At 37.6% G+C, this 56,554-nt stretch overlaps 3 protein-coding genes across 4 annotated transcripts; 2 read left to right on the plus strand and 1 right to left on the minus strand.

The window, feature by feature from the left end:
* Positions 1–834: 834 nt before the first annotated feature.
* Positions 835–14,831, minus strand: LOC111579529 (forkhead box protein P2-like). Its single transcript, XM_035955684.2, has 15 exons — positions 14,668–14,831; positions 12,606–12,710; positions 9,876–9,956; positions 9,294–9,402; positions 8,532–8,709; positions 7,994–8,098; positions 6,273–6,360; positions 5,488–5,619; positions 4,508–4,697; positions 4,355–4,425; positions 3,492–3,593; positions 3,262–3,383; positions 2,553–2,622; positions 2,320–2,450; positions 835–2,230 (listed from the first exon to the last, which is right to left on the minus strand). Exons 1-15 carry the CDS (start codon positions 14,821–14,823, stop codon positions 2,101–2,103), a joined length of 1,770 nt encoding a protein of 589 aa, XP_035811577.2. The 5' UTR covers positions 14,824–14,831; the 3' UTR covers positions 835–2,100.
* A 4,294-nt stretch (positions 14,832–19,125) lies between these two features.
* ppp1r3ab (protein phosphatase 1, regulatory subunit 3Ab) lies at positions 19,126–23,385 on the plus strand. The gene is made up of 4 exons (XM_023286833.3): positions 19,126–19,978; positions 20,378–20,445; positions 20,557–20,654; positions 21,201–23,385. Exons 1-4 carry the CDS (start codon positions 19,131–19,133, stop codon positions 23,124–23,126), a joined length of 2,940 nt encoding a protein of 979 aa, XP_023142601.3. The 5' UTR covers positions 19,126–19,130; the 3' UTR covers positions 23,127–23,385.
* A 6,087-nt stretch (positions 23,386–29,472) lies between these two features.
* Positions 29,473–38,238, plus strand: bmt2 (base methyltransferase of 25S rRNA 2 homolog). Of its 2 annotated transcripts, none has more exons than XM_023286832.3 (5): positions 29,473–29,712; positions 32,526–32,667; positions 32,819–32,947; positions 35,301–35,415; positions 35,733–38,238. In XM_023286832.3, exons 1-5 carry the CDS (start codon positions 29,553–29,555, stop codon positions 36,363–36,365), a joined length of 1,179 nt encoding a protein of 392 aa, XP_023142600.1. In that variant the 5' UTR covers positions 29,473–29,552; the 3' UTR covers positions 36,366–38,238. The 2 variants fall into 2 exon arrangements, with proteins under 2 accessions (XP_023142600.1, XP_035811575.1); XM_035955682.2 differs by lacking the exon at positions 29,473–29,712 and adding an exon at positions 32,034–32,345.
* The last annotated feature ends 18,316 nt before the right edge of the window (positions 38,239–56,554 follow it).

The raw sequence follows: 56,554 nt of genomic DNA on the forward strand, positions 1-56,554 counted from the left end.
ATATCTGTAGATTATTAGATATTGATGACTCAATTAAATAGCATTATGCATCTTGAAAGTCTGTTTTATTGACATCTAACTGTCTGATATATCACAATATAAAATAATTGAGTTTTACTAGTTAAAACTGTCAACTGTACAATCTCCATAATAATGCATTTCCAGGCAATACTTTGCTCCCCAGTGATATTGCCCAGTACAATATTAAAAGCACACACTCTGACTTCAGTAATAAACATAAAGGAGAACCATCACCTTTTGTAACACATGAGCAAAAGCTGAAAATGTAGAAGATATTTAAAATAGAATTTGGCATATATACTACATTATAGCTTTTGATTATTAAAGTTTTCTTACTGCTAATTTGTTGAAATTAGTCCAAAAGTGGGCAAGTGGTCAGTGGGAGAAAGTTATTTTGTCTGAAAATGAGATGTGTTATGTCTTGCAAATTTAATATTTGGACACTAACAAAATGGCAATGATGTGGTTCACGGAGCCTGGGTGTTGTATATGTAGGGTTTATCTGCATTCAGGTAGTAATAGGTGCTATGTGACATTTTCAAATAGATATTGCAATTTACATCTGTGTGCCATGGAGGGTTAAAGTAAATTTTCTGAACTATAAAATTAAAAAGTCTTCTATCAGTCAAAAATATGAAAATTTTTTTTTGATGCAGTACGTCAGCTGTATCGATGAGAACTGGACACAATTGTAATGACACTACAAGTTTATTTATTCAAGAAATGTGATTTAATCCTTTCTCATACTATGAAAAAAAAACTCATTGGGGAAACCAAGTGTGTATCTATACTGGTAGATGACAAAATAATTAACGCAACTTTAAACAGTTTACATATTTATTGCACAGTAATAATGAACATTGGACTCATGTCTACAGACAGATCTTTATACAGATTTTTCTTTGTGCTCAGCATCTATTTTCATAGTCAAACCTTAATAAAAGAGGATTCCTTATTTCAGTAGAAACACACAACTGGAATTAATGCACACAAGTAAAAAAAAAAGTCATACGACATACTGATGTTGCTTTAGAAAAAACTAAATCCACTTTAGCAAACTGAGAAAACAAGGAGAAACAGCACAAAATGTACATTTTTAACAATTTCGTAGACACATCTACATCTTAAAGTGGGATTTATCTTCTCTATGCTTCATTCTATTACATGTAGACATTTACAACAAATAAACAGAACATCATCGATCATCAAATTAGTTTCTATGCCGTAATACATAATTCTGTGAATATTCACTTTGGCCTTTAATGCATTTTATAACACGAGAGAAAGGATTTGTTCATGGTAAAAAAAAAAAATTAAAAAAAAAACTTTTTTAAACCTATATATATTCTCCCAAACTGTATGTTTCAGTGTGTACACCCTTACATTGATATCACTGGGCTTTGTGTGCATGCTTGTCTGATCTGAATATTTTTTTGGTGAGGTGTCTTTTGAAAAAGAATTTATAATATCATGTACATATGAAAAATTTAAAAAATGTTGAGGTTCAAAGGTGACTAAACTGTAACACTTTTAAATACAGTTAAAAGTTGTACTTAACTGTCATTTTGTCATCGCTTAATTATATGTTCTTTAAAGAAAACTCCCAAGTTGATCTAAAAAAATAGCTAATCGGGACAGAAACCGCAGGTGACACTCTATTCCACTTACTTCTGCTGAAAGGTTGAAATTCAAGAGAAAAAGCGGACTGCTCCAGATATTTAGATACTGACAGATACTTATTTCCTGTATATACTTATATCAACCATTATTCATATTTTATGTGCATTTGTTTATGCATTTTGTGCACATACAAACAGTAATTGTGCATGTGAATAGTGTGCATTTGTTTATTCATGCTGAAATGAATAAACAAAATTCTGAACAGCCCAATGGATATGTGTATCTGATCAAATGCTCTTATTTTGGTGAGAATTCCAGGCTGCCTGACACCACAAAAGATACATAATTCAAGTCACAGCAGTACAGGATTACTGCAAACTGTACGTCCTACGACCCAAGATGCTCATTGATGGTCTACCTTGCTGCTTTATGATGTATTATTGCAAACACTGCAGAGGGTCATTCGAGGTCAAACAAGTGCTCCTCATCATTTTCAGTCACACTGTGCTGCAGATTGACTGGTTTTACCGTCGGCAGCAGACAGTCTTGTTCATTCGCATTCAGCTCTTCGTCTTTAAGGAAAAGTGTTCTGCAAAAGGCAAAAGCAAAGACATTTCAATCCGTTTTTGACGCACATTAGTGCACAGATTATTGGAGCTGACAACAAATGGAACTCACTGCTGAACTTGTGGAGAGAAGTTTTGGTTTCTGTGTGTGTCCACCACTTTGTTGTCCTGTATTTGGGACCTTGAGCTTCGGTTCACATTTTCCCTCTTGAATCCGGGCAGTGATGCCTCTGCCAGCGCGGTCTACGAACAAGATTGATTAACAATGAAACAGTGAGCACATCTCAACCAGGTCAACCTCCTGCCATCAGGAGGTGGGACACTGAAACAGATTGTCCTTCTTACCTGTAAACTAGCATTCAGAACGGTTCCAAAAGTCAGACTGGAGGACACATTTTTCATCAGTGACGGACTCCTGTGGTAAAACAAAGGTAACAGAATGTCAAAATAGACACAATCAAGGTATAATTCATGACAGGCAAATCAATACATTCAATATATTCTGAAAACCACAGCATGATGACAAATAATTCATTACAATTTGAAAGTGTTGTCGTAACTTTTTCAGTCATATTTATATATTTATTAGAACCTAGAATCAATAAATAAATATGTGCAACACTGTATATGAAATATAGATTTGCTTTGGTGTACACACAGGACACAGGATGTGCTTTGGACAGGACTGCATATAGTACTATAGTGTAGATATACATTTACATTATGACCGTTTTAAACTGGCATTAACTTTAACTGCTTGCAGTACTAACAAATACTATCAAACAGTGGGTTCCAGTCTTTTCTACTCCATCAGCTATAAGAAATACTGATGACATACCTTTGGCCTTGTATATTTGAATTAAGGTCGAAAAAGATTTAAAATATGTCATATTTTCTAGTTTAGATATATGTTAACATAAAAACTTCTGCATTTTTTTGCCAATGCAGTGGTATCATTGATTGTTTTGAAAGTCAAAAACATCTCAAATATGACAACATAATTATTAGCCAGCCTACTCAGACACCCTGTGATAGACAGGATGATCTACTGTACCCTGAGATCTTCTGGGATCTCCTCCTCTGATATTCCACCTCATCAACCGTCCACACGGCGCCTTTCACGTTCTCCACACGCACAAAGCACTTGTGCAGGCTCAAGTTGTGGCGAACTGCGTTCTGATCCAGAGGAAATCAGAGTGAAGGAGATGTTACTGAATCCATGCTGCATAAATCAGGCATGACACACAGTGGGATCACAGAGTTAATTATCTGCGGGTGTGATACCTTCCAAGTGGCAGCGTTGCGTCGGAAATAAGCAAACGTCCTCGTGAACCAGTTGTATATCTCATTGAGTGTTAGCTGCATGTCTGATGCTTCCATTATAGCCTGTAGGTGGAGAGGAAACAAATTACTGGAGCGCATTACAGGATCAAATTAAAGCCCAGGCTGTTTCATGTCTAATCCATGAAGGAGGGTAAAGCGGCACACTCACAACTCGGGTGCAGGCTTATCATTTTCACCCTCGATGAATCAATATTTTGCCACTTAAAATGCTTATTATAGGATTAATTTCAGTAACTGTCTGCACTTGTGCAAAGAAAAAGTGAAGGGATGGAACATTTTTTTTCATTAACCATTCATACACAAAATATTGTTTTTTTTAAACTGTTTTTACTAATTTTTCTGTTCTGTAAAATGTCTACAATGTTTGGGCCTATATATGTTTGAACGCCCTTTTTTGCCAGATTGAAAAACTCCAAAAAGATATTCGGTTTCCTGTTAAAGGTACCGATGAAAAGCATCACAATTTGTTGTTAAAGAACCTGAAAGCAGAGATGTTTTTGCATTTTTGACAGAAAATTTAACACAAATTAATCCCCTATCAAAACTGATACCAATTAATTTTCTGTCAATCAATGAATTATTTTGGCTGCAGGCCGGTTATTCAAATAAATGAGCTTGAATGGCAATCAAGACTATAAAAAGGTTATTTATGGCCCCCAACAATAACATGCGCACAAAAGCACAAGCAATTCCGAATGCTTAAATGCAAATGACTGTATAGCATTTTTTCATTTGTTTACAATGTTTAAAGACAAGCAAAGACAAAGGTTATGTTTTGCTGTTCTATAAGTCATTGATCATACCTGGCGAATCAGTGTTGCATAGGTGAACGGTGGTCTGATATCAGTGTTCTTGTAAAGCTCAAACTCATTTTCTGAAACAAGATTTTTAAACAAAGAGTGAGTGAAAAGTGAAATAGGAAATCTAGAAATGTATTGATTGGGTATTAACTTCACCTGAAGACAGAGAGTAAACCAAAGGGTGGTGACGGCGTCTTATGGCCCCAGCACATGACGTATGGGTGGGGGACTCTTCTTCGCAGCTCTGCGATGGAGTGCTGGCAGGGTCCAGAGTTTGGGGCGACACCTGGGCTGAGTCTGACAGGTTCAGTGAGGGGAAGCTGTTGTTGACGGTGACCGAGCCGAGCTGAGAGCGACAAAAGTGGATGATCCAAGTTAACAAAGGAACAAGAGGACTGGAAAGACTGACGGAGAAACAAAACAGAGCGGGAGATTTTTAACAGAGTGTAACAGAGCGATTCGATTCGCCTCTTCAGAGGTGATTCCACTAATATCACAATAAGGAGGAAGCCAATTACTGTTAATTATAGGGTGAAATTGTTTGGTGAGTGTTGTGATTATGGTGCAATATTTGCAAGATTAACAAATGATTAGCTTCCACATTATCAGAGCATGTCTGCTGTCTGAAAACACAATGGCATCCATCTGGTGCCAGCAGCTGGACAACAAAGAGAGGGGAAGTAGTTTATACATCATGCAGAGTCACACTCAGGAAGAATGGAGCTCTCCATAAGGGAAAAGAGGAAAAGTGACGTGAGAGTTTGAGTGAAGAGGTTTCCAAACTCATCCCAGAAATACACATGTGATTCAATCTGGTGTAATTTCTCTCAGCAGGTTCAAATGTTTCAGACCTTCATCTCATACAAGATTGTCTCAAAGCCATGTATTTTTATTTTGAAGAAAATGCCAACACGCTTTTGCAACTCATTCAACTGTAAGACTTCTCCGCGTCAATTACAGTCTGGCACTGTCTTTATCAGCGCTGGATAGGATGAGGTTGCAGCCAGGCACATGTTATTTTCTGTTATTTCCTTCTCATATTTGGAGTTTTCCGTACAGATCTGTACCGCGGTAAACTTTACGGCTCATTTACTCAGCCTCTATTGTCCACACAGCTATTATTGCACACTACCTACCTGCAGGCCGCGAGGGTCAGCAGCCCTATCAGATTGTGGCGACTGTGTGGGTGCAGAGAGCGACTGAGCCTCTAAAGATGGCAGATGCAGGTGAGCCATCATTGCTTGCAGACGCTCCCGTTCTTTGCAGAGCTGTTCGAGGTGAAAAAGAGAGGAAGAGGAAATCATAGCGGATGGTGTCACGTCAAAATCACTGAGCACAGATTATTGGAAGGCTGTGAACCAGATACATTCTGCTGTGTCAAACATCAGGAAAGAGGCAGAACATTACAGGAATATTTACCCATAGTATGGAGATGGTAAAATATTGTGGGAAAGGAATCCAATGTTTCAAACTAATGTTGTTTTAAAAAAAAAAAAAAAATCAACAATCTGTGTATAACAAACTCACAAAATTAATTAACAAAACCTGCCCCCCCCAAATACAGGCCAGTAGGAAGGTTTGCCATATGTGCATTTTAGGTTGATATTCAGTCAAATCCTCTCAAAACACCAGCAATCAAGACTGAAACAATTGTTTACATTATGACTCTGTCAGTTATTTTCTCAGTTAATCATTCAGTCAATTAAACGTCAATAACATACATTAATAAATTAAAATAAGCAAGTTGACACGAAAAAGAGTGGGAAAGAGAACAGCATCATGACTGTAATCAAATGAGTCAATACCTGATTTATTTTTAATATCTCACTGTCAGGCTTGTCCTTTTTTGACCCTGAACCACAGTAAGTGCTGCAAAATTTTCTGTCATTGAATACAGAAAATTTTTCATCCTCATGCTCACCTGAAGCTCCAGCTGCTGAACCACCTGCATCTGGACTCGGCATTGGGCTGTACTTCTGTCATCCAGAGTGTGTTCACTGCCTATGTGCCTTAAACAAACACAGGGAGAATATAAAGAAAAGCTCCACAGAGAATCTTTCTTCTCTCCATCAAATATAACGAGAAGGGATCGTTGGAAATGTTCCTGCTGCTTGCTTTTTTTTTTTTTTACAAAGAGAAGCAGCAGCTTGGATGTAGTCACTCTGGATTCATGGAGGCTACAATAAATTCCAATGATGACGATTTAGGGCCAAAGCAAACAAACATGTCAAGGTGCATCAAAACGGCCACAGAAAGTTAACTCAGACCACTTGTGCTGTAATGAATTTCATGATTTCTAATAATGGATGGAGGTGTAACAGACCAAAACATTGCAAACTTGCAGCAGTAAGCAAATGTGCAAGGATGTTTAAATTATTTTTCAAGTTATATATTCTTCCGATTGACCTGTCACATATTCAGGTGTGCAGAAATGTATTGACTGATAATTCATTGGTAAAATGATGATTTTTTTTTTGAAAATATGTATCATCAGTAATTGAAAGGACTGTATTGTAGGATATTTTGTGGTATTTTATTACGTGTTTGGCATTAGAATCCATTGCGACTACTTTAAAGGTTCCAGACAACAGCCTCAATTAGTTACCCATTTTACATATTATTATTTAGTATCTGTGTTGTAAAGATAAGCATCAGTTTGGAAGTTTTTTTTTTTTACAGAATCCTAAAAAATTAATCAGCACACTAAATGAAATTTGTAACCTGTTTTCTGAGTTGCAACTCAAAACAAGCATTAACCCTTTGATGCATAAGTGGGTCAAAAATGACCCAGTGAGGTCGTTTTCTGGCATTATCTTTGTAATGAAAAGCTGCTATTTCATTTTCCAGGTATTCCTCAAAAAACATGTTATTGATATAATTCTATTTAATTATTTAGTTACCTTTAATACTTTTAAAGACACTGTAATGTTTGTATTTCTACCCAAGCTGTTTATCACTGACAGTATCATACAAGAGGTGATGCTGTGCACAAACTTGGAGGGACAGAGAGCAGCAACAGCTGGAGGAAAAGAGTGGAAAAATGTCAACAAAATGGATGTTGACATTCTTCTATCGCTGTTCTGTGTAATATTCTTTTTTTTTTCAATTAACAAAATCTTCAAAATCTGATATGAAGTGAAAAATAAACATATTTCAAACATCAAAATGTGTTTTAATAACACAAATTATTATCCTTAACCAAAATGACCAAAATGGCATAAAAACACATTGATTCTTATACAGGTCATTTTTGACCCACTTATGGAAGAGTGTAGGGTCCAATCACTCGTGGATCTAAGGGATAAAACATCGATTAATGGTGTTGTTGCTCTATACTGACGTCACTTTCGTTCTTTTTATGTTTTCACACACAATGATTTGTTTGTTTTCATTCTGGCTACCTGCATGAGGCAATGAAAAATTGTAATTTAACAAACGAGTCAAAACAAATGAGTTTTTGAAACAGACTCTATTCATCAGATTACTCACAAATATCACTGACAATCTTCCTGATTTGTGGATTTATTACAATTAAATTTTTCAGAAAAACAGACGCTGGACTAGAGACTTTACTAGAGTCACAATAGAGAAATGACATAGGACTTCCAAAATGAACCGCATGAGGATGAGGTTAAAACCTACTTGATAAACTGGCTGAAGTTTTCACAGACTGACTCACAGCCGGGCCAGTTACACACACCATGACCGAAGAGGACATGTGAGGCAGTGCGATCACCTTTAACAGTGCTGAACGAGAGAAGAGAAGGAAAGGCAAAAAAAAAAAGCACTGTCATGATTACTAACCACAGCAGCCAGACAACAAAACAGCAATAAAACAGATATGAGTGTTTTGTTTTCTTTATGAAATGACAGAGAGAGGTGGAAGGGAGCATTGAAAAATAAATGGAAAACTATTTACTTTTGATTTGGGACATGTACTGTAGTCATGTAAACTTTTTCTTTGCTGAACCACTTCAGGTGGCGGAACACAAAGCAAACAAACAACACAAAATATATCGTCCCAAGGGGAATTAAAAGTGAAGTCTCAAAAGCAAACACGTCCCCGCCCGCACCTTCAGAGAGTGAAAATGTCTACAGATGACAAGTCTTTGATGTTTACAAAAAGGCAGGATCGTTTAAGCTCTGAAATCTGTTTACAGCACAGACAGATAAATCTCACCATTCCGCCCTGTGAGGAGACAGAGGCTGCTGGTCACTGGTCTGTCTAATGGTGACTTTAGGTGACATTACTTTGGGAGCAGAGGAGTCCTGGCTGCCCTTTATTATGGTTTTATCTTCAATCATTCCAAATGTGAGTTCTTTCCATATCTGCTGCATCTCTGCAGGGCTGAGACAAGCTGAAAGATTAAAGAAACCAGAAAGTGTAATGTTACTTTTTTGTTTGATTCGTTGGTTAAGGACACAACAGAAAGATGGAGTACTAACTGAAACATGACAAATTAGAGGAAACTGCAAGTAGCTGTGGCATATATTTCCAGAACTATTGCAAGAATTTACAATGAGTACGTTGCTTTTTTCATGTGCACATTTTCTTTATTTTTGCTTTTCCAATTATTCCCACCTCAAAGTTCTGGAGAACACATGGACAGAACAGCTTATTTTCATGACCTCATGTTACCTCATCTGTGTAATCCAGGAATATTATAACAACCACAATTTTATACTATGACAGGAATTTTCTATTTTTAAGTTTTGCTTTCATGTTCATTTGAACAGGACACTAGTCTACCTATGATATAACAATACAGCATTTCTACTGTCAATTATAATGCAAATTTGCAAACATGCTCCTAAATACAACCTCAAAATCACAGAAATCGCATAAAAAATTAAACACTTGATATCCCTCTTGCTATCAACAGAAGCTGAGAGAGACAAAAACATAGAAGACACAGAAAACATTGGTGTTTAATGTAAAGACCTGGAGAGAGGGCAGGAGAAGTCAGCGCTGGTCTCTGAGCCCGGAGGAGCTGCTGTTGCTGCTGCTGGAGTTGGAGAAGCTGCTGGAACACGAGCTGCTGTGCAGGAAGCTGCAGGACGGACAGAGAGAAGAAGACATTTCAACTCAAACAGGCTCAAACTCTTTATCACTGTGAGGTCAGTCAGTGCATTCATGATCTGGAGCTTGCAGCTGCTTAGTGCTTAAATTTAGACCAGTAATATCATCATATAGCAAAAACATAGATTTACATCAGTGTGTCAACTGGGTTTAAAAACAATTCAATATGGGTATTTTATTGATCCAGTTATTTCATCAGGGGCAGAGATTTCTGATGATTACATTTCACATTCAAAAATAAAAACCTGAATCCAAATATCTGCTGGAAAAACCTTGTTCTCAAGTCAACAAACAAAAAGGATATAAATGTATTATTTCCTCAGTAGATAATTCTGTCTGATCTTCACTACTTTCAACCCACACATTCAATTTTGACATCAGAAATATTTTAATTTTTTTATACATGCATCAATCTACAGTGTGAAGAGAAGAATGAGCATTTACCTCTTTGGTTTTCTTGCTGGATTGCTGTTGAAGCAGCTGAATCTGTTGTTGTTGCTTCTTGTAAAACTCTTTCAGATGTTGCTATGAAATGGGTGATGAAGTATTATTACTCTATTATCACCATTTAAACATTTAAAATGGCCAAAAAAATGACAGAACAATATTTATGCTGAAATTTCACTATTTCAAAGTTGCATTATTTTATACAATTAAGCAAAGATCAAACAGGGTTTTTTAAATAGTTTTTTCAAACAGTCTTTGCTCTTGTCGCATTTTCACTCACTGTAGCTCATTTTTCAAAATACAACACAACCATGACTAGAAGAACTAGCAACTTACAATGTCACAAATCATCAAAAGAATGTGTAAAAATTACATTTCTCTGGCTATTTGTTTTACAGAAAAATGAAACATGGAAAGCATAAGTCCAATACTGGGAAAAAATGTGACTATAGATATTAATATTACATTATTTGCATTTTTACAACTTCTACAAACCAGACATTATTCATCCTACTCTACACATCAGCATTACAGTAATTTTACCATAGTGAATGCATTCTCTTTGCTGACTTGCTGACAACTGCATGCTGTATTTGAGCCATGCTGGATTTTTTTTAAGTCAACTATTTTTTTCTCATTTGTCTCCACACTCGTCTCTGCTCTGTGTCAACACCGCCTGCAGTTCAGCCGAAAAGTCACACAAGTTTTGTCACGATTATTGGTCACAGCACAGTCACTAATGGCTTAGCGTGCCATTTTATTTGTTTTTACATGATCTGGCAAATGCAGATGGTCAATTTAGCAAAATTTTAAAGTGAGACACAGAATAAAGTAATTTTGTTTAAGTGTCAATTTTATTACATGAACTTTAAACTTTGTTTGGTTAAATTTCCTGACAGATCCACACAAATGATTAAGTGAAAGTGAAAAGTAGAAATTCTGATGATTGCTTGTGTTTTTACAGTTTCTGGCTTTGATAAATTATGTTTTGGCATTCGGAGGGTGGAACAAAAAAGGGCTAGCATAAGAGCACAGCCTTTAACAATATTGGATGTTTCACCTGTGGTTTTCCAGCTCTGGCAAGTCAAAATGTCTGTATGTCTACTAAGCAAGCCTTTAAACTTGGAGGGTCAGGTAGGCTAAATTATTTTTGCCATTCCTCTTCTATCGTTTCTATCGTTTCTAACCTAATTTTATCAATTAGTACAGCAAATTTATCATTAAATAGCCTGCGACGATTGTATTAGTGTTTTCTTGTCACTATGCATACTCTAAGTTTATATACGTGAAAATAAAGAAGAATAAAAAAGAGATTTTTCGCAAAGAAACTCCGTGTTGTGGTTTTTACGACATGACGCTGCTTTACGTTCTCTGGTTCTCACGCGGGTTTGCGACATGCTTTACGTTACTTAACTCATGAGTGCTGAGCGATGGACGCGTAACAGGTAGGGCTGGCCCGAATAGCAGTTTCTGGGCTCGGTCCCCTCCTTAACGTCCGAGGGGGGGCGGCGTAATTTGACGGACGGACGAAGGAATGACTCTAATATTCGGTTGTGTCCGTGAGGTCAGAGGCGGTGAGCTAACGGAGGAAAGAGCCGAATTTTCGGCTCGGTTCCTAACGGCCGACGGGGGGTGGAGGTAGGAGGGGGCGAATATTCGGATCTCAAAATTAATATCTGCATACCACCATGGGGATCGAATATTCGGGTCCAGCCTTGGCAACAGGTTAAAGTTTCATGGAGAAAAGTAAGCAATGAAATTTTTGTCAAACTTTTCAGAGAATAACTGAAAACATACTTTGTTGTGGTATATCGTCATATATATATCGTTATCGTGATATAAAATAATCCATATCGTGATATATGTTTTTTTCCATATCGCATTCATACAGCACTATTAGTCTCTATTTTGGCCTAAGCAGACTACTCAACATATTTGCTTGCGTTGACAGCACTATTGAGCAAAAGTTATTTGTATCCTCAGCTGCACTGTTGCTAATGCTAATAAGGCTAACTAGCTATTGCCATTTTGCTCACGGTAAAAGTTTATGCTGAGTATAGCTTAGCTAACTGAATAATTAGTTTACTTTAGCAGACGAGTTGTCAACTGCTAGCTGTTAGCTAACTGACAAGCTTAGCTATCAAACTTGGAAGGTCAGGTAGGCTAAATTATTTCTGACTAAGAAACACTACAAAAATACTATAATAAAGTATTTTAGTCTGTATTTTGGCCTAAGCAGACTACTCAACATATTTGCTTGCCTTGAAAGCACTGAGCTAGTGAGCAAAAAGTATTCATATCCTCAGCTGCACTATTAATGCTAATAACAGCATTTTTTTTGTAAAGTGTCCTTGAGTGTCAAGAAAGGCGGTTACAAATAAAATGTCTTATTATTATTATTATTATTATTATTATTATTGTTATTATTATTAAGTCTAACTAGCTAACGTAACAGTAACATTAACCAAAATGACTTAGCAGACTTGCTAGCAGTTTTGTGTTTCTAAGTATCGCTTAGCTAACTGAATAATTAGTTTACTTTAGCAGACTAATTGTCAACTGCTAGCTGATAACTAACTGACAAGCTTAACCATTACTTGGGAGTTCAGCTAAGCTATCTAGAGTAAGTAGGTTAATATTTCCATACTTCTTTACAGGTACAGTCCTGTAAGACATGGTGTAGCTAGTAGCAGCAGCAGTACTTCGATGTCAGAGATGCATAAATACCTGCTGGAGCAGAAGTGCTTGTTGTTTCTGGTGGATCAGAGCCTGCAGCTGGTTTGGAGACAGAAGCTGCTGCATCTGCTGAGGAGCCATCATCGCCAGAAAGACCTAGCAGAAGAGAAAGGACACAGGTATAAAGGGCCACAGCCCACAGAGTGAAGTCAACAGGATGAGCGAGACAGAAGTTAAGTGTCAGGTGATAAACAGTAATAACCGTCAAATGGGAATCCTTCCAATTACACAACAGTGTTGTCAACCTTTTGTGAACATCATCATGCTGGATTGTGTCATTGACCTTAAATGAGATGGGAGATAGGCTGACCAGTTAATTAGCAACACAATTTCATGCTTGTTGTGGCTCCTAATAGAAGTGTATGGATATTAATAATGGCAAACACTCACAGAATAATAACTGATCTGCACTGTTACTGATAGAGTGACAAATAAGACTGATCGTCTCCCTTTGTAGTCAAACAGAGGCAGCAGGCAATTTGCCATGACTGCATTATGAAACAACAAAAGCCACTTACATATTCAGCATGTTGTATTACAAACAATACAAAACAATACCACCAAGTGATTGTTGGGGTAAATTTAATGCATTATTTCCCTTTCTACACATATACAAATATTAAATACAGGCAAAGGCCATTCTTTACAGGGTTTAGTGAGGCTTTATGTCATATAGGAGTAATATATCAGCAGCTTGCAGGATGTAATGAAACAAGAACACACCAAGAACCTCAAGTTTGTAATGAACAAAAACATAATCCTAAACTCATGTCTACTCACCAAACTAAACTCTACATCTAAACCTCTATGCTTGACTACTAATTCATTACATTTATAGTGCTTTCACCTGCTAGTAAACCCAGAATGTTTTACAAAACTCACCTATGTGTGTAAAAATTTACAAGGTACCTAATTTACCAAATGTCCCTAACAACCTGATAAATTATAATAGTTTTATTCAAGTAAAACAAGGAGACATAATTTTGACAATTTTCGAGGTAAGCAATTAATTATCACGATAATACAGATTACAAAAAATTGGCTGATAGTTTTATAAATATACATATTTAGTCATATTCCTACTCTTAAAGTTTGTATTTTATGAATGTACTTTTAAAGAAAACACTGCTATAGCTGTCTTTATTAGCATGCTTTACAAATCACCAGGCAGTTATTTGAAGAGTGTTCGCTGGATGCTACAGTTAGATCAGAAGTTTATCACAGATAGAGGTCTTTTTCTTTCATTTTTAGAGAAACCCCGTCTTCACTTAAAGTAGTCTGCATTTGTAACATTGGTAGAGTTTGCAGGTTGGAAAATGTTCCTATCAAGTAGTTATTATATTCTCAGGACTGGAATCACACTCTGGCAGACAGGCAATGTTGCAGCTGCGGTGCTGACATTGTCACTTGATATAGTTATTATGTTAGCTGAAAATAACAAAAAAAGTAACGTGTTTAAAAATTCACATCACGCAGTTACAGTGCTGGGAGACTTTTGTAAGCTCACAAGCTGAAGGCCGCTACGATTGTAGATTCAGAAAGCGAATTAGGAGAAAAGAACAGAAGAAAAGCGACAAGATGAGAGAGCAGACTGAGGGAAGCAATGTCGGCCGGCTGTTCATTATCTTGGTGGTTTCATCGATCCCTTAGATAAAGATTACCAGGGATGGAATTGCAAGAGACAACCATAAAATTATGTTGGGCCATGCTTATTTGCCTTTCACTTGCATCTGTTTGACCTGGGTCTGTGCACAATTATTCCTCCCTGGCTCTGACTCACAAACTAATAATGAAGGACAAACAAGAGTTCTGCTTGTCAACTCCCAACTCAGTTCAGATCTCTTATGAAATCTCTGCCACTGTCAACAGAGCTGCAGGCTCGGGGTTTGGTATCCTGTCAGAGGATATCCAATATGCAGCTATGGGGTATTTCTCTTGACATCTGTTTGCCTAAGATTGTTCTGTTTCCCGCTTATAAAGAGGAGGAGGGAGAGCTGACGGATGAAGAAGAGGTGGATGAGGGGGAAGATAAGGAGTCGCAGGATGAACGTACCTGCTTATGGCAGAGACTCTGCCAGTTTTCTCCACTCACTCCACTGCAGGAGTCCCCATTAGCTACTCTCTCTCCTGCACCACTGTCTGTGTGACTGAGGAGGCTGCTGGCTGGGGTTTGACGGGCTGCCGTGGGACTGAGAGGAGACTCAGGCATCTCAGCTCAGGTCCTTAAAGGAAACAGTCAACGCTAAGTAAGCTGTAAGACTCACACACTCCAGATACAGACAATATCACATCACAGTGAAATTACAACTCTGTGACTTTTGGGCTAAATACATGGCAAGAAAGAAATGCTGGGCTTATTTTCATTGTTATAACTTGTGTTTAATTTTAAAAATACCAACAAGCCTTGTGCGTGTTCATTGAGGTGCTCCCTAAAAGAAAACATAAACAGAAATGGTAATACCTTTAAAAAAAATTTTATTTTGAAAATTAAAGGCTTCAAGTAAAGCTTCAAATTGATAAGCTCTAGATGCAATGACATAAAAAAATGAATGAATCCGTGATATTCACAAAAGAATTAAATTGCATGAGTTGAAATTTTAAAAAAATACACAGCTCTTTCAGTATGCTCAGTTAACACCACACATAAGTAACACCTGATGTGAGTTATAAAATGAAGGTGTAAATAAACATTTACTGTACACATGAAGGTGTTTTGCCATATTACTGACAGCTGTAAATTCATACAACAGTAATTGTACAGTCTAACTTTTATAATCTCTGATCATCACAACTCAGATCATTGTTTTTTAACACAGGATTGACACTACATTGGCTCATCACATGCACACACATGAAGATACCTGATTGCTTGCATGGATTATTTCAAAGCCAACTTTATATTATACACGTTAACTTATCTTAGCATTACATGAAGTAGAAAATAAGTGAAATAGATCCCACACTTGACAGTTAAAACCTACAGTCTGTATAACATGACATAACATCCTGATAGAAAACTGTCTGACATGTCTGTTTCTGTCAGAAATGCATTAAACTTACATACCGTTAAGATGAATAGCTGAATTGAGAGCAGCCAGGCAGAGTTGGTGTCTCCAAGTCAAGCAGTTTGGACTGAGAATGGGAGATAACTGATGGAGTTGAGTGTCTACCTGAGGGGGAGGAGTCCCAGTCAGTCAGTAAATATAACAGTGAGAGTAGCAGTTGAGTGCAGAGATGTGAAAAGCAGAAGAAATAGTTTTCGAATCAGCTGGAGCCACAGAAAATTTGCAGTTTGGACTCAAAATGGTTTAAATGTGACAGTTCTTCCCCACTTACTGTCACCTTATCAGTGTGTGATGTGATGTAATGATTTTTTGCTGCATTGTTGACACTATTCTCTACAATTTTGTATCATTTAGCATTCTGTTTACATTGCAGTAATATGAAAATATACAGTATATTGTAAATTGATGGTATACATAATAGACAGACCATAACTTTGTGCTTTTCAGCTGCCTGTTCTACAGCATGAATTCATGTGGGCATTGTTTTTCCTTTGTTGATATTCATAGACATACACAATCCAATAGTGCACACACAGTGTATATATATATATATATATATATATATATATATATATATATATATATATATATAAACAAAGTGCCTCAAAACAAGCACCATTTATTGTCTTAAATGAAAAAACAAAGTCTTTTTCTTGTAGAGAAGACAAGTATAGTTGTCTGTGACTTTATTTAGATATGCAGTATGAGAGAGTTTTGAACAACAAAAAGAGCTCTGCAACTACACAACTGTCAAACTGTTATCAAAGAGCTATTTACAGTTGTATCTGCACTTTTATTTGAACAGCATATCAGTACATCTATTAAAAACCAATAAAAGTGTTTTAATTTAGTCTGCTGATAAATGCAGTGCACCCTAGAGTGTAGACGTTCAACCATCCACATTGACAAACAACCCTTTAAATAACTCTAAATCTGTTTAGAATCATTTTTGCCTTTGTGCAAGACATTTCTGCATTATCATCTCTTGTTTATAAAGATTTTTTTCATTCATGTCTTAAATCTGTTTCATAATTGTCCTTTGTCATCTTTTCTTCTTTTCAGAAGGCAACTTTTATCATGCACGTCCTGGTTTTTTGTTGAGTGTAACTACATGGCTAAACAAGACGGAGAGGTCCAAAGGCCAGACGCCATCAGGAGTTATTTGTCCTTTGCTGAGACAAGAGTGATATCAAGGTAAGGAACAAAACCCCACATTCTTTTGTAGTTTTTCTCACACACATTTTCATGATTTGTCTGTTGTCATGGCATGAGAATGACAAAATGTTTGATGAATATACACAACAAAAAAGCAGAGTTATACAGCTTAAAGATGAAGCTATGTAAATTATTTAAATTTAAATTAGTGCAGCTGGACAAAGTGGCCAAATGGATTTTCTCTGTTTTTTTCATAAAAATGCCTCTTAGAAGGAAAGACCTGAGACAAAATTAATGACTGAATTGTAGATTTTATTACTAAGGTAACTTTCTGCCACCTACTGGATTAGTATTTACCTGCCCTCCTCATTGTATGAAAGTAAAGAAATGATATACATTTGCTGTGTTTATTCATCGAAAGGAAAAACCTTTCCAGGTCACCTGCACCTTGGTCTGTTTTATTATAGTGTTTCCAGGCAGTTCAGGGGTGACATTTAAAGTTGACTTTGTAGGGCACTGGATTTATTAACCCTTTGATGACTGGAGACACGCACCAGCAGCAAGGAAACCTGAGGAGTTGCGCTGGTGGTGTTGTAAACCTGCTGTCATATGACTCTGTCATGCCTTTCATGTCATTAATCTCCCGGCAGTGCAGTGCAGAGGTCAGAGGTTGACTGCCGTGCCCTCTCCCAACCGTAGCCCTGTCATATGAGTTTGGTACCCTCTCTGGAAAACAGCAACGTCTCATCCAGCTAGGGGACTGTAGCCACCCTGCACTGATGCTCCAAGGCTGACAGCATGGTTGGTTCCAGTCCAAAGAATTCATCTGATTCCTTCTTGGTTCCTGCAGAGGGCATTGTGGCTCCACCCAAGCCAAAGACTCAAATCTACTCTCACAGAACCTTCTTAGGAAGCAGCTGCTCTCCATCCAAGTCAGACACCTTTCATACCGCTCCCTCTCCCTCCTCCCTCTAGGGTTCCTGTACTGTCGAAAGTTCCCATGTTGGAAGTCTCTCAGGTGAGCTTGGTGGACTCCCCAGTAATGGCCCCGACCGTCCTCACATCGGCTCACCTTCACAAAGCATTCGTTCACAGATAAGTTGTGCCGAACACTGTTCCTCCAACCCGGACCTCGGCTCCTGAGGTAAGGAAACTGCTCCTCCATTGCTCTGTAGATGGAACTAAGGTTGAGTTTCTGGGAGGGGGACGACAGGATGACTTTGGCAATCAGGGCAATGTATGGGAGTGAGGGCTTTGAGAAGGTCTGCGTTTCCTTGGAGCAGAAACTCATAATGTTGTCTGAGGTATTAGCTGGGTTGGTGAGGATGTTCTCATCCACCATTGATGCAGTTGTTTCGTTGGCAGTCATGCTGCTCTTCTCTGTCTCAAAGACAACTGTGGAGTCATATCCTTCTTTTTCTTCTTTAATGTATGAAGTCTCCATTGGATGTTGTCTTGGTCCTTCTTTCTCTGTATTCATTGTTTATTTTTAATGTAACTTCCCAGCACGGCAGTCTGTATTAGATCCTACATCCTCTGACAGGGTGGACAAGATCATTATGATCTCTGACAGCCTTTACATGCTTTTATATTACTCTCATCCAAACAAGGGGACTGCTCACCATTCTTCAGTTAAGATACAAAATTCTTACTCACTGTTAAAGTATGTTTTTTATTTATTCACTAAGATTAAGGACTGGCTTGATATGCCACTTTGTCACAGCTGTGAGATAAATAAAGGAAAGAGCACACAGTTCATAACTGCATAATTCTGGTATTCTGCAGATAAATCCAGGAATGTGATAAGCAGATAAAATAATCGTGTGTTTGGCTTTCACCGGTATTGCATCATTCGAGAGTCACTGGTTGGTCAAAAGAAATTATTTTGGTGGCCTAAAGAGTATGCAAAGGGCATTTGTTCTGTTTTAGACCTCATGTGACCCACTGCGGAGCAGCAACAAAACCCAAATAGCTGCTGTGTAAATCTCATGCTTCTTGTGCAAGTAGCATTACAACCCTCGTGGGTGCAATTAGTACAGTTACACAACAAAGATGGCCAGAAAACATCTAGAAAGTGAGGTAGTTTTGCAGTGCGAAAACTAGATAATTACTCATCTATACTTTTGATTATATAACATGAGAACTTTTCATCAAAGAGGCAAGTGGTTGATATATTCTCCTCCTGGGCTTAGACTACTGTACATAGTTTAAGTCCCTTCTGGACTATTTATAGTGTTGGCCCACGCAACAATGTCATCTGTAACGCGACTCCATCTGTTAAGTCAGAGCATGTTGAATGTCAGTTGCCAGAAGCAGAAGCGCTGCAGTTCATTTCCCACTGACTCTCACAAAGAGCTCCATGGAGTCCGTGGGACTACCGAGCCTTTCTGGGGCCTCTAGCCTCTTAGGAGTCCCAGGCTTCTGCTCCTTGGATGTGGACGAGGATGAAGGCGACGTGGTCATCGGCATCAGGCCCAAATCCTCTCCTCTCCCACGGAGAAGGAGCTCTGCCACTGATGATGACTCAGAGCCTGAACCTCCCCCATCTGGCTCCAGGAGAGTGTCCTTTGCAGATGCCAAAGGCCTCAGTTTGGTTCAAGTAAAGGAGTTTGGGACATGGGATGTACCCAAACTGCCAGGATATGAGTCCTCTGAGGGTGAAGGCACAGATGTGGAGGAATTTTTCCTCTCACCTTTAACTTTCTCTCTTCCATGGTCAACTCAGGAGCTGTTTGCCAAAGTCCGGGAGCAGAAAGTGGAGTTGGAAGCAATCGAATTAATTCCAGGGACCACAATACTAAAAGGAATTATCCGTGTCCTCAATATTTCCTTCAGTAAGGCGGTATATGTCCGAACTACTTTGGACACCTGGTCGAGCCACTTTGACCTACTAGCCGAGTACGTTCCTGGGTCCAGTGATGGTCTGATGGACTGTTTTTCGTTTAAGCTTACCTTAGTGCCCCCATTTGGAGAGCAGGGAGCCAGAGTTGACTTTTGTCTGCGTTATGAGACTCCTCTGGGGACATTCTGGTCCAACAATGACAACAGGAACTATGTGCTGTTTTGTCATCAGAAAATAAAAACAGTGAGAGAGAAACCACAGAAGGAGAAAGTGAATAAGAAAAGCTGCCTAAAGACTGTCAGGTGAGAATATGAAGGTGGTTCAGTCAGAGGGATTTAAAAAGATCAATACTGAGTATGTTTTAAGAGACAATTCAATGCCTTTACTTATGAGAATTGTACATAATCAGGAGAATTTTCCATTATGAATAATGATAGAACAGAGGACTAGACAATTTTTGCCATTTGATTCAAAGAATATTAGCTGTTCATACAACTAATATAATAGTCTAACCAAAATAGTAATAGTTTTTATAAGTAATGCATAACATTGATAGTCCTGATATTGTAAAGTGACATCCAACCACACTAATCCTGCATATAGAGCAAAGGAGAACCAAGTCACTCAGATTTATTTAGGTGGGGACTATATGTGAGACACTCAAATTAAATTTGTCTGACCACAATTTTATCAATTCACAGTCAGAACTTCTCCTCTGTGGAAAACATTTCAGCAACGGAAGCTTCATCACAGGAAAATATTTCAGCAGGTGAATATTCATTTTGCTGATTGAGAAATATGGAAATTTTGTGAAAAATAATTCCAAAATGGCTGCAGTATTCCAGCTACAATATGCATGTGAAATGTCTCCTTTCTCCAGATGTGTCAAACAGTGGAAGAGAGGTGGACTCTATGAAAACCAAGAAAAACTTTGATGGTCAATCAGTAACATCAGAAGAACATAGACAGAAATTGATGGTGAGTACAATAAAAAATAAAAATAAAAAAATCACACACAAACTGGCTAACAACTGTAAAGTTTTGTTTGCACCTCATTAGTGTTAATATTAGCACGTTAGCATAATAATACCACTTACTCCTAACCTTGGCCAGACAGGGTTGATGTATTATTAGCTTTTAAAGGGGACTTAAAGACACCATGGTATGTCTATGAGGTACAAGAGGAACAGAAAACTTAACACGACCTCTGGAGCATTTTCTGAGAGAACGATACATGACTGGAGCTTGAGCCCTACCAGCGTGACAGAATGTACTGTGCACGTAAAGGTCATGTAATGCTTGTTGTTTGTGTTTCTTTCGTGTCTCGTAATTTGGCCTGCCTGCAAACTTTGCTTTCCAATTTCAATCATGTATCCTCTCATATGAGACAAAAATGTAGTCAAAGACATTATTTAATTTGAACATGTTACTGTTTGACATGCAACCCTAAATGTCACTCCATACCCTTTTCTTTAAACAGCATATGATGCAAGCAGACTGACATTAATCTATCCCTCTTCTCAGATCGAGAACAGACAGAACAGCAGTCGAAGAAGTCGCAGAAAAGCTGCACGGATGGCTCGAGTCAGGGACCACTTTGCTCAAAGAGATGGAGGAGCGAGTGACACTGAAAGAGAAGAGTCACCTCCAGAAATAAAACAGGCAGCTCAAAAAGAAACCCCAAAGGAAAAACAAATAGATGTTCAGTCATTTTCTGATGGGAAGAGCACTACAGAAGGTTCTCAGTTTGTTTCTGAATCTGTGGAAATGTGCAGCGAACCTCTCCTCAATGTTTTACGTGATACGTCACCAGCACATGACAGCATGTCTAACACTGAGTCAGAGGAATCTGAGAGCATCACTGTGGCTGACTCAGCCACATTTAAAGGAGGTGAGAGTGTCACAGATATCCCAGACAGCCCGCTGCATTCAACTGATGAGTCTGGTCCTGCAGAACAGCAAAATATCAATGACGTTATCATCAAAGCTGAGGAAAGCAGTCAGAACCAAGGCACAAGTTATGAATCTACCAGCAACACAGCAACAGTGAGCAGTGAAAACCTGGTTAGCCAGACCAACAGCTTCACATTTGGAACTGTGGTGGCTCCACTGTATCATCAGGTGTTTGGCAGAGTGGGAAGTGAAAGTCAGAGCACAGGTGACGGGGGAAATCCTATACAGGCTACTCTGAATACTGCAGACCTAAATGCGCACACCAAAATAAGACAGATTAGCTGTATTGATTCAACAGATGCTACAAGTAAAGATGACAACGTTCAAGTAAATTTGATAAATAATCAGGAATCCAGCCATGAATGCTTAAATGCCACGCTAATTTGTCCTCCTACTGAAGAACAAGAAACAAGTTTTAATGTGTCAGCAAATGAAGTCCTGGACTGTGCAGAAACTACACAAGATCCAACTGGGATAGAAAATACAGACCACAGTACAAATGCCTCTGAAAATTCAACACCTCTTCTAGGGGACACATTAGGACATCCTGAGAGGGTAAACATGTTAAATAAAGATTTGTTGAATCCACAAATACACACTGAGAGTTTACATCTCCAGGGAGAAGAACAGGAAGACAAACTAACCCCTGACCTCCAAAGCCAAATCACAGGAGAAACACCACAGAGTCAGCTGCCAGAGCCCACTTGTAAACAAATTGAAACTAATCTTGCTGAAACACTTGCAGAAAGTGAAACACAAGAAGTCAAGATCAGTCTACAGTCATCGTTTATATTACTTCAACCTTCTCAGAGTGACCATGTCGTTAAAGAGACAGAGCAACAGACCAGCAGAAGAGGAGAGGAGGAGTGTGTGGAGCTAAACAGTGACCACAAAAATGGACAGACTGAGACTATATCAAAAACCAACACATCTCCAAAGGCGGATAAACTATTGGAAGCGTTACATGATGTGAATTCGAACCACATTGATAATTCAGTTAAAAAAGAACCTGAGGATATTGTTGTGCCTTGCCGTGAACTTGAGAAAAGGGATTTCACAACACTGGAGACATCTCTGGAAACTCAGGATAAAACTAATAACATGGAAAAAGCTAATAAAGGGACGTACAGGTTACATAAAGGTGAAACAGAACAGCCCACTGACAAGGTAATTGGTGTGGTAGCTGAATCCATGACAAAAGCAACGATAAATGAGTATGACAGACATGGTGACATGTTGGTGGGACTCAAAGATGAAGAATCTTTGGAAGACATAGAGCATTGTGAAACAGAAGCTGCTGTTCCAAAACAGGATGTGGCTTCTTGTTTGACAGTCATTACTGAGGCCAAAAACTGGGAAATGATGGTTGAAGAGGAGGAAAATAGCATATTAACAAATCAGGAGGAGTATGAGCCAATTAATTTAAAAACAGGCACTGAAGTAATCGAGAGAGACACTACAGAGGAGAAAAAGAGGAATTTATGGAGGAGATCATAGCTGCAGGAGTGCAAAAGTACAAAGCTGATAATGCCGTGAGGTTAGAGGACGAGGAATGGATAAGAAAGGAAGAAATTGCTGAGACTGTGACTGGATTAGTTCATGTTCAAGTCACAGAGATGGAAAAGAAGCTTGAAGAGGAAGAACGAGCTGATGAAGAGAGAACAGAGGGACCAAAGGAGACAGAGGTGCAGAAGGAAAAATACTTTGCAGAGATGCATGAGATCAATATCGAAAGTGCAAATGTGAAAGAAGAAAAGGAATTAGAGGAAAAGGAAAAAATTCAAACATACTTGATTGATGAAGTTGAAGCAGGTGTGGAGTTGGAGGATGAGATAAAACCAAAGGAGGAAAACAGAGAGGAGAATCCAGAGTTCAAGGAGGAGGATGTTGTTGATCTAGCAGTGGAAATTGAAGATGCAGAGTCGTGCATGGTAACAGAGGACAAACAAGATGAAGTGTTGTGGTCAGAGGAAAGGTTAGACGTTGCACAAAATGAGGCTGAAGTGGATTTATCTGCTCTGCTGAACAACAAGCAGGAGGGTGTCAATGAGAAAGAAACTGACAAAGAAAATACAGAAGACGGGCAAAATCTACACTTCAACACTGAAATCCGTCTTTGCAAGGAGGACGATTTTCAAAGCAACACAACTATTACACATGACCGATCAAAAGCTGAGGAGGAATGCTTCACTGCAGAGGCAGCTGAGAGCATTTTAGCGGATGAACCTGAAATCGACCAAACAAGTCACGACAGTGCTTCATCAGAGTCAGACTCAGACGATGAGGTGGAGCTGTACATGCACTGTCTGAGGGCTGTTCACACAGGAGCACAGGCCCATAAGGACCGCAACAAAGATGTAGGTTTTACTGTGAGCAAAAGGCCTTCTGTTAGCCGAGGCAAACTGCTGTCCATGCCGTCCATCAGTGAATCTCTGGATGAAGAACAGCACCTCAGCCACCTTCAGGAGAATCATGATGACGGGGAGACAGCATCCATCACCGCTCTGTCAGCATCCAGTGGACAGGAAAGTGTCAACAGAAATGTTTCATGGTGGAAAGATACTTTTTCCTGCAGCAATATCTCAAAAACATTGTTATACACCACCTTGTTAGTGGTATTTTTAGTTGTGGCATACCGTTATGATTTTCTTGCCTGCTTTGGCCTCTACTTGATATCTGTGGTTTGGCTCTGCTGTCAAGGAGACAGGCAAACAGTTAAAAACGACAAAATAGGCTGAATTAAATTGAAAAAACCTGTCTCGATAGAGATTATGTTGAAAATGGATTTCTGAGGTGTAGAAGGTGTAGAGTGAGGAAGGTAGATTGGTGTTTTTTCTACATGCAATCATAACTTTTGATGTTTTCCTAATTCTTAATGACAGAAAACTTAACAAGATCATACAATAGTTTTTACGGGCATTAATTTTGACTCATATCAGTATACTTCAGTATATTCCCTATGGGAGGATGGTAACTCTCTGTTGTCAGAGTATGAACCAATTTCCTTTATGCTTTCCTGTATATAAAACTTGTTTCACTTCAGCCAACAGGCTGTCAAACATTGCTCACACTGATCAGTTCTACAGAGCGCTAATCCTTTATGAGGTGTAAATAACACTTACCGGTGTGCTGTGTGTATGGCTGCTGCCATAGTATTTGTGTACAACACATTTAGTGCTCATTACAATAAAAATAATGAATTATACAACACAAAAAAATGTAGTGGTCTGTTTTGATTCTACTGTTTACTAATAGTAGTATAGTATATATATTATAGTAGTATGGTATAACAACAGCAGTCAGCTCACAGAAAAAAAATAATGGAGCAGATTATGACAATGTATTGCATATATTACAAGACATAAAAAAGTATTCAGACTTCCTAGAAGGCTTTACCCATTTATTGCTTTTTAACATTAAATCATGGTCAATATAATTCAACTTTTTTGACCACCATTTACAAAAAGGACTATTTTGTGTCAAAGTGAAAACAGATTTCTACAAAGTAATGCCAACTGATGAAAAATATAAAAACTGAATTTAGCCACTCCTACCACTCCCACTGACTAATGTCTGTATAGCTTTGGCTGTATGTTTCTGGTCATTGTCTTGGGGGGAAAACTAATTTTCTCCCAAGTCACTGTTCTCTTGCAGACTGCATGAAGTTGTCCTCCAGGTTCCTCTATAGATTATTGCATTTGTTTTATAAGTCTTCCAGAGCCCTTACCACAAGCATCTCCACATTAATGATGCTGCCACTACCATGCTTTACAGTGGACATCAATTTGATGGCCAAAAAGGTCAATTGGTCTCATCAGACCAAAGACCCCTCATGTGCTTTCTTTTTGCCACACTCACATGAACTTTGACTGGTAAAGGACTTGCCGTAGTTTTTGTATATACAGCCAATCCAATCTCTGCCACTTAAGCTCATAACTTCTTCAGAGAATTCATAGGTGTGTTGGTGGCCTCCCTCACTTATCTCCTCCATGCACAGTCACTCAGTTTTTGAGGACGACCTGCTCTAGGCAGATTTCTGCATGTGCGATATTCCTTCTATTTATTAACGACAGGTTTTGTGGTACTCCAAGGGATATTCATTGACTTGCATTTTTTCTTGTGTCCATCCCTTATGTTGTTACTAAATAAACAGAGTTAACTTATGCAGTATTTTTTCCACTCAGACTCTGCAGGTGAGTGTCAAATAACTGGTGGTTTTGAAAAGAAACACAAATGTGGTCTGTGGTTGTACACTGAAACTTTGCAAGAACACAGAAACCAGATTGTGACTGTTTGGGTTCTTATTTGTGTTTCTGGTGTGTTGAAATGTTTATTTTATCTTTGGCTGCATTCTGATCAAATCGAGTATCTTGTTATCACCAGTTATCAGTTTTAAAATATGTTTGGCATCAGGCTGACTAACACAAGTATCAGCTTGTGTTTGCTGTTTTCACTACACATCCTCAAAACCATTTACTCTTTACTAAAGAGACCAGATTTTTTAAAGCATAATTCACTCTTTTGCTCTGTCCTTATTTTTATGTTTTTCTTTAGTCAAAATGACCAGACTTCTTTTAAGGATGTTGCTGGTCCAACTAAAGAGCAAACATTGGGAGAAGTCATGTTCACTTGTGACATACTTTAGCGTTTCTCCACAACAGTGAACCTGATGACGCAGTCTGCTCTTTAACAGCTTCCAATGTCCATTCAAAATAGGTGAGTATTTTTGTCTGTGCATGAATGAACACAGAGTGACATCAAGTCACTTGTAGCTATAGCACGTAGTTCATCCTCCCTATTTTCAACTTTGGCTTTTAGCTGTGTGAGCTGAACACAGCTGCAGTAATGAAATCGCCAGGAGGCTTCAGGGCAATCCACTGTGAGGATTACCACTCTATTTTGAAAAGAAACAGTAACATTTTCCACAAGTCAGACAGTTTGCACAGTGAGAATTATTGCCCTTTCTGTACCCTTATACTTCTTATTGTAACCATTCAAATAATAGCCTTCAGGGACAGTTTATGTTCAACTTTTTGTTTTCCGCAAATATCTTTTTATGAACTAGAAATCTGTTCTTGAGGTTTGTAGATACAAGCCATCATGGTCTTCTGATAGTCCTACTTAAAGCAAGGTGTTTTAAATAGGACTGTCATGTTCAACATTTTGAAACACTTGTCTTTTGTCCATTTATGTAATTTGTTAGGTTTTAAACATGACATTACCCTGTTATGCGACCTGAAGTGATAGGTGTTGTCCTCACAACACAACTCATGAGAGCAATAATAATTAATCTTTATTAGCTGTGTAGGTGGAGCTTATGTTGGGTGAGTATCAACAGCACATGCTGTCTGAACCCTACACCTGTTGCACTACATATTCTAATGACTTCGGTGTTTAATAGCTACTGCAACTGCAGCCAGCCAGCTGTCTTCATTGCTACTCACACAGATGCCAGTCTGACCTCTTTTTGGGTGTTTTATTACTCGAGTGCAGTGATAAATCAAATGTGTTGTGTGAATATGGATTAATGTTTAAAGCCAGGAAGTATTTTATTAAGAACTTGTAGTGCTGCCTTCACAAATATAATGATAAGAGACATTATATGTTTATTTAATTAGATATTAACACGTATAGTGTCCCAAGAGATTCATAAAAATGCAGCTGGACTTCAGTTCTGACCTGAAGAGGCATTTTAGTTGAGAAGTGAAACGTCTTCAACAACCAAAAAGAGTCCAGCTGTTTTTTTCCTGTAGCTCCTAGGATTACCGTGACCTGGATGACTGCGAATCTAGACAGACAACATGTAAAAATGAATGGTTTATGATCCAAACTGCAAAATATATTACACAATATTACTTAATAAGCAAGTGTAAATTCAAATTAATACAATAAAATCATACAAATTGCAATGGGAACCAATGAAATTAACTATACCTTAGTAGTGTTATCTCATTTCTTTTTCAGTTTACTACCTGAGCAAATATATGTCACATGATGACATTCCATGATATTTATTAAAGTTAGTAGGGCTTTCTGGTAAGATTCTATTTGCATTCCTCAACACAGTATCACAGTGCATTGAGCATTCATGTCTGCAACTAAAGAAGCAAGGCAGTAGCAATCATGTGCTACGTGTTATTTTGGGAGAGGGAAATAGTTACATGCTGTCTAGGGCTTTGAAAGAATTTAGAACTACAGTTTGGATAACAAGGTTCTAAATACAATTACAGATGTCCCTACGTGTCACTGAATTCAACTAAAAATTAGGAAAAAGCAATGTGAAAACTGTGAATTCTTTCACGGTTTCAAATACTCATAGTTCTACTGTCATGTAACTGAACCCATATATAAACAGCTCTGTTATCTAAGACTTCTTCACAGATGTCCATGGCCAGAGATATTAATGTTGTCAACTAACCAACTACAATGATGTCGAGGAAAACTACATTTGAGCATGGACTTAAAAATATGGAGTCTATCTAAACCAAATACACACAATTAGTCCTAGATAAATCTGATGCAGAGGAATGAAAAATTACATTTTGGTTATAGTTAAGATTATCTTTAAGAATATCAAAGATATTTGCTTTATTTTGACTTTGGGTCTACCTGTACACATTTTGTGTTGACAGTCACCATTCATAACAGATTCTCTTAACCAATTGTGTTGTATGATAAAACTGGAAAATTCTATTGTTCCACCAGAGTGAGGATTTTGTCTTTGTGTGACCAGAAAAATTAATATAGTTTTTGTAATCAAAAGTTTTAATGTGGGGGTATTTTATAGCTGTTTGATCACTGTATTGCTTATTTGGTAGAAAGGGTTTCTTCTATATTTTTCTGTGTTTTTCACTGCCTTCTAGAATGCATAACCTCAAATTCTAAAATGATAAGATACGTAGTTAATAATAGCAGAGCTTTCCTGTAAGCAGCAGTGTTTTTCTTGGCCGTCCACAATTTTCCCAGCTGTCTTGACAACGGTAGATTGTTTTTATTAACCACAGTCAGGTTACCATACCAGACTGAAATGCTCTCCATCAGGCTCTCCCAGAGCATTTTCCAGAGAAGAAAAACAACCTCTGAGTGATACTACTTCCACAGGCTTTTAAATTCTCGGCCTAGTTTAAAGAAGATTGCATTCTCTCTTCAAAGGTTCTCAGTGTCTAATGCTGTTGAATAATTTGCTCTAAAGTCATATTAATGGCAGTGTTATTTATCTAAGCCTTCCAAATGTCTCTCCTCACACTATTACTCCCGGACAGGACAAAACATCATGTCCAGTCGCACTCTCCAAAGCTTTTGGGCAGACTGTATCCCATTTGTGGGCCTAATCAGATTACCTCACTTGCTGAGGCAGTTAGCCAAACTTCTTTACTGTGTTGTTGAATCACTGCCAAATCACTGCAAAAAACAAAAAACTGATAACTTATATGGTTTACAATGTGATTGTGTAGATTAATGCATATTAAAACAATTGAATTAGAACCATTTACTATAGGCCTATGAATTAGCAGTTTAAAAAAGAGATTATTTTCTGTTCTGTATAAAATTATGTATTAATTGCTCAAGAATTACTTGAGTGTATAAAAATGAGAAAAACAATTAAGGCCAATAAGCTGTTTTAATAGAGGAGAGGACCAAACTATCGGAATATATTTTTGACCTATATATTTGGTGATGTTATTGAAGATTACTTCAGGAATTGTGGGATTTACAGACACACCTGAACGCGTCACGGCACGCACGTTCGCTCGAGCAACCTTCCTGGCCTGCGATTGGTCGACGCGCTGTCAGTTCTGAGGCGTGTCTGTCACGGTCAGCCAATCCGCTTGCGTGTTGTTGGCCGGTGCACCGGTTCGCCGGTCGGGTTGCAGCTTGGAAAAGGGGAACAACTGGCGGAGGCAGCATCGGCGGTGCGGTGCTATGGACCCCAGGGACAATGTCGAGACAGGGGAGACGGAAAACTACCCGGAGCTGTTCTATGTTCCGATTCCGGACGAAGCGCCGTGCAAGAAGGAGCAGGAAAAGCTGTCAGGGGTCGTCAAAAACGTCCACAGAAAACTGCGCAGGAAATACAGGGAGGGTAAGCAGCCTCGCTGGGCCCCTGTGTCTCTCTGTGGCCCTGCAGCCGAGTGGCTAACTCTGGACGTTAGCTCACAAATGCGTAATTTACGATTAAACTTAAATCTTCCGTCAACAAATAACCCAGTAAAGACAGCTAACTGTGCTAGCCAACGTTCCCCTTCCGAGCTAACGGGTAATGTTTATAGGCTGGTTAGCTGTTCTGGTGGAGCCGACAGCAGTGGGGGTTGCATTCAGCATGCAAGGCCTTTAAAGCTCCATAACATCACATACAAGGAAATGTGTTGGTGACAGTTTACAGGAGTCCCTTCTGTAAATATGTGTTATCTCTCTTCCCAGCCCAGACCTTAATAGGTTACTAATGAGAGACGCTCAGAGAGCCAATCCTGACAATGAATGACTCTCTATTGCCTTTCTGTTGCCAATAAAAGATAACTGTGTGGACTGAGCAAACATTTGTTGCAACTTCAAAAACCAAATTAATTTTATTACTGAGTGTTACTGTCATGCAGAAGCAGACAGCCAAAGTGCAAAAATATTTCTCACAGCTGCTACTGTGGTAAAGTTTGCCACAGATCCACTGATGAAGATTTTACAGTCAATAAGCAGAGTTTGACTGAAGATATGAGACCAAAACTTTTGTGATGTATGTAATCACAAGGTTAAACTGTTAAACTTCAGGGAAGGATGTGACGGGTGGGGAAGGTCTAGTGTCATGGAAGCAAAGGTAGAGAGTTGACCTTAATGCAAAGTTAAAACAAAAAGGATCAATTCTGATTAAGTATTTAGTACAAGGATGGCACCGTAAATGAATGAAACCCTGTCTACTGCTGTTTCTTGCTATTTTTTTCCCCCAATCCATAGTATGTCAAGAGGTCTGCCATCACGTTAGCAAAGAGTTTGCACGTTTGTAGGGGGTAAATCATTGACTAATTTTTGAGAAAGCCATTTTAACTACCGCCCTTTGAGAGGGAGGTGTGAGTTTTTAATCTTCATTTCTACCTTTAGGGAAATGATCCCTATTTAATGGCCATAAATTAGGGTCCAAACTAGCACTTTGCATACCAACTTAGGGTGGATATTCTTGTTTTTTGCAATTTCAGGAAGTACAAAAAGCAAAAAAAAAACAAAAAAAACATGACAGCTTACTGGGAGGGTAACACAGACTGATGTCGATCACAATCAACGGTTTTCAAGTTTGGAAGTTAGCAAAACCATAATTGATGCTTCATGATGTAGACAGTTAAACTGAATGCAGCTTCATCCTCTATTTTGTGATTGAGGGATTGAAACAGCAGCAAAGATTTGCATTAGGGTTCATTTCATTGGCAGCTGTCTGTCAAAACAAAACCTCTGTCTTGCTGATACAAAATGGGAAGTTGGGAAAAACCCTCAGCCCTGAGGTATGATGTTTATGTGTTAGAGTGCTAAAAGACATGTCACTTCACAGTGCTGACAGAGGGGTTGACTGCATGTGGGTTTGCAGCTTGAGTTTTACGTTCCCTGGGTTTGAAACCTTGCTACCATGCCGACCAGTGCACGACTTTGTGTTGCTGTTGCACTCGCTCTCGTTTTCTCTGTGTGAGGAAATGCATAGTCTTTGTGGAGACTGTGTAGGAGGGCAACACAAACAGACAAATTCAAAATGACTGGTGAAAAATCTTGATCTTGAGGGAAAAAAATAGGTTATAGTCATCTTGTAATTGTTGCAAAACAAAACACAGCAGAGGGGCTATAGGATTTATTTGGATTGTGAAGCACAGAAGCCACAAATATCATAAATTCTTGTCTCCTGCTTGAATGCCTGGCTGGTTTGTTTCAGCTGACTGCCTCTGAATCAAAACCACACATTTGAGCTTTTCACTGCCTTCAAATCTGAAATCAGATAGCAGAAGGAAAACACTGATCACTTAAAAAGTTTTAAAACACTTGATGTTGTACTGTAGAAAAATATGGCCACAGTCTCTGGTATTAGCTGTGCTGTAAGCAATGCATAAAGAGGTCAGGTTTTGCTGTTATTTGTGTATGCTCTGCCCTACTTTCCCACCTTAAGACATTACATAACCTGTTTTCAAATAAGCTTAGATCAGTTCGTGTTTTGAATATAGCAAATATAAATCTGGAAATATTCAGCATAGGAGAGAGCAGTTGGTTGTTTTGGAGAATAAAATAGCACAAAGAAGTTGTCCTGCGAGCAAACCTCCTGATTGGTTAATAAGTAAAGCATGATCTGGAAGGCTTGGCATTGAATCACAGTGGTCATGCTTTCAGAGCACTGCTGTTTACCACCACTCCTCTTGTTGCCCTTTCATTTCTGCAAATCAGATGTAGAGTTTTTCCTTCTGGTCATGGGATTTCTCGCTTATCAGCTTGTTTGCTTATGCCACAAGCTATCAAGTTCTTAGCAGCTGTGAAGATGTGCTAAAGGGAGTTTCATGGACATTGTTATTACTACGAAATGACTGTTTGAGGTAGTTTTTTTTTTTTGAGGAATTGTTCTGCTTCTGTACAGGCAGAGGCGAGTGACCATGTAGATAATTTTGAAGCAGCAACAGTGGGCTGAGCTTTTTGAGCAGCTTATTCTAAGAAGTACAGTCATGTTTCGTTGGTACGGTGGACGACCATAGCTGGCAAGTAGGTTGTGAATGTTTGCTTCTTGCTTTGGATAGATATGTGAGGCAAAAAAATATGACATCAATGTGATATGAGTTGCTGAGCTTCCACTAAATGTCTGAAGTTATTACTCTAAGTTGTGAGGGCTGATTTATTTATTAGTTCTATCCTGATTTGAATTGTGTTTTATTTTTTCCTTAGTGGGCGACTTTGACAAGATCTGGCGTGAGCACTGCGAGGATGAGCAGACGCTGAGTGAGTACGCCCTCGCCATGAAGAATCTTGCTGACAACCACTGGACCAAAACCTGCGAAGGAGAGGGCCGCATCGAATGGTGTCGCAGGTACGACTGATTTTAAACCCGTTCAGATGTCTTTCAGCTTTAGTTTTAAAGCCCACGATGGTGAAATCTGACTTTAGGATGAACTTCTGTGACACACTGTCATCACTTTCACATTTGCAGTTTGAGTAGCATTTTGATTTCACTTCCACAGCGTCTGTCAAGAATATTTTCTGGATGGTGGAATGAAAAGAATGTTAGAAAAGGATGAGAAAAGTGCCACACTTGCCATGGGTCTGACTGCAGCGTCTGTGAGTGCCCAACCGTACAGAACCAACCCCAGGTAAGCTGAAGTAACAACGTTGTCAGTTGTAGATATACAGTACGTCGTAAAATCTAAATACGTTACTATGTTTACATGTTATGGGCATGTAATATTCTGACGTAACCAAACTTATAATTTTACTATTAATTAAACCCCACAAAAAGAAAGCAAACGTCTGTTTTGGGAGCCGTTTTACCTTTTTTCCTATTTTCCTTAAAATTGTGTATCAGTAGTTTACTGTACATCCATTTATAGATACTTAAACACAACATCCTGCTTTCAGACCTGCTTAGAATTTATTTTTATATAGACACAGTCCAAACTGTAAACCTTAGAGCAACTAAATACTGGCTAGTTCTGGATAGGACATTTCAGCCAGGCAAGATTGTTTACAGATTAGAATGTTTTGTTTATTGAATCTCCTAAACAATTACTTAGTTTTTAAATATATTTGAGACATCTGAGACGAACTGAATATCAATTCGCAGAGGGATTTTCACAGTGCCTGCTGAGGCTGTAATAATGTGTCTTACAGTCTACAGTGTATATTACACAAAATGTGAAATTGTGTAATACATAAATACGTAGTTTGATCTAAAGAGCAGACATCCATAATGTTGGATTTTTGCTGATATGCCAGTATTTTCCAGTTCATTATGGCTGATGTTGAGACCGATATTTGTACATATGTTTAGGTCTCTCTTGCAGTGGAATTAATATGTTGTTATGCCTGCTGTTACCGTGATGGCTAGCAGGAAGCTGTAGAAGTAAAGTGCAGTGGTCCCTCGCCATATCTCGGTTCACTTTTCGGTGTCTAAATTGCATTTGATATTGCAAATTTTTCGCTATATTGCAGGATTTTGTAGTATATAGGTATTTTTCTATATTTATTAATGTGGCAAGCTGTGTTGAACAACGCTGGAGAGAGGATATCTGCCTTTTATGCACTCTGCAACTGGCAGATGCTTTTATTTTGACACACACTGAAAGGAACTATGGAAAATGTGGCAGGAAATCAAACACACAACACTTCACACTCACGGGCCTGACAATATAACAATTAACCAAACTAACTAGGCTGACTAAACCACAAAAACACAATAAAACACAAACACTAATAACACTGTAACACGAACATAAACCACGATAATGACATTTACACCCCCCGCACCCCAAACTCCCATGGTGCATTGCAGCACAACAGTTCAGTCATAGCTACCGGCTCTGTGATCGCTACATTATTTAAATTATTTTTGCAGTAAAATAAGTATTTTCTAGCCTAATAAAAATGAAAACAATATAAAAATATATATAAAAAGTAATAATTAAAACATATTAAAAGAATATTAAATCGAAATAAAATGCGTAGCGTACGGCTGGGCGCTGATTGGCTCAGCGACCATAGCATCAGTCACCTCTGTCTCCAGTGTATAGCAACATTCAGCATCTCGCCTCGTCCATTTCACATAGACATCTGATCACTGCGCATAGTGTTGCTCTGCAGTGTGTGGGGAGGGTTTTTAAAGCCTTTAAATATATAGAAATAATAAAATAAATATGGTCGCTACTTTGCGGATTTTTGTCTATGGCTGGAGGGGGGTGGGGGTTGGGTGGTCTGGAACAAGGGACCACCTTACAATGCTTTTCAAATGTACACATGTAAATGTAAAAGATGCCTGATTTATTTTGAAGTTGCATTTTCAAACATCACTGTAAACTTTTACAAAGATTATTTGTCAGTGTTCATTTTGGGCAAATGCAGTATTTCAACTTAAAGCCTTTCTTTGCCAGTACTAGGGGAATTTTGGGAGAATATATAATTGTGATTTTTCTAACAGATATTGTGATTGCAATTAGCTTTGCTTTTATAATTTTTTTTTAGGTGAAGCTTCGCTGATCCCAATATTATTGTGCATCCTTACTGAAGAGCATCCGTGTTTCACCCAAGTTAGCGCAGAGATATTTTGTAAATGCAATGTGAACAGAAGGACAAACGTTATCTTAAATGCCTTTGTTTGTTTAGAATACCACTTAAACACTGCATCGCACCAACATTTTTTGGGTTTATACAAGCAGAAATCTCAATTCACAGGTGGTGAAGCAGGTCACTGAAACACACTGATGTCAGCATCAAACTTCATGATAATCTCCCCGTCATTTAATGTAGAAAAGCAGTGATATCTCTGTGTTTGGATTTTTCTGTTTGTGTGAAATAAACTAAGTATTGCTGCAGTTTTATAAGGCTTAAGTATGACTTGTATCAGCTGCCTGCATTGTGCATGATACACTGCTGGTATTCATCATCACGTATTACATTTTGGTTTGATGTTGAACTGTAGACACTGACGCTTCTCTCACCTTTGTGCTACAGTTCGATCTCTCAGCTGGGGAAGATGCGCCTTCTTGACGTGGGAAGCTGCTTCAACCCTTTCCTGAGGTTTGATGAATTCCTCACAGTTGGTATTGACATAGTGCCTGCAGTTGAGGTATGAGTGCGTATTCAATCCATTCACCTTTTGTTGACTGCATGTTTTTAAATCCTCGTTAATACAAATGAAATGCATGATGTTTTCCTGCGTGGGTGCTAAGTGCTTGCATTACAAAGCAAAAACAACGCCAGAAATGACTCACGGGGGTGTCAGTGTTTCGGTTGAGGAAGAAACTCAGCAGAAAACAGAAAAAAAAAAAAAAACTGCTTTGCATTCTGCAGCTGCAAGTAATGAAACTAAATAAGTGGCTTGGCATTGTTCGTTGGTATAGAAGATCACATTTGAACTGTGACTTGTCTGAATTTCCTTTTCAGAGTGTGTACAAGTGTGACTTCCTTAACCTTCAGCTCCAGCAGCCTCTCCAGCTGGCGGATGACGCTGTAGAAGCCTTCCTCCGCCAGCTCCACAACCCCATCGATGCTCTGCCTGCTCAGCTTTTCCACGTGGTGGTCTTTTCCCTGCTCCTCTCATACTTCCCCTCGCCATACCAGCGCTGGATCTGCTGCAAGAAGGCCCATGAGCTGCTGGAGCTGCACGGCCTGCTGCTCATCATCACGCCCGACTCCTCCCACCAAAACCGCCACGCCCTCATGATGCGCAGCTGGCGCGTCGCAGTGGAGTCGCTGGGCTTCAAGCGCTACAAATACGTCAAGTATTCCCACATGCATCTCATCGCCTTCCGTAAGGTGTCTCTGGCCACCACCAGCGACCTGGTGTCACGCAATTACCCCGAGATGCTCTACATCCCTCAGGACTTTAACTCCAATGAGGAGGAAGACTGTGCCGACATGCCGGTGCATGTGCGCTCCGAGTTTGAGGATGACCAGCTGGCTTGGGGCTTCACGGAGCTACCGGACACACCCTATGATTCAGATTCTGGTGAGAGCCAGAGCAGCTCTGTGCCTGGCTTCCATGAGCTAGAGGATCCCATCCTGCTTCAGAGCTAGGCTAAACCAGCAACCTCCCTTGCCGTTTCTCTACCTAACTGTCATCTCCCCTTCAACTGCTGCGCTGCCAAATTTAACCTGCTGCATTCTTCTCCCACTTCTCCTCCCTCTACTCAATACAATGCAGTTTGCACATAGTGAAAGAGAGAAGTTTACAGATTATTTTCTCATGTCCACGCTCCTCTAAGAGCACCCACACACAGACACAGACACACACACACATACATACACAAACACACACTAAGATGGATATATTTTGATAAATAGCTAGGTTTTTTAAGAGTTGGAAATTGAATGCCCTTAAGATATCCAAACTTCCTGCTCCTTGATTTCCACCCCATCTTTCAATCAGCTCTCAATAACAAAAATCAGCTTGTCTACATTCTATACTGAGTCTCTGTTTGAATAAGCTAGTGTCGCAGGCTGCTTAGTACAGAAGCCAAATACAGCAACCCGAGCAGGAGTTTGATTGCACTGGAGAGACTGAGATGGGATGAGTTGACTTGCTTGCTTGTGTCACAGTCATGCAGCTAGACTTTCTGAAAAATCTTGATGTGCATTTAGTTTTCCAAGACAAAAAAAAAGAAAGAAATTCATCGTTTTGAAATATATCAGTCAAACATTGGTGTTGTCCAGTGTAAAGTGTGGCAATGCCATTTTAACTTGGCATCATATGAACGAATTGTGTATCTTTTACAAGAAAGTGGTATTTGTAGCATTTTGAACATTTTCAGAACCATACAGTAGGAGTATTACTAGGTTTACTAATGTGAAAATGTGTTTACTCATTGTGTAACAAGGTACGAGTGCAAAATAGGTATTGCACTTTTGTCATCCTCTCGTTGTCCACAGAGATATTAATTCTGAATTATCTCCTGTTAGATTTCCAGTTCATTTTTTTTGTTCTCGAGCAGAGAACTAGTACAACACGGCAAGTCGGTGACACATTAAATGGACTTTACAGCACCAGTATCCCTTGACACAATTTTTTACTTTGATGTGAAAATACAAGAAGTACTCTGCCTCCAAAAAGATCCAGGTCTGAGCTCCTCGCAGTCAGAAAATTCACCTTGACAGAACCCATTTGCACTAATTTACTGTTTTGTCATAGGGAACCTCTGAAACAGGTGAAATAATGTAGAGTTTTAGCAGCAAACAAAGCCAGATTTGAAGATACTGTATGCTGGAAGGGGAGGTTTTTAGCTCAAAACACTACCAGGTGAAATGTTAGTGTGTGCCCTGAACAGGCAAAATGTATGGATGCAGTTGGGTTTGTCAGTGTGAATGAAGGAGTAAATATATGTTGGGGTTTTTTACAGTGACACTTTATCATTGATCCCATGTGGTGTCACAAAATGGAACTTTCCCCCCCAGGTTTACATCCAATGCAATGGGCCCCATAAGATATTACCAATAAGTGTAAGGTGCCTTCTTTGTTCATATTTATGTTGCAGACAGGCTTTCTTGCCCCCGGAGGTAATTAAATTCATCGCCTTTTCAATAAACAGATATCAAGCTTCATGGGCCAATTCGTAAATGCAAACTGTCCAGTTCTTCTTTGTCATGTTAATGGAACAAGAAACATTTCCAGTGTTGGTGTAATGCAGTGTGTTATTACCATTCCCATATCATTTTCCAGTTAATGCACATCCCTTTGCTGATATTTTGTTTTTATAGGGAAAAAAAACAACATTTCACAACATCACACATACCCAGACTTTGAAGAAGCGTGTTTTGTGATTTGTCTTCCAGTGTTTCTTTTGGCCGGTTTGCATGAGATGGTTCATCTTCATTATCAACATTTCAACAATGCAGAACAATGTGTGCTTATAGTATGGTTGTATTTCTCTTTTATAAATGAATGTAAATGTAAGACGTTTGTGTGTTTACTTTTGTGTGTATTGTGTTTTACGTTTGAATATTGAAAACACTGTACGACTTAGGCTGTTAAGAAGTCTGTGTGAGGAGATAGAGAAGGTTGTAGATTGTCTGGTCTTTGGATACACTGAAAAAAATTAATGAGTATCAGTTACATTACTGTAATTATATTTAATAATATACTATAGTAGTATCCTTTAAGTGTGCATGTGACCTGTATTTTATAGGCTAATTATAGAATTTTACTGATACTCCAATATACCAGCCTTATTGCCTTAAGGAAATGTAAATATAGAAAACAAAAAACTAAAATATGTGAAAAGTACAAATGCTAGATTTCTAAACTTTCTTTTTCTCTAAAATAAGTGGTCGCACTAGATCAACTCAGACTCGTAATCTCAGTATTTGTCACCCTCTAGATATCGTTCTCGGTCCGTGTACGGATCTGGTAATTGGATTTTCCGTTCTGAAACGGGTATTGAAAAACAAAAAATGAGTGGTTATTTGATTTTCGTTTTAAAATACAAAAATTAAAATTGAAATAAAAGGCGTTTTTCCTTTTCATGATCAAAAGGGATATACGATTTTTAAAAAAATTTCTTGACTTTCGTTTTATATTTAGAATAACAAGAAAATAAAATCAGTAAGAGACAGAAACGAAAAAGGTCCGGTTTTTCATTTTCTGAGACCGGAAGTCGTCATCAGCAAGTGTGGAGCCAAACAGAGTACGTTGCATAGACTGTACATAAATTTTTTTTCGTGAGTTTTCATGGTCAAAATGAGAGATCAGCTGGCCGATCTTAAAATAAATCAATATTGATTTTTTTTATAGAGCGTTAAAGTTTTGCGAAGCCAGGGGGCGGGACTACTTGATTTACAGTCCGGTCTGGAATGATTGACAGGTCCTATGGAGGAGGCAGCAGAGACTCTGCTCTCCTCGTTTGGATTAATTCTGATATAATAACTGTTGGTTTATTTATCAGTGGAGCAGCAGAAGATTTTCCACAGTTTTCCTGCCCGTTGGCTTGTTTTAACCAGTTTTCTACCTTCGGCTGATTCTACCAGCAGACATTGAAAGGACTCTAATAGTTCGGTAAGTAAATGTTTATTTTCGTATCGGTGCCGCTTTTAATGCACTTTATATGCAGCTTTAGTGTCAGATGTAATGTGTGCCATGCACTCCAGATGTTGGTGGAGTTTGTTTCAGTGTGTTGACCAGAGAAGAAAGTTAGCATAGTAAAACTTAGCTTTTATGTTAGCGATGCTAACCGAGCTAGCTGCTCAGTCGTAGTCTGATTAAAGCTAACGTAGCATCAAGCTAATGTGTTGAGTTTCATGTAAACAGCTGAAGTGTGTTGTGTTCCTGTAATGTGGTTCATTAAGTTCATAAAACTGTGGCTGGTTGACATTAATGTAACGTTCAGGAAACTTAAATGTGATTAAAACAGTAACGTTTATGTTCTAGTTGTCAGTAATCAGCTTTAATCTGACACTAAAACAGACTCTGATAGTTTTAAATGACATGAGTTTCATTAATTTGTTGAAATTGTCTCATTTGTTGTTGTGATGTTGCTGCTGATTCATTAAAAGCAGATGATCCGTGCTGAAGATACGTTTAGTTCTAGTATCAGAAGTACAAGAAGGAAAATGGAAATTTAGTTCTGCTACATCAAAGATTTCAGGAATAAAATAACTAAATGAGTCTTTATACCTCAAACTTTATTTTTACAATAAAGAAATAATGAAATAATCACAGATAATAAAAATATAAATAGCAGAGAAAACCTGAGAGAATAATTTCCTGAAAAGTCTGTGAAGGAAAAGCAGCTTTTTATCCTGAAAGATCAGAATCGGCTCCATCATCTGCATCTGACAGCATCAAGTCAACCAGAAAGAAAAGAAAAAGAAAATGACTTCTTTCTGATCACATCTGTTCCACTGCTCACAGTCTGCTGCTGCTCACATTCTTCACATTTATAGTCCACTTTTAAAAGTTCAGCAGACAGGTGCTCTGCTTTGGAGTGTGACGATGTCGTCGGTGATGTGGAGAGTGAAGTTTCCGTTTCACCCACAGCATGCTTTAGTGCAGCTGGGTCAGACTTGATGTTTGAAATTCTGACCGACAGCTCAGATTTAACTGTCTGTAGTTCTGTTTTGATGGGTGTTAAACTTTCACTCAAAGCCGCCAGGAGCTGGGTCTTTAAAATAACCGCTGTCTCGTTACAGAGTGAAAGTAGCAGTTCCTCCTTAAGGTCAGAGATTGCAGCATCTGAGGGCCTCTTCAAAAGAAGACGTAGTTGATGAAGACGTTCTGGAGCAGGACCAGAAAGACCACGACGAAGCAGCCTTGAGATCTTAGGCAGCGTCTCCCTCGGGTGGGTGTCAACGGTGTTCACGGTCAAGTCTGTGGTAATCCCGTCAAAAAACAAAACAGAAAATAATCTAGATTATAAATCAACATGTAACCAAAGCACTCTGTATATAATGCCATAGTATAGGATGTAGTTCAGAAAATGTCCAAATATAGTATGCTTTTCAAGAATAACATAGTATGGCCTGTAGTTCATAGTATAGCATGTCGGCAAGAAAACCCAACTGATTATTATGTGGTTCAAAAAGTGCAAAATAATAGGATGTTGCCTAAAATTGTCATGTATGATATGTGGTTAAAAAAATGTCATAGTGCAGTATATTGTCAAAATAGTATGTTTTTCAAGAAAACATCAGTGTCGTCTAAAAAATGCCACAGAATAATATTTCATTGCACAAGTAAATGTATAGTAATTTTTAAAACTGTTCAAATTCTTATGTTGCTAAAAAACAAAAACAATTCAAACAAAAAAAATGTCATACTATGTCAATTTAAAAAGCCCATAGTATAGAGTGTCGCCCAACAAACGTCATAGTACAGCATGTCACCCAAAAAACGTCATAGTATAGCATGTCGTCCAAAAAACATCATGGTATAACTTGTCGCTCTAAAAACATTATAGTATAGCATGTCACTCTAAAAACATCATAGTATAGCATGTCGAAAAGAAATTGCCAATTTTCAACATGTTGTAAAACGTGCCATATGATGAAATAATGGAAAGTAGGCCGTGAAAAACACTCCAGAAAGGTTTTCTTTGAAAAAAAAGTCATCATGAATTTTGGCACTAAAAAAGCCATAGTGTCCTATGTCGAATAAAAAATGGGATTTTTCAACATGTAAAAACGTGCCAAATGATGAAATAATGTAAAGGAGGCTGTGAAAAACACTCCAGAAAGGTTTTCTTTGAAAAAAAATCATGAATTTTGGCGCAAAAAACACGCCAGAGTATACTATGTCAAAAAAAATGTGATTTTTCAACATGTTGTAAAAACGTGCCAAATGATGAAACAATGTAAAGTAGGCCGTGAAAAACACTCCAGAAAGGTTTTCTTTGAAAAAAAAAATCATCATGAATTTTGGCACAAAAAAAATGCCATAGTATATTATGTCGAAGAAAAAATGCGATTTTTCAACATGTTGTCAAAACGTGCCATATGATGAAATAATGTAAAGGAGGCCGTGAAAAACACTCCAGAAAGATAGCATGTTGCTCTAAAAACGTCGTAGTATAGCATGTCACCCAACAAATGTCAGAGTATAGCATGTCGCCCAAAAAACGTCATAGTATAGCATGTCGCTCTAAAATGTCACAGTATAGCATGTCACTCTAAAAACGTCATAGCATAGCATGTCGCTCTAAAAACGTCATACCATAGCATGTCGATCTTAAAACGTCGTAGTATAGCATGTCGCTCTAAAAACGTCATAGTATACTATGTCGAAAAGAAATTGCCAATTTTCAACATGTTGTAAAACGTGCCATATGATGAAATAATGTAAGGTAGGCTATGAAAAACACTCCAGAAAGGTTTACTTTGAAAAAAAAATCATCATGAATTTTGGCGCAAAAAAAACGCCATAGTATACTATGTCGGAAAAAAAAATGTGATTTTTCAACATGCTGTAAAAACGTGCCAAATGATGAAATAATGTAAAGTAGGCCGTGAAAAACACTCCAGAAAGGTTTTCTTTGAAAAAACAAACATCATGAATTTTGGCGCAAAAAAAAACGCCATAGTATACTATGTCGAAAAGAAATTGCGATTTTTCAACATGTTGTGAAAACGTGCCATATGATGAAATAATGCAAAGTAGGCCGTGAAAAACACTCTAGAAAGGTTTTCTTTGAAAAAAAAATCATCATGAATTTTGGCTCAAAAAAAACGCCATAGTATACTATGTCGAAAAAAAATGCCATTTTTCAACATGTTTTAAAATCGTGCCATATGATGAAATAATGTAAAGTAGGCCGTGAAAAACACTATGGTAAGGTTTTCTTTGAAAAAAAATCATCATGAATGTTGGCGCAAAAAACGCCATAGTATCCTATGTCGAAAAAAAAATTCGATTTTTCAACATGTTGTGAAAACGTGCCATATGATGAAATAATGTAAAGTAGGCTATGAAAAACACTCCAGAAAGGTTTACTTTGAAAAAAAAATCATCATGAATTTTGGCGCAAAAAAAACGCCATAGTATACTATGTCGAAAAGAAATTGCAATTTTTGAACATGTTGTGAAAACGTGCCATATGATGAAATAATGTAAAGTAGGCTATGAAAAACACTCCAGAAAGGTTTACTTTGAAAAAAAAATCATCATGAATTTTGGCTCAAAAAAAACGCCATAGTATACTATGTCGAAAAAAAATGCAATTTTTCAACATGTTTTAAAATCGTGCCATATGATGAAATAATGTAAAGTAGGCCGTGAAAAACACTATGGTAAGGTTTTCTTTGAAAAAAAATCATCATGAATGTTGGCGCAAAAAACGCCATAGTATCCTATGTCGAATAAAAAATGCAATTTTTCAACATGTTGTGAAAACGTGCCATATGATGAAGTAATGTAAAGTAGGCTATGAAAAACACTCCAGAAAGGTTTACTTTGAAAAAAAAAAATCATCATGAATTTTGGCGCAAAAAAAACGCCATAGTATACTATGTCAAAAAGAAATTGCAATTTTTGAACATGTTGTGAAAACGTGCCATATGATGAAATAATGTAAAGTAGGCTATGAAAAACACTCCAGAAAGGTTTACTTTGAAAAAAAAATCATCATGAATTTTGGCGCAAAAAAAACGCCGTAGTATACTATGTCGAAAAAAAATGCAATTTTTGAACATGTTGTGAAAACGTGCCATATGATGAAATAATGTAAAGGAGGTCGTGAAAAACACTCCAGAAAGGTTTTCTTTGAAAAAAAAATCATCATGACTTTTGGCGCAAAAAAACGCCATAGTATACTATGTCAAAAAGAAATTGCAATTTTTGAACATGTTGTGAAAACGTGCCATATGATGAAATAATGTAAAGTAGGCTATGAAAAACACTCCAGAAAGGTTTACTTTGAAAAAAAAATCATCATGAATTTTGGCGCAAAAAAAACGCCATAGTATACTATGTCGGAAAAAAATGCAATTTTTCAACATGTTGCAAAAACGTGCCATATGATGAAATAATGTAAAGTAGGCTGTAAAAAATATTCCAGAAAGGTTTTCTTTGAAAAAAAAATCATCATGAATTTTGGTGCAAAAAAAACGCCATAGTATACTATGTCGAAAAAAAATGCAATTTTTCAACATGTTTTAAAATCGTGCCATATGATGAAATAATGTAAAGTAGGCTATGAAAAACACTCCAGAAAGGTTTACTTTGAAAAAAAAATCATCATGAATTTTGGCGCAAAAAAAACGCCATAGTATACTATGTCGGAAAAAAATGCAATTTTTCAACATGTTGCAAAAACGTGCCATATGATGAAATAATGTAAAGTAGGCCGTAAAAAACATTCCAGAAAGGTTTTCTTTGAAAAAAAAATCATCATGAATTTTGGCGCAAAAAAAACGCCATAGTATACTATGTCGAAAAAAAATGCAATTTTTCAACATGTTTTAAAATCGTGCCATATGATGAAATAATGTAACGTAGGCCGTGAAAAACACTGTGGTAAGGTTTTCTTTGAAAAAAAATCATCATGAATGTTGGTGCAAAAAACGCCATAGTATCCTATGTCGAATAAAAAATGCGATTTTTCAACATGTTGTGAAAACGTGCCATATGATGAAGTAATGTAAAGTAGGCTATGAAAAACACTCCAGAAAGGTTTACTTTGAAAAAAAAAAAATCATCATGAATTTTGGCGCAAAAAAAACGCCATAGTATACTATGTCGAAAAAAAATGCAATTTTTCAACATGTTTTAAAATCGTGCCATATGATGAAATAATGTAAAGTAGGCTATGAAAAACACTCCAGAAAGGTTTACTTTGAAAAAAAAATCATCATGAATTTTGGCGCAAAAAAAACGCCATAGTATACCATGTCGGAAAAAAATGCAATTTTTCAACATGTTGCAAAAACGTGCCATATGATGAAATAATGTAAAGTAGGCCGTAAAAAACATTCCAGAAAGGTTTTCTTTGAAAAAAAAATCATCATGAATTTTGGCGCAAAAAAAACGCCATAGTATACTATGTCGAAAAAAAATGCAATTTTTCAACATGTTTTAAAATCGTGCCATATGATGAAATAATGTAAAGTAGGCCGTGAAAAACACTGTGGTAAGGTTTTCTTTGAAAAAAAATCATCATGAATGTTGGTGCAAAAAACGCCATAGTATCCTATGTCGAATAAAAAATGCGATTTTTCAACATGTTGTGAAAGCGTGCCATATGATGAAGTAATGTAAAGTAGGCTATGAAAAACACTCCAGAAAGGTTTACTTTGAAAAAAAAAAATCATCATGAATTTTGGCGCAAAAAAAACGCCATAGTATACTATGTCGAAGAAAAAATGCAATTTTTCAACATGTTGTAAAAACGTGCTAAATGATGAAATAATGTAAAGGAGGCCGTGAAAAACACTCCAGAAAGGTTTTCTTTGAAAAAAAAATCATCATGAATTTTGGCGCAAAAAAACGCCATAGTATACTATGTCAAAAAGAAATTGCAATTTTTGAACATGTTGTGAAAACGTGCCATATGATGAAATAATGTAAAGTAGGCTATGAAAAACACTCCAGAAAGGTTTACTTTGAAAAAAAAATCATCATGAATTTTGGCGCAAAAAAAACGCCGTAGTATACTATGTCGAAAAAAAATGCAATTTTTCAACATGTTTTAAAATCGTGCCATATGATGAAATAATGTAAAGTAGGCCGTGAAAAACACTGTGGTAAGGTTTTCTTTGAAAAAAAATCATCATGAATGTTGGTGCAAAAAACGCCATAGTATCCTATGTCGAATAAAAAATGCGATTTTTCAACATGTTGTGAAAACGTGCCATATGATGAAGTAATGTAAAGTAGGCTATGAAAAACACTCCAGAAAGGTTTACTTTGAAAAAAAAAAATCATCATGAATTTTGGCGCAAAAAAAACGCCATAGTATACTATGTCGAAGAAAAAATGCAATTTTTCAACATGTTGTAAAAACGTGCTAAATGATGAAATAATGTAAAGGAGGCCGTGAAAAACACTCCAGAAAGGTTTTCTTTGAAAAAAAAATCATCATGAATTTTGGCGCAAAAAAACGCCATAGTATACTATGTCAAAAAGAAATTGCAATTTTTGAACATGTTGTGAAAACGTGCCATATGATGAAATAATGTAAAGTAGGCTATGAAAAACACTCCAGAAAGGTTTACTTTGAAAAAAAAATCATCATGAATTTTGGCGCAAAAAAAACGCCGTAGTATACTATGTCGAAAAAAAATGCAATTTTTGAACATGTTGTGAAAACGTGCCATATGATGAAATAATGTAAAGTAGGCCGTAAAAAACATTCCAGAAAGGTTTTCTTTGAAAAAAAAATCATCATGAATTTTGGCGCCAAAAAAACGCCATAGTATGTCGAAAAACAAATACGATTTTTCAACATGTTGTGAAAACGTGCAATATGATGAAATAATGTAAAGGAGGTTGTAAAATACTCTATGGTAAGATTTTCTTTGGGAAAAAATGAATTTTGGAGCAAAAAAACGCCATAGTATACTATGTCGGAAAAAAAATGCAATTTTTCAACATGTTGTAAAAACGTCCCATATGATGAAATAATGTAAAGGAGGCTGTGAAAAACACTCCAGAAAGATAGCATGTCGCTCTAAAAACGTCATAGTATAACCTTTGGTCTACAAAACGTTGTTTTGTCCCGGCTGTCTTAAGTAGGTGAGGAGCAACACCAAAACAGTCCAAACACCGGTTTCCAGAGGGTTCGACGAGTATTTATTTGAAAGAGGAAGTTTACAACAACATAACATGTGAGGGGGTTAAAAGCAAATGGGTGGTAGTAAAATAAAAATAAATAAACAGAACTAAAAGTGAACTTCATGTTGACATTGATGGGCATTCCAACCAGGAACAAAGTAAAAGATAATCAGTACGTAAAAAAAAAAAACTCTTCCTGTTCACCTCTTAAAACCCAAAAACACACCACAGTAGCACCCTAAACTAAAACTACCAATGGGTTTCTTGTTTTCCTTTCTGAACAATTCAAAGGTCCCTCTCTATCTCCCCACATATCCACCAACCACTGGAACACATCTCCAAAGTTCTGCCGGTCCAGCTCAGCTTCCCCTCAGAAGAAGTTCCACCAGATGAAGGAGCCTTTTGAGAAGCAGCTGGCATCGTGATTGGACTGTACTTTGGTCTGTTCCAATCCAGCTTCAGCTCCAGAGACGGCAGGTGGGACGAGTCAACGGAGGCCGGGTGGACGAAGGCATGCAGCTGAGTACAATCCAGAAAACAACAGAGGAGGAGTGCAGCGGCCCAGAGCCAGAACAAACAGTAGCATCATATGTCTCTTAGAAAACATCATAGTATAGCCTTTGGTATGAAAAAACGCCATCATATACATCGTATATTGTACAAATAACAAGTCAAAGGAAAGAGACATACATTGTAGAACTGTAATTGTGGGCTGACTGATTATCAGTATTTTATTTTTTACTGATTTACGGTAATAAATACATTTAAAAATGGCGCTACTTTGGCTCTGAACCTTTATCTACCTGTGGTCGCTCTGTCTTCTGGAGTGATTTGATTGATTATACGTCACGAATTAAAACTCCTTTAACTTAACATCTGTAAACAAAACAAAAATGTATGTAAGATTTTAAATACTTTCATTTATTGCAAATGAATATCCAAATGAATATACTCCAGATGTCTCAGTAATAATCATTATCAGCCTTAAAAACCCACAAAACACCCCTCTATACTCGACCACACTTAGTACAGTCCGGTTCCCCCTTCTATAAATCTGCTTGGAATCGTCCACTTCCTGTTTGTCAAAGTGGCCTTCTACCTGGACAGGTTTTGTTGGAGCTCATGCAACAAACTTTTTGGGTAACTGCACTTTAATATGGATGGATGACACTGAATTAGAGTCTGTTTTAATGAGACTGAGTTAAGATATGTTGCTCTGTCATTAAATAGGAAATTATTTCTCTGAATTCACAGAGGAAAGTCTGAAATGTTTGCTAGGTTAGCGTCCCACATGTTCTTTGGCTCAGCTAAAGCTAACTCTCTCCAACTTCTGGATCTCTTGAGTTGCTTGTTGTTAAAATATCTTGCTGTAGGTGCTGAAGCTCAGAAAGTCTGAGATGTTTGTTCAAAATAAGCTCATTCTCAAGTCTGATCTGAACTGTCCTCTTTTGTTTGAACTTTCCCTAAACTTAGGAGTTAATGACAGAGCAGCACATCCAGACTGTCTCATTTATGTAGCGATTAAACTTCAGTGTCATTCATTGATGTTAAAGTGCAGTTTTTCAAATGTTTGTTGCACATGCTCCTGACCAAACCAGTCCAGGTGGAAGACGATGTGAAGAGAAAGCTCCAGAGGATGAATATCACACATTTACGTTGGAAATAAATGTCCTTTAATTAGACATTGTCATGCAAAATTTGGATTTCCTTTTAATGATGTTCAAATCTTTGTTGAGTGTTTCGTTGATGTTTGTTTCTAAATGTTTTCTGACACTCGGCCCCAAAGATTAAAACCTTCTACGGCTCACAAGCTGCAACAATTCACACATTATCAACTATCTTTCTGACTAAACTAAGATAAAAAGTGAAAAACTGCCTGATTCCTGCATCATGAATGTAAATCTTTTTGGTTTTTATGACAGTAAACTGAATATATTTGGGTTTAACATTTTATAAACCAAAACAAGAAATGAATTAGTGGAGAAAACAATAAACCGATTAATGGACAAAGAAAATGTGTTTTCCAACATATTTGGCTGAATTACTCCAACATTACAAGATACATACAATTTTGATTCAGTTTTATTTATATAACACCAATAACAGGTCAAATTGTCTCAAGACACTTTACTTTTATATTTTTTTGTCATATTTAAAATATGACAAAGTAAGAAATTTAAACCTCTTGACTAATCCAATTTATTATTTGGTTTTCACGAGACTAATGGACAATTAAAATAAGTTTCTCCACTAAAACTAGTAAACATGAGGTCAAATAGAAGGAACAATTTTAAATACTGCAGTCCCACGATGAAAAGAATAAAGTTTGTCAACAAAAATTAAATCTGCTGGTGGATTCCATTAAAGTCCTAATAAATGATAATAAAATGTGATACTAAAGGTTTGTGGTGCTAAAAATGTCAAAGTAAAGATACCAAGTTGAACATCTGGATGGAGGTTGATAAAAGTTGACCTTCTTTCATTTCTCTGGAGCGACTCCATGGATTTTATGGATGGTGGTTAAAGACCTGCTCTTCTAGTCGTCTTCCTTCTAGTCGCTGTAAAAAGTCACTCCATCCTGACCGACTTCAACACCTCTTCATGCAAACTTGTTCTGCCTCCAACCTCGTGGAAACTCCAGAAACTGGGGAAAACTCGTGGAGACTCGAAGAACTCGTGGAGACTCGAAGAACTCGTCGGGCGGGGGAAGGTGTGGTGGGTGGTGGGGTGAGGTGGGGGAGTAGAGGGGGGGAGGCCGCCACCCACCTTCCCGCCTACTCTCCGCCCTGACTCCACCCAGACTCCGCCTTGGCCCTGCCCATGTGGTCATGTCAGGAACTACGATGCCAAAGGGACGACGAATTTATTTCTTTTCATCTGATCTGTAGCTCAGTGAGTTAAGGATTTGCCTGTGGAGCTGCAGGTCGCTGGTTCAAGACCAGACCCTTCTTAAAGTTTTATCAAAATCCTGACAAAGACAAACAAAGAAAAGTGCCTCTGGTGGGTCTTGAACCTGCGACCTTCCAGTTGGTAGTCTGTCTTCTTATCCCCTGAGCTATTCGCTCAGATACTAATTCTTCTTTTTTTTGCGCATTTATCATCTATTTTCTGCCAATTTCGAGTTTTTTTTTTACTCGAGTCTCGACTCGACCGTTTTTTTCAGGAGGTTGGGCTTCAGCCTTTGTGCTGGAGGGTGGAACCCTCAGTTCCAAGACTTTCCAAAGCCTCCACACCTCCTGAGTCCTCAGGACCTGAGCTTTCACACAGTCTGAGGGCTGAAATTTTCTAAGTCCCACAGTAGTTCTCTGTTAGATTTAACTTTCACACAGCCCAAGGACTGATATCTTCTAAGTTCCTGAGTAGTTCTCTGTTAGTTTGAACCTTCAGACAGTGTGAGGACTGAAAACCTAGAAGTTCTTGAGCAGTTCTCTGGTAGATTGAACCTTCAGACAGTCTGAGGACTGAAGTTTTAAAAGTTTCTCAGTACTTCTCTGTTAGTTTGAACTTTCTGGTTAACAAAAGCCTTAAAACTTGTGACCATGAGTCTTGATTTCACATTTAGACCATCCATCTGAGTTCTTCTCAGACCTTCACCTGTGGGTTTTTTAGAAATCCTTAACAAACTTTGATTCTCTTCACTGAACAGTAAAGTTTGTGGAGATCAGAAGGTAACATTAGTTTGATAAATGCCTTCAACTACTAGTAGACTTTATCTGGAAAGCAGTTTTCTGAAATGAGTTCTTAGTAAATCTGTCCACAATCAAACCAAGAACATAGAAAGAGGAAATGTTTGAAGAAACAACTTGATGTTTTCATTTCACACTAGAAAACGCTTTGACCTTTATCTGTTTTTGCTCTTTTTGATCGTTTTATTCTCTTCTGTTTAATTTGATCTTCTAAAGTCTAACTGGTGTCTTTTCAAATGTTTTGTCTTTAGTTTGATTCTTCTTAAATGTTTAGTTTTGCTCTTTTCTCACCTTTTATTCTTTTCTAATGTCTGATTTGATTTCAAAATGTTTTGTCTTTTTAATGTTTGTTGTTTTTTTCAAATGTTTTATCGGCTTGGTTGAAAAATTTCCTTTTCTTTCCCAATGTTTGAGTTTTTGATTAAATCTTTAAGGTTTTTCTTTTTAAATGTTTTATCACCTTTTAATTTTTAATTTTCTTGTTAAATGCTTCATTGTATTTTCTGTTTAATTCCTATTTAAAATTTTATTGTCTTTAAGATTTAATCTTCTAATTAAACATTTAATTTTTTAATTAACTGTTTTCTCTTTTTAAAGTTTTAATAATCTAATTAAATGTTTTGTACTTTTTAAATTGTTTAATATTCTTGTTTAATTGTGTTTTTAAAATAATTATCTAAAATATTTCATCTTCAACGTTTAATATTTGTTTAATTTTTGTTTAATTTCATAATTACATTTTGCATCTTCTGTTTAAATTTGTATTTATTAATTAAATATTTTGTGTTTTTAATATAATTTAATTGTATTTAATGCTTAATTTTCCTAAAAGTTTTATTGTATTAAATGTTTTTTCCTTTGATTTAATTGCTTTTTTTAAATGTAGTTTCTTTAATTTTTTTTTTCCTGTCAAGATTTTAACCCCAACCTTAAAAATGAAATAAACCCTTAAATCACAATGAAAATACGTCTGTTGTCACAATCATGAGTTAGTCAATTATTCAGTTTATCAATTCAACTTTATTTGTTTAGCACCTTTTACACAGATGACAAAACTAAACAAGCAAAGAGAAAAAACTATGCTAAAACGAGGATTAAAACTGAAAAACATGTTAAAAAAAAAAAAAAAAAAGATTTAACATGGTAATAAAATAGTTTGTGTCCAGGGGATAGAGGGAGTTTATTGAAGTCTTCTTGGGCTCACATGGGAAATCATTTAAAATATAAACTTGATATTCAGTCTAAGGAAACTGGAAAACTTCAGAGCGACAGAAGAACCAACAATATCTCCTGTTTTCTCCTTTAATGAGTCGACTCTTCTTGTGCTTTCAGACCAAAGAACTACAGACTCTTCACAACCAGCTCAAACTCTTGGAACAGGACCTCACCACACGTGTCAAGAAGGTTTCTGTCTCATTTCTACTCTGAAGCTCACCTTCTCCTGCTCAAACTGCTGACAAATGTTTCTGCTGCTCTAAAGTCTGGTCTCCAGAACTTCCTAAAAACTCTCAAAGGCTCTTCTGCTGCAGGTTGCTTTGTAGAACTGTTCCAGAAAACCTCACTAAACCACATGGAGGGGCCTCAAGATAGTCGTCCAAATGAAACCGTACAAAAACCAAACTAGCACAACCCAAACGCTAAAGTCTCCTGCAGCCTACCAGAGAACCTCTGAGAACAGAGAATCAGGACAGGAACTCTTACCTTCTGGACAACCAACGTTGGTTCACAAAAAATACAGAATGTGTCTGACCAAAAACCTCTAAAGACTCACTACAGCCAAGATAAAGACACAACTCAGCTGCACCAAATCCACTAATCACTGCACACATTAGCACCATGTGCTATCTGTGGCTAAAGAACCACATTTACCAAGACAACTATCCAGTACAAAGCCCTAAAACACACCAACAAACACATTAAAGAGGATTTTACTGCTGGAAGCTGCAAGCCAACGCCTAAAGAACAAACTAAAGCAATAGAGCCAAACCCGATTCACTGGTGAAGAGAAGCAGAGGAAATGTTTGTCTGCAGCTAAATAAAGCAGGAAGACACTGAGCTGCTCAGGTGTTGCTAATAACACCAAGCAGCCACCTGGACAGCCAATAGGAACACAGCTTACTGGAAGTCCAGAGGGCTGGGTTAGTGAAGGAAATTTAGTTTAAAGTTGAGGCAGAAAGTTAACAAAGAAAGTTGAAAACCACTTTCTGATACCTGAAATCTCTGAGTTTTCACACAAAGAACACCTGAACATTTCAAACTGGTTCCATAGTAGAACCATCATTGTAAAAACGTCATAGTATGGTGTGTTGCTCAAAAAACATTATGACCCGGCTGTCTAGGGTCACCGAGGAGCAACACAAAAACAGGACAAACGCTGGTTTCCAGGGGGTTAGGCGGCTATTTATTTGAAAGAGTAAGTTTACAACAACACATGTGAGCAGAAAAATCACAAAGTCTGTCTTTAGTTCAGCTGAAAATATTAGTTTTTGTCTTTTTTATTGACCAAACTTTTCAGGAAGTAGATGAAGAATAATTCAAGCTCTCATGTAGAAGTCCAACTTATTTTGGATCCTTGTGGAGAGTTTAATCGTAGAGTTTGTAAAGCTGTTGAGTTTTTAGAGTCACATGGATTGTTTTGACATTTAATAACCGAGTCCTGAAATAAAATTACAGTTGTGGATTTCTGTCATTTCATCTGGACTAAACAAGTAACAGCAGCATAAATCTCAAACGTCATTATGAGGAGTCTGGATTGAGGTTTCTCACTTGATAATGATCAAAACATGAAATTTAGGTTGGTTTAAAGGAATATTCCACCTTAAATCTTTGAATGTTGACCTAAAAGGTTGGTTTCAGGAAGTATTCCACCTACAAGGTCCTCAAACATCCACCTTAAAGGAACATTTCACCAAAAATCCTTGGACATGCACCTAAAATGTTGGTTTAACAGAGTATTCCATCCAAAATCCTCAAAGAGACCTGAGGGGCTGGTTAAAAGGAATATTCCACCTAAAATCATTCAATGTAGAGCAAAAAACCTTTGTGTAAAGGAGTATTCCACCTTAAATGCAGACCTAAAGGATGGTTTGGAGTAATATTCTACTGTAAAATCTTCCAATGTAGACCTAAAAGGTTTATCTGATGGTATATTCTACCCAACATCCTGGAACATTTACCTAAAAGGTTGGTATAATGGTATATTCCCAGAAGAACCCTTGAACATCAGGCTTTATGGTATATTCCACCCAAAATACTTGTACATATACCAAGAAGTCAGTGTAAAGGAAATGTAGACATAAAAGGATTGTTTAAAGGAATATTTAAATGATTATTTTCATTATTTAATAATCTGTTATCAGTCAGAACCCTGGCAAACTTATTTTCATCAGTTTTTTAGTGGAAGTCACAAATAAAGGAGCTCTTGGTTTTTCCCGGCGTTAGTGAGTCAAAAGCTGCTGTTTCAACACAGACACGTTCACATGCATCCACAAACCTCTCAGCACTCAAACACCCACAGACAGGAGGCCGGCTGGACTGAGGCTCGGCAGCGTCCTCAGACCCACGAGTCGGGGAGTCGCTGAACTTGTTGGTCCGGTTTGAAGGCCTCCGTGTGGTCCAGTAGAAGTCCATGTAGTCGGTGTTGCCTTTGAACCGCAGCGACTGGCCGCCATCAGGTCGACCGGCTCGTCCTCGTAGGACTCCTCCTGTAGCCTTGAGGGGACCACAGGAACATTCAGTAGCTGTTGGAGTTCTTCCTGTCAGGCTCATGGTAGAACGGCTCTGAAGAATCTTGTACTTGTCTTATCTGGAACAATGTAACAGCCTAAACTGTTAACAGCAGTGTAAAGAAGCAAACACACAGGCATAGATTAGGACTCAAACTAGATTTATTTTAGAAAACAAATCAGCTTAGAGGCATTTGTTCACACATGTGGCTTAATAGGAGGCCGTCCAATCAGATTTGAGGTCTTCACTCTGTAGGTTGTTTGTTTGGTGAGACTCTTGGACCTCCATCAGCTGACGTGGATGTTTGATGGTCTTCTTCTCTAGTGCCAGATGATTCATCCATGAATTCAGCAGCTACAGACTGAAATGAAGCTCATGCTGCCGTTATTGAATTCCTGTTCCAGATCAAATGTTCAGAGCTCACCTTGAATGCAGCCGTCTGCTGTCTGATAGTTTTTCTCATTGTAGTCTTCAATAAAGTCTTTTTCCTCATGTCAGGATGTGGTGAGACTCTTTCTCAGTCTCTGCAGACGTCCCTCATTGTGCATCTCCAGAGAAGAAACAGAAAAACTGATCACTGCTTCAGCATCACAAACGCTCTCCAGCATTGAGAGTGTTTTAGGAATTCATTCATTGTGTTGTGAACTTTGAAGGAGCAGAAACTTTACAGCTGTCAAAGATATGAGCTCCAATTCTGGATGTTTTAGGAAATGAAGTTCATCAAATGAACACTTGATTTTTGCTGATAACTCTCATTAAATCACTGAAGAAATCTAACATAAAAACCTGTAAACTCTCAGGCAGCTTTTGTTAAACTTTGTCTATAATTCTATCATCATGTTCTGGAACCAGGACTCTGCAGAAGTTCCTTCAATCAGATACTTGTGTATTTCTATTTAAGGCCTCAGGTTTGAACGTACAGCAGAGGATTAGAAAGGAGTGATTTTAATAATTAAATCAGTCCAGTAAATGTTTGGAGTAAAAATGATTAAAATTTTGATTTAGATAGATTTGTGTCAAATAATATTGTAGAGTCTCACTTAAATATATCCAAATGAGTTCAGTGTATTTACATTTTATAGAATATTTGATTTCTTAATCTCAATACTGTAGGGTCTGACCCTAAATATTATAATAATGATGTCAATTTAAATAATATTTTAGTGCAGAGTCATAAACTTTAATCAGCTAAACTTACATAATAAACATCACTGTACAATCTTAACCTGAACATTCATATTATTGAGATAAAGTTACATAAATCATGATATTCTAGAGTCTTAACTGGAATATTTCTAACATTAATCTTTTTGTATTGTGCTGATAAACAACAATAACCCGACTTTCAGATAATATTTGTTGTCTGTGATTGTGAGACTAAATTCCTCCACATTCTGGAACTGGACTGCATTTCCCAAAATGGAAACATGAACAGAATTTAACACTCATGTATCCATGGCAACGCTAACATTTCTGCTTCTTATCAAAGTTCACAACACAAGTAAAGATTTTAATGTAAAACTTCAGGGATGACTGCTAACCATAAGTATTCTGATCAATACTTCATGATCAATATCAGGACAGATGTTACAACTCCAGCTGTTGCATTAGACTGCAGTTATTCACAGAGAAATTAAAACATCACATTCCTCATAAAAACTAGATGGGACTTTTATTAAATAAAGTGTTGGTGAATAAACAGTGTAAAAAGTGCAAAGCAGCTCCATTAAATCAGGAGATGTGAGACTTCCACAGCATGGATCACCATCTGCTGTGTTGATTCATAGCTGAATGTCAGAATGAACTGAGCTAGAAAAGCTGCTTTGAGCTGCAACATTACGGTCTGACAATCCAACACCATCACAGTTTTCATCTGGTTGTTTTGCTTCAACATGCTGTGAAGTTCAGTTTTTACCTGAATCAATACAGAGATTCTATTTTCAACCAAGACTGGAATAAAAATTAGAATGTTATGAGATTATTATTGCAACTAAATCCTTTCAGATGGAAGGATTTACTTTTAAGTTCTAATTCAAGTTTCAGTTGGAGCACATTGCATTCACAAAGAAAAACAGCGAAACCTTCATAGCAACATTTAATAAACCTAAAGCTTCCCTGTTGGCACATTGGTTAAGTTTGTTACTGAACATCTGAACCTTAAATCCAGTGAGACGACCATCTTCAGTCGAGGCAAGTCAGAGAACTTCAAGACCTTCCATCAGCTGGACCAGATGTGGCATCATCTCCCTCTGAACATCTGGATGACAGGAGAAAAGACAGAAATCAAACACAGATCACAGAAATACAATTTATTCACTTTCATCATTTTATAAAAGTAGCATGAACTTTATTAAAACTTGACATCAGTAATGAAAGAAAATGTTTTTATCTCGTGTTGAAGCTAAATTTAAAGTCAATTTTAATGACAGTTTATCCTGAGAGGAGTGAGAATGGAGCTTTTCTTTCCTTTTCAGAATATTACCTCAAAATATTCTGTTTATTATTGGCTTTAGAAGCATTTTTCTTTACTTATTTATTTTTAGATACCTCAGACTGATACACTTTGCTGGTTTGCAGATAATTTCATGTACAATGACAAT

The sequence above is a fragment of the Amphiprion ocellaris genome, chromosome 3 (assembly GCF_022539595.1).
Source record: "Amphiprion ocellaris isolate individual 3 ecotype Okinawa chromosome 3, ASM2253959v1, whole genome shotgun sequence".
In the NCBI taxonomy this organism is placed as follows: domain Eukaryota; kingdom Metazoa; phylum Chordata; class Actinopteri; family Pomacentridae; genus Amphiprion; species Amphiprion ocellaris.

Bases quoted from the DNA above. Each gene is read 5' to 3' on its own strand.
- LOC111579529 (XM_035955684.2), bottom strand. From the start codon at position 14,823: ATGCCTGAGTCTCCTCTCAGTCCCACGGCAGCCCGTCAAACCCCAGCC. The intron at 12,711-14,667 runs GTACGTTCATCC...CTCTTCTGCTAG, and splicing joins AGAGTCTCTGCCATAAGCAG to GTCTTTCTGGCGATGATGGC. The intron at 6,361-7,993 runs GTAGGTTTTAAC...TGTTTGTTTAAG, and splicing joins AACTTCAGCCAGTTTATCAA to GCACATAGGCAGTGAACACA.
- bmt2 (XM_023286832.3), top strand. From the start codon at position 29,553: ATGGACCCCAGGGACAATGTCGAGACAGGGGAGACGGAAAACTACCCG. The intron at 29,713-32,525 runs GTAAGCAGCCTC...TTTTTTCCTTAG, and splicing joins GCGCAGGAAATACAGGGAGG to TGGGCGACTTTGACAAGATC. The intron at 32,948-35,300 runs GTAAGCTGAAGT...TTTGTGCTACAG, and splicing joins CCGTACAGAACCAACCCCAG to TTCGATCTCTCAGCTGGGGA.
- ppp1r3ab (XM_023286833.3), top strand. From the start codon at position 19,131: ATGTCAGTTGCCAGAAGCAGAAGCGCTGCAGTTCATTTCCCACTGACT. The intron at 20,446-20,556 runs GTGAATATTCAT...TCCTTTCTCCAG, and splicing joins ACAGGAAAATATTTCAGCAG to ATGTGTCAAACAGTGGAAGA. The intron at 20,655-21,200 runs GTGAGTACAATA...CCCTCTTCTCAG, and splicing joins AACATAGACAGAAATTGATG to ATCGAGAACAGACAGAACAG.